General features: G+C 43.3%; 8 non-coding genes across 8 annotated transcripts; all 8 read left to right on the top strand.

Moving 5' to 3' along the window:
- Window positions 1-2,263: 2,263 nt before the first annotated feature.
- Window positions 2,264-2,335, top strand: trnap-ugg (transfer RNA proline (anticodon UGG)). Its single transcript has one exon. It is a non-coding gene; the product is annotated as a tRNA-Pro (tRNA).
- A 33,073-nt stretch (window positions 2,336-35,408) lies between these two features.
- On the top strand, window positions 35,409-35,480 carry trnap-agg (transfer RNA proline (anticodon AGG)). Its single transcript has one exon. It is a non-coding gene; the product is annotated as a tRNA-Pro (tRNA).
- A 506-nt stretch (window positions 35,481-35,986) lies between these two features.
- Window positions 35,987-36,058, top strand: trnap-ugg (transfer RNA proline (anticodon UGG)). The gene has a single exon. It is a non-coding gene; the product is annotated as a tRNA-Pro (tRNA).
- Window positions 36,059-38,936: 2,878 nt separating this feature from the next.
- On the top strand, window positions 38,937-39,008 carry trnap-ugg (transfer RNA proline (anticodon UGG)). The gene has a single exon. It is a non-coding gene; the product is annotated as a tRNA-Pro (tRNA).
- A 14,043-nt stretch (window positions 39,009-53,051) lies between these two features.
- On the top strand, window positions 53,052-53,123 carry trnap-agg (transfer RNA proline (anticodon AGG)). The gene has a single exon. It is a non-coding gene; the product is annotated as a tRNA-Pro (tRNA).
- A 1,683-nt stretch (window positions 53,124-54,806) lies between these two features.
- trnap-ugg (transfer RNA proline (anticodon UGG)) lies at window positions 54,807-54,878 on the top strand. The gene has a single exon. It is a non-coding gene; the product is annotated as a tRNA-Pro (tRNA).
- A 1,093-nt stretch (window positions 54,879-55,971) lies between these two features.
- Window positions 55,972-56,043, top strand: trnap-ugg (transfer RNA proline (anticodon UGG)). The gene has a single exon. It is a non-coding gene; the product is annotated as a tRNA-Pro (tRNA).
- Window positions 56,044-57,139: 1,096 nt separating this feature from the next.
- On the top strand, window positions 57,140-57,211 carry trnap-agg (transfer RNA proline (anticodon AGG)). The gene has a single exon. It is a non-coding gene; the product is annotated as a tRNA-Pro (tRNA).
- Window positions 57,212-72,089: the final 14,878 nt, after the last annotated feature.

Genomic DNA, 72,089 nt, shown 5'->3' with positions numbered 1-72,089 from the left:
CCGAAGTGTTTGTTCGTTTGCTCTTGAAGGCTGGCTTCTGGGCTCCTCTGCACAAGGGAGGGCTATCGACCTCAGATACTGTTGCCTGTAAAGCTGATGGGAAATCAGACTGTCATCTGTGTGTTTTGTTTTCTTTAAAGAAAATGTGTTTTTTACAAGTTCGTTGTTGTTGTTGTTGTTGTTGAGGAGGAGGAGGAGGACATGTAGTGTGTTGTTGAGGAGGAGGAGGACGAAATGTGGTTTGCCGGCTTGTTATGGAGACCTTTGCTGAACGTGTACTCCTGAGCTGCACCAAAGGAGAGGCATTCTTTTCAGTTGTTTGCGGGCCTGCTGAACCATGCTCTCAGTGCTGTCTCACTGGGGATACGGTTACCGTTCTGGAAAGACACTTCAGCGCTACAGTCCATGCTATCAGTCAGTGAGCGTAGGTCTCCCGGTCTGCCCCAAAGCAGTTACGCGCTTGCCCAGCAGAAACTGCGACACTCTCCGTTAACTTGGCTCGTTGGTCTAGGGGTATGATTCTTGCTGAGGGTGTGAGAGGCCCTGGGTTCAAGTCCAGGACAAGCCCACTTGGCCCCACTTTGCAGTCACCGAAGTGTTTGTTCGTTTGCTCTTGAAGGCTGGCTTCTGGGCTCCTCTGCACAAGGGAGGGCTATCGACCTCAGATACTGTTGCCCGTATAGCTGATGGGAAATCAGACTGTCATCTGTGTGTTTTGTTTTCTTTAAAGAAAATGTGTTTTTTACAAGTTCGTTGTTGTTGTTGTTGTTGTTGTTGAGGAGGAGGTGGAGGACATGTAGTGTGTTGTTGAGGAGGAGGAGGACGAAATGTGGTTTGCCGGCTTGTTATGGAGACCTTTGCTGAACGTGTACTCCTGAGCTGCACCAAAGGAGAGGCATTCTTTTCAGTTGTTTGCGGGCCTGCTGAACCATGCTCTCAGTGCTGTCTCACTGGGGATGGCATTACCATTCTGGAAAGACACGTCAGCGCTACAGTCCATGCTATCAGTCAGTGAGCGTAGGTCTCCCGGTCTGCCCCAAAGCAGTTACGCGCTTGCCCAGCAGAAACTGCGACACCCTCCGTTAACTTGGCTCGTTGGTCTAGGGGTATGATTCTTGCTGAGGGTGTGAGAGGCCCTGGGTTCAACTCCAGGACGAGCCCACTTGGCCCCACTTTGCAGTCACCGAAGTGTTTGTTCGTTTGCTGTTGAAGGCTGGCTTCTGGGCTCCTCTGCACAAGGGAGGGCTATCGACCTCAGATACTGTTGCCTGTAAAGCTGATGGGAAATCAGACTGTCATCTGTGTGTTTTGTTTTCTTTAAAGAAAATGTGTTTTTTACAAGTTCGTTGTTGTTGTTGTTGTTGAGGAGGAGGAGGAGGACATGTAGTGTGTTGTTGAGGAGGAGGAGGACGAAATGTGGTTTGCCGGCTTGTTATGGAGACCTTTGCTGAACGTGTACTCCTGAGCTGCACCAAAGGAGAGGCATTCTTTTCAGTTGTTTGCGGGCCTGCTGAACCATGCTCTCAGTGCTGTCTCACTGGGGATACGGTTACCGTTCTGGAAAGACACTTCAGCGCTACAGTCCATGCTATCAGTCAGTGAGCGAAGGTCTCCCGGTCTGCCCCAAAGCAGTTACGCGCTTGCCCAGCAGAAACTGCGACACCCTCCGTTAACTTGGCTCGTTGGTCTAGGGGTATGATTCTTGCTGAGGGTGTGAGAGGCCCTGGGTTCAACTCCAGGACGAGCCCACTTGGCCCCACTTTGCAGTCACCGAAGTGTTTGTTCGTTTGCTCTTGAAGGCTGGCTTCTGGGCTCCTCTGCACAAGGGAGGGCTATCGACCTCAGATACTGTTGCCCGTATAGCTGATGGGAAATCAGACTGTCATCTGTGTGTTTTGTTTTCTTTAAAGAAAATGTGTTTTTTACAAGTTCGTTGTTGTTGTTGTTGTTGAGGAGGAGGTGGAGGACATGTAGTGTGTTGTTGAGGAGGAGGAGGACGAAATGTGGTTTGCCGGCTTGTTATGGAGACCTTTGCTGAACGTGTACTCCTGAGCTGCACCAAAGGAGAGGCATTCTTTTCAGTTGTTTGCGGGCCTGCTGAACCATGCTCTCAGTGCTGTCTCACTGGGGATGGCGTTACCATTCTGGAAAGACACGTCAGCGCTACAGTCCATGCTATCAGTCAGTGAGCGTAGGTCTCCCGGTCTGCCCCAAAGCAGTTACGCGCTTGCCCAGCAGAAACTGTGAAACTGTCAGATAACTTGGCTCGTTGGTCTAGGGGTATGATTCTCGCTTTGGGTGCGAGAGGTCCCGGGTTCAACTCCCGGACGAGCCCGCTTGGCCCTGCTTTGCATTCTCTGAAGCATTCGTTTGTTCTCTCTTGATGCTTGGCTTCTGGGCTCCTCTGCACCAGGGAGGTCTTTCAACCTCAGATACTGTTGGCTGTGTAGCTGATGGGAAATCAGACTGTCATCTGTGTGTTTTGTTTTCTTTAAAGAAAATGTGTATTTTACAAGTTCGTTGTTGTTGTTGAGGAGGAGGAGGACATGTAGTGTGTTGTTGAGGAGGAGGAGGACGAAATGTGGTTTGCCGGCTTGTTATGGAGACCTTTGCTGAACGTGTACTCCTGAGCTGCACCAAAGGAGAGGCATTCTTTTCAGTTGTTTGTGGGCCTGCTGAACCATGCTCTCAGTGCTGTCTCACTGGGGATGGCGTTACCACTCTGGAAAGACACGTCAGCGCTACAGTCCATGCTATCAGTCAGTGAGCGTAGGTCTCCCGGTCTGCCCCAAAGCAGTTACGCGCTTGCCCAACAGAAACTGCGACACCCTCCGTTAACTTGGCTTGTTGGTCTAGGGGTATGATTCTTGCTGAGGGTGTGAGAGGCCCTGGGTTCAACTCCAGGACGAGCCCACTTGGCCCTACTTTGCAGTCACCGAAGTGTTTGTTCGTTTGCTCTTGAAGGCTGGCTTCTGGGCTCCTCTGCACAAGGGAGGGCTATCGACCTCAGATACTGTTGCCCGTATAGCTGATGGGAAATCAGACTGTCATCTGTGTGTTTTGTTTTCTTTAAAGAAAATGTGTTTTTTACAAGTTCGTTGTTGTTGTTGTTGTTGTTGTTGAGGAGGAGGTGGAGGACATGTAGTGTGTTGTTGAGGAGGAGGAGGACGAAATGTGGTTTGCCGGCTTGTTATGGAGACCTTTGCTGAACGTGTACTCCTGAGCTGCACCAAAGGAGAGGCATTCTTTTCAGTTGTTTGCGGGCCTGCTGAACCATGCTCTCAGTGCTGTCTCACTGGGGATGGCGTTACCATTCTGGAAAGACACGTCAGCGCTACAGTCCATGCTATCAGTCAGTGAGCGTAGGTCTCCCGGTCTGCCCCAAAGCAGTTACGCGCTTGCCCAGCAGAAACTGCGACACCCTCCGTTAACTTGGCTCGTTGGTCTAGGGGTATGATTCTTGCTGAGGGTGTGAGAGGCCCTGGGTTCAACTCCAGGACGAGCCCACTTGGCCCCACTTTGCAGTCACCGAAGTGTTTGTTCGTTTGCTCTTGAAGGCTGGCTTCTGGGCTCCTCTGCACAAGGGAGGGCTATCGACCTCAGATACTGTTGCCTGTAAAGCTGATGGGAAATCAGACTGTCATCTGTGTGTTTTGTTTTCTTTAAAGAAAATGTGTTTTTTACAAGTTCGTTGTTGTTGTTGTTGTTGTTGAGGAGGAGGAGGACATGTAGTGTGTTGTTGAGGAGGAGGAGGACGAAATGTGGTTTGCCGGCTTGTTATGGAGACCTTTGCTGAACGTGTACTCCTGAGCTGCACCAAAGGAGAGGTATGATTCTTGCTGAGGGTGTGAGAGGCCCTGGGTTCAACTCCAGGACGAGCCCACTTGGCCCCACTTTGCAGTCACCGAAGTGTTCGTTCGTTTGCTCTTGAAGGCTGGCTTCTGGGCTCCTCTGCACAAGGGAGGGCTATCGACCTCAGATACTGTTGCCTGTATAGCTGATGGGAAATCAGACTGTCATCTGTGTGTTTTGTTTTCTTTAAAGAAAATGTGTTTTTTACAAGTTTTTTACCCCTAATAATATAAATCAGATGAAAGCAAATTTTGACAAAATCGGAAGAGTTTTCATGTTGAAGTTCCCCCTCTTGTGGTCAAATATGTTGAAGTACAAGCCAGTATTAATCTCAAAAAGTCAACTACCCTGATTTGATTTCAATATATCATTTTTAATTAAATTAGTTTAATAATATAAATAGCTCTGGTATCATAATAAATGAGTAAACACTTTATTCTACAAGTCTCATTTGTGTACTTGTATAGCATAGAACTGCTGCAGCTTTTCAATTCGCAGTAATCATCCGAACCTCATTTAGTAGCTTAATTTCTGTTTCATTTGGTTGTCACATTGATTACCGATGTGCACGTTATATATAATTATGGCTTGTAAATGCAATGTTTTATACACTGTAAAAAATTTATCATGGGTCTAATTGTTTTTACGTAGTAATTAAAAATAATGTGTACATTTTATTAATGAAATTGTGGTTTAGTGTTTGATACAAAATATTGAGAAGATTTCACTAATAGAACCAAGAGATACATTTTCCTCTTTTATTTAAGGACATTTCTGCAATTTTAAGGCTTAAGAGAATTAGTTCAATTTTAGTTGTCTCATGTCGATGCCTATTCTGACGAGCTGATGAGTTGAAACAGGTGTCTTAAATTAACAAAATCCAATATTCCACAAAAAGTGTGACAGGTAAAATGTCTTTCTCTCTAGAGATCAGTATGGATTGAAAGGTTTGTTTGATGTTGGTTTGAGAAAGAATAGCCAAAAGAGAGAGAGATAGATAGATAGATAGATAGATAGAATTAGATAAGTGCTGATTGGCTCGCAAATAGAACCTTATAGTACGAAGTTTGAGTTCAACTTTGTAGACAGAACCTTTTTGTTTTCTAAATAAAAAGTCCAAAAATGTACACAACTTAAAAAAAAGTCACATAATGTAAATAAGTTGTCACAGAATAAGAATATGTGAATAACTCAATTTTGTCAAAAATGTCAGATAGAACCTTATAATTCCAAGGGGATGAACCTGAACAATACTTTTTTACAATTAAATTGTCTAAAACTACTGTGAAAATATTTAACACAAATAAGACTTTTGTCAGCCACTATATTAAGAAAGGTAACACTTTATTTTGGTGGTCCACTTTAGAAATTCTACTGAGTATAAGTAACTTTGCAACTACTTGTTAACGTAATCTATTAACCCTAACCTAACAGTTTACTTGCAGTCTACTAATACTCTAATGAGAGTAGTTACTTACAGTTAGTAGAATGTCTAAAGTGGACCATCGAAATAGTGTAACCAAAAAAAAAAAAGTAGGTTATATCTTTCAGTCCTCAAACCCAAAAGGCGTGATGTAAGGCAGAGTGTAATTTCATTTATATGTAACAGAGAGCAGCTAGTAAGAGCTGTGTGAGTAAACCTCACTCCACTTGGCCTCAAGAGGTGCCCCAGTGACTGATGCTAGAGGCTATGATCTTTAGCATCCTTGTTAGTGCACCCACCTCCAATGCCGGTGAAGCTGGTTCGAATTCTGCTTGGAGCGGTGCAAGTAGGACCAGTTACATTTACAGATTGGGATCAACATCAGTGTTAAGGTGCAAAGCTTCAGTTGAAGCAACCCTTCGGATCCCAGTGAATCAGGCACCCCAGTGAGCGCTTCCAGTAACAGTTTAGACTCTCAGCAGGAGACAGGCCCGGGAAATAAAGTCACTGACACAATGTCAGTTTGTTTATCTTCGTTTATTGAAAGTTTCACACAGCCTTTTATACATCTACAAGCAATATTTCATAGGTGGTTCGGGGCAGTCCCGAACCTGAATGAAATTTTCTTTGCATATGTCCCAGGGCAGTTCCGAGACACAGGAAGAAATAATTGATAAGGTATTCTTTATAATTGGGAAAACAACTTTACCCCAACAATCAGAATAAGTAAACTGAAAATTAGAATTAATGTGGGGGCTGTTTTACATTCTGAATGCACTATATTCCTCATGTAAACATGGTTAATTTGCAGTTTTCCCCCCTACACTGGTGTCACCAAATGTATTTTTTTTCTTTACCCTGAATACACCCTCTGTCATTGGTGAAACTATATTTGAGCTTGTTATTTTGACAGTGTGTGCCGTCCACTGAAACATATTTTTTTGTTTTAGTGTTTACAAAGAAATTTAGAATTTTAAGCTGTTATAAGAAAAATGTTTCAAAATGTTTGTTTACAACCGTACACAAATAAACTTTATAATTATGGACAGATATATAATGATAGAGAGACAGACAAGATAAAAATACTTATTTAATGGTTGTTTTACAGTGCGACAATACAGATGTACAGCAAGATCTCCTGCCGCAAATAATGAAAATTGCCATCTGCAAGAGGGATGATCAGGAGGACGTCAGCATCATCTTGGAGGGGGTGCAAGTCATGGCTGGCTTGGAAAATCTGTCTAGAGCCTGTGCTGTTTTTCTTGGACTGACGTATGCACTAAACCTCACCTACTCGAAAGAACTGAGGCACACATTTGAGGCCTTTCAGAAGCTCTTCTTAGAACTGGATGTGTGCAAGTTTTCCCCCAAATTACTAACACTTAAAAACAAACTCATGTCTTAGATTGAGAGACAAAGCATTATTATCAAGTTCTGGTGGAAAAAAAACTGCACTGATTGAGCGTTTGATACTGTTCTACATGATTGTTGTTCATACAATCTTTTAGCTAGTATAAATGGTTTTATACATTTTGCTACAAGTTGTTATTTGTATGCACATGTTTTTGTGTAACAAAATGATGTTTCTCAATGACATGGGAAATGTAAACTTTTTTTTTTCATGTCTTAAAACTGCTGCTTACATTTTATATATATTTGTTATTTATGGTTACAGTCCAAAAAGACAATAAAAGCATGTTTGTCAACAAAAACTGCATTTTGTATTCATTATTATCTTAACTTGAAAAAGGCAGTACATTTTATAATTAAGTCATTTTAATTAATACAAATGAGTAAATTTTACTTGATTAATTTGTGAGAAAACATACAATAAAAAAGATTAAATTAAATTCATTGTGTGCCATAGACTAAATAATTTAGGAAATTTTACTTAATTTATTCGGGTAGATTTCGCAAAAAAACTAAACCTTAAAAAATATGTGTAATAATGTTACCATAATTTTTTAAAGTAGATTGCATGTAACATTTTTTACAGTGTACAATTCCAGCTTGTAAAAGCAATGTTTTTCATAAAGCGGGAAATATGTCCAATTACTAATATCAAGCGCCTCAATGAGCAGGTCCGTTTATTCGATTGTAGCTCGCACAGTAAACGTCTTATGTTCGCCCTTTCAATTATATTGAATAGAGCCAGCGATTCTGCACAGTTCAGTATACAACATGTCACCATAAGTTACGATTTCACTGAGAGAGAAGAGCACAAAATCGCCCCCGTGTTGCATCGTTAACTATTTAACCAGGAACTGATGCATGGATCCAGCCAATCTCAGTTTGAAATGATGTTCAGTTGAAAGCAATAATCCACCACTACAGATTCAGCAACATCACCGCTCTTGTACCACTGTTGATTTTCATGTATTTATTTTACATAATGTGTATTTATGTTTCATGTGAATCACATTTAATCCAATTTTTTAGTTTCACATTTGTTTTCTCTTGCTTCTCTTCAAGGTTTCTCTACATCTGAAATAATCCCTAATTTAAACACATCTCAATTTACACTATTTGTATTTGCAGACAGAAGTGTCTGTGTGTTTAAAATAATAGTTTCCACTCTAATACTGTTGCAAGTGACTGATAGTGTTTTGTTGTTACGATGTACATGCCCAAGATGGCCGCTTCATTTTTTTTTATCTCAGTGCTGTTTGTGGTATATGCTGCTACCAGTGGTGACAGTGTGTTATTGCAGGCTTAAAATTGAACAAAATGTACAGTAAGTCAAAATATTTTGTTCATTACTGCTATGTTTCTTCATGTAGGAATTGTCTTTTAGGATATGTGTAGAACACAGTCCAAAGATACTGTATACCAAAGCACACATCAGCCAGTATAAGGGTTTATGAGAAATCGAGGCATAATCCAAGATTGTTGCCACACTGTGTGACTTATCAATGCTTGGTAATACACATTTCAAGTACTAACATCAGAGTAGTAATGATGGTACTTTATGTCAAAGTGACAGGTGGCCCCGCCCCTACCCAGAAGCCCCATCGGCTGGGAAACCCGCCTTACCCAGAAGCCTCACGGGCCATGAAGCCCCTCCTTACCCAGAAGCCCAATGGGCCAGGAAGCTCCTCCTTACCCTGTACCCTTTGATCCTCTCCAGTCAGCCATCTTGTAAGAATACAGGTTTTACCCTTTGACCCTCTCCTGTCAGCCATCTTGTTTGGATGACCGTGATCTTGTTAGGATGGCAGCCATCTTGTTTGGATGACCTCCATCTTGTTAGGATGACAGGCATTTTGGAAAGGGCACAGGTCATCTTGACAAGTGTTCGCCGCCATCTCACCCTGATGGTGTATGTGTGTGTGTGTGTGTGTGTGTGTGTGTGTGTGTGTAATGTTTAAGAGTTTAAACTTATTATTATTTGTGTTAGGTTATGTTTTATGATTAGGTTTGGTACGATAAGTTGTTACCAAAATAAAATACATTAAAATAAGAAGAGAACAACAACATAAAGTTTTAATAAAAAAGTATTTTAAACTGTGTTTAGTGATGTGCATGTGATGATTTTAGGTTATATATTTTATGATTGTTTTTGGGGTGGTATAAAATAAAATAAATTAAATTAGAAAAAGAGAACAAAATAAAGTTTTGATCAAAAAAGTACTTACCCAGAGTGGAATTCCAACCCACACAGACATACATCTATTAGATCTTAAGTCCAATGCCTTAAGCACTCAGCCACCTGGGTGTTACTATTTGGTATAAGTTACTAAGTTGAAGGGTGTATTCATTAATCACGAGAAAATGAACCATGAAGAGAGATTAAAAGAGATCTATTATACGCCTAAAGAAGCCGGTCGTTTTGGAGGACTCGATACACTGCTGAGAAGTGCCAGAGCAAAGGGTGACCGTATAAAAAGAGAACATGTTTCACAATGGTTATCGGATCAATATACATACACAGTGCACAGACCAGCGCGGGTGAGGTTTAAGAGGAACTTGACACTGGTACAAGACATTGACTGGCAATGGCAGGCAGACCTGGTGGAAATGGGTCAGTTCTCAAAGTTCAACAACGGTATGAAATACATTCTAACCTGTATAGATGTGTTGTCCAAATACGCCTGGGCAGTACCATTAAAAAACAAAATGGGTCAGCAAGTGTGTGCCGCCTTTAAAAGAATATTCACCCAAGGGCGCGTTCCAAAGAAACTGCAGACAGATCAGGGGAAAGAATTCCTCAACCATGGTTTTCAAAGTCTTCTCAAGCAATACCAAATTGTACATTTTGTGACAAATAGTAAAGTGAAAGCCAGTGTGGTAGAGAGATTCAATAGGACTATAAAATCGAAAATGTGGAAGTACTTTAGAGCTGTTTCACAGTTACAATCACACATTCCATAGAACTGTCAAGGAACGACCAGTAGATGTCACCCATGACAATGCCCTGAGGGTGTGGAGGACTGTGTATGGGTCATTTGTAAAAAGCAAACCTTCAAAATTTAAGTTTAAAGAAGGTGATCATGTGAGGGTGTCGAGAATAAAAGGGAAATTTGAAAAGGGGTATGAGCAAACATTCACAGATGAAATATTCATAGTTAAAAAATGTGTGCCTGGATTAAGGCCTATTTACAAACTAAAAGATTATGCTGGTGACGACATAAAAGGTCAGTTTTACACCGAAGAGTTACAAAAGATAAACCCAAATGGTGACAGAGTCTATCGAATACAGAAAATTTTAGACTCCAGAGGCCGTGGCCGTGGTAAACAAGTTTTAGTCAAATGGCTGAGTTGGGGAGTTAAATTTAATAGTTGGATCAAAGCTTCAGAGGTGAAAGACATAGCCCCGGGGGTTGTGAGAGGATAAAAAATGAGTGAAAATGGATTTTACCTGACTTTTACCAGTAATGCCTCGGAGACACTATTTCCTAACAACAAGAGCTCCAACTTCACTGACCATCTAGCCAAATCCATCGATCTACCAGGTAAATGGGAGGTAGGGATGGTGGAGATGCACTACCCCATGACCATCAATACGTTTGACAGGAAACAGAGCTTTGAATTGCATTCTGAGACAACCGATACAAACTGGTATTATGAAATATCACAAGGCTACTATAAAAACATTGATGTATTGTTAACAGCCATGAATAATGCTGTCAAGGCCGTCCCCACATTGCCCAAGGTATACTTTCAATACAACTATATTAGAAGCGTGAGGCTTTTCAGGGATTCGACTTTATTGTTTTTTACCACGGGCCAGCTAGCACATGTCTTGGGGTTCATTCCCGAGAAGGGGGGGGGGGGGGGAATCGCCCCAGCCTGCGGATATTACAGCGGGTTTTAACCACATGTATGTTTATACCGATATAATTGAACACCAACTAGTGGGTGACATGTATGCCCCGCTTCTGCGCTGTATACCTAAAAAAGGGGAAGAAGGCAAGTTTGTTACGCTGTTATATGATAAGCCCCACTATGTCCCCCTGAGCATGGATGAATTCGACACCATCAGCACTGAAATAAAGACTGACCAGAACGGACATGTGACATTCGCATACGGCAAGGTGATAGTGAAGTTGCATTTCCAACCTGTTAGATACAACCACTTTTAAATCATGGTGATTGTTAAAAACTATGGAGACCCGCACATGTATAGGAACTACTACAAGTATCAGGCGGGTAACGGCCTCCCCGGTTTCGCCGGGATGCCAGTACAATACGGTGCGGGGGTAGCTGGTAGCTATGCCTTTTCTGAGACGCGGATTAGAAATTGTCAAACCACACGTCAAATTGGCTGCCAGAAACATAGCTAAAGATGTGGTCGGGCAGGTTACAAGTGCGGTGGCCAGTAGAATTCATGCTCCGAAAGGTCAGGAGAGGCATTAAAAGGAAAAGAACGACACCACTGGGGCTCACAGGACCGCCGGCCCCTGTTAAAAGGACTATACAGAAGAAACACAATCATAAGAGAAACGGGGCTGGTAAGAAGAGGAGCTCCAGGCAACAACATCGCGGGGATATATTTTAAACATGGCTTTCGTTCACTGCAGTTCTGAGGAGTGCACCAAATCTGAACTGGACCTTTTTCAGCTGGTGCCCACACAGACCAGCATTGAGAAGAGTTTCTATGTGTAGGTGCCCCCCCTCACAGCGCTCTCTGACAATGCCCCACTGGAATTCTACATCACTGGAAACGGAGAGGACTATCTAGATCTGAACAACACGATCATCTACCTGACTTGTAAAATTACTAAGCATGATGGCACTGATCTGGCCCAGGATGATCGGGTGGGCCTGGTAAATTACCCCGTGGCCTCCCTTTTCAGCCAGGTCGACATCACAATCGGTGACAGACTTATTAGCCAGAGCAACAACTGTTATCCATACAGGGCTATAATAGAATCCATTCTCAACTACAGTGAAAGCACTTTGAACACATAGTACTCAGCAGGCCTTTTTGTCAAGGACACAGCCGGCCAGCATGAAGTAACCGCACTGAACGGGACAAACCTGGGGTTCAGAAATAGAGCGGCCTATACAGCAGGAAGCCGAAAACTAGAATTGTTGGGTTGTATTCATGCAGACATGTTTTTTCAAGACAAATTAGTGCTGAACGGCGTTGATATAAAAATTCAACTCACCCGTAACAGAGAAGCGTTCTGTCTCATGAGCAACGCTGAGGATTTCAAACTGTCGGTTCTCTCAGCAGCTGTGTTTGTGAAGAGGGTCCGGGTGGCCCCCGCTGTCAGGCTGGGTCATGCCGATGTGCTGCAGGTGGCTAATGCAAAATACCCTGTAGATCGGGTTCATATGAAAGTGTTCAGTCTGGCCAGAGGAAGCAGGGTCTGCAACCAGGAAAATGTGTTTCTGGGACAATTGGCTAAAATAATAGCAATTGGTTTTGTGGATAAACCCCTTCTACTTTAAACATTGTGATATTAATTTCCTGGCCCTGTAAGTAGATGGGGAGCAGATCCCTACTAAACCGCTACAACCGGATTTCGCAAATGATAACTTTAACCTGGTGGAAACAGCCGGAAAGCACCTCAAAGACAAGCCTCTGGTAGTGGACTGTAAGGAGTTTGCCAGAGGTTACACACTGTTTGCATTTAACCTCAGCCCGGATCAAGAGTGCACTGGGCACTATTCGCTCATAAAAACAGGGAACCTGAGAGCAGAAATTAGTTTTGCCCAGCCATTACCAACCACCGTGAACATGATAGTGTATGCTGTTTTTGACAACATTGTTGAAATTAACATTAATCATTATTAAGATAAGTCCTTTACGACTACAGTTGAAAAACGATTGCCTTGTGGCTTTCAATACTCTGGTCATGAATACGCAACAGATTGGGGCCATCATGACTAAGGACAGTTACACAACAGACTATTTTCTGGGTGTGTTTCCATCTGACAAGCTCCCCAAACGGTCAGGAGTCCACAGGCCGGCCTGTTTCGTCATCAACACACATCCGCATGACCGACCCGGGGAGCACTGGCTTGCTATCTATCTAGGAGGAGATGGGAAGGCCGAATTCTTTGATTCTTACGGATTCCCCCCCAATGCTCCTTTTTTCCCTAAATCAATCATGTGTTTTTTAAACACAAACTCAGTGTTAACAGTGTTAACTCCAGACAGTTGCAGGATGCTTTATCCACAACATGTGGAAACCACTGTGTGTATTTTTTACAACAGCGTTGTAAGGAGCTAGCTTAAAATCAGATATTGGATTTGTATTCTGAAGATTTAATTAGTAATGCAGTTTGTGAAAATTTATAACAGGAGAACGAGACCTATGTATCTGTTTAAGCTTCATGTAAATGAGAATTGTCAGATGTGTAACCGAATGCATGATTTTAGGATCTGTCATAATTGCTAAATCAGTCATGAACAGAAATAAACAATGTTAGAACAGTGTATGAATAACACTATAGACACTATAGAATGATAGAATAATGCTTGTGTGTATGTTTGTGTGTGTGCGTTTAAGCTTAATGACGTGGCATTCTCATATATGTAACGCCTGCTAACCTGATAATAAAATATTATATACACATGAATTATGTTTATATGTAGTTAATAAATCCATACATACAAACACCATAGTTTATCACGCGTTACATTTTTTATTCAGCACACACAAAAACCAAATAAACTAAAACAGTGAAACACCACTGATAATGTTCTTTGACATACAAACACAATAATAATAATAATAATAATAATAATAATACATTTTTTATTATCAGAATCACACAAGGATTTAACATTTTACAGATAACATCAATGTATGTATTTCTATAGCCTATATATAAACAAACAACAACCAAAATAATAATACAAAAAATAAAACCATGAGGACCCGCTTTACAGAGACAGCCATGGTAATTTCCCAAACAGCCGATGCTTTTTAGCTGGCTGGTCTCTTTGTGGTGTTTCGGGTGGGGCAGCCGCCCCCTCCATCGAAATATCAAAGTCTGGTTCAGGAGAAATAGGATTTCTCTGTATAGACATAGAACTGTTTCTAGTAGGTGTTGTTTTCAGTTTCTCCAACACCTCCCTGTTTATTCTGTTAGACAGTACCGAACCGGGGATGTTAATCTCCGCCATCGCCATCATAAAACTGCCCCAGCCTTTGGGGGCTCTTCCTGTGGCCAGCGTGTGCGGCTGTGTGACAGCCCTAACCAGATCAATCACATGAGACCCACGAACAGGGCCCCCCTTGTACACAAATTCCCCATTCTCATTCCAGCTAGCTATAGAATTGTTGGACACCATTTCGGCATTTTTATTTTGCCTTTGTGGGATAGCGTCTAAAATATAATCGAAAACAGGCTCTGTGTGCGGTTTTTCGGCCGGGGTATCGGTGTCAGGCATCTGCAAAGTCAAAGTGGCTTTTTCAGATTCTGCCTGCCACGTCAGGGCCAAGTACCTCTGCAGCGCTTTGTCATATTCACCCAATTGAGAGCTTTGCAGAATATCTTTCATTTCACCATCCAATTTATATGTGGCTATTTTTCTGATGTCGTGTTCAACTGGAAAGTCCTCTTTAATTTGGCCCATCTGTTTCTGAGGTACTAGATACATTTTCTCAGTGAATTGCATTTTCATCTGGTCAGTAAGCCGGTAATGAGGGGAATGGCAATACTTAGCAAATTACTGATAACCCCCCCAGACTGATTCAATAGATTTCTCTTTCTCTTAACAGACACTGTCTTTTTACTAAGTGTTTTTATAATGTGGCCACTTTTCTTGAGTTTCTGAAATTGTTTAGCGCTCAAGCGGATGTTTCCTTTCAGTGTATTTAGAGCGATTTCTGACACGGCCTGTACCAGGTCGCTTCCAGCGGCGCACAGAATGGCCTTGTTGCGGCTTGGCTTTAACCAGCAGCTGCAGGAGAGCCAGTTTTCTCTTCATACGCAGTGACATACTGACAGCCAGAGTCACAGACAGCAAATGTGCTCAACGCTGGAAAACCAGCGGCTTTTACTTTCTTTGTTTTTTAAACACATAAACCACCGGGATGTCAGGGGGGAAAAGACCCGTCCTTAAACGGTATTCATCAGGGGTCTTTGACATGACATCGACAAATAAGTATCCAAAATACTTCTTGGTGGCATCTTCAAAAGCTTCCAAAAAATATTGAGATTTGCCTGGATACATCTGTCGAGCTAACGTTGTAATCTGTAATTTATCTCTCGGTCTTTTGCAGTGTTCTCATCTCAAAGTGCCAGTCACGTTTAACACGTACTATCCCCGGTTGCCGCAGTGCAATGTCTTTTATTTCACCATTTGCACCAGCCTACTTATCCGCATAGTCAAGTATCAAATCTTTTAGGCTATCGAAATTAATTTTCTCACTATTAGCCACGTTTAATGTGATACCCTTTACCTTGATACAGGCTTTCCCTCCTGAGAGCTTATATCCATAGGATTTAGGTGCTGTTGCAACAAACTCTGTAATGTGCTGATCCGGAGGCAGCTCACTTGTCAATTGACCCAGATAATCTCCTAACTTGGGGTCCCACTGTCCTGGCCTGCTTACATAAATGATTGAATCAGTGTCATAATACAAACAACGACCTTGTAATGAATCCAGAAGAGAGTACAGTTCTAACCTAGCATAGGCGGTGGTGAAACTGGCAATACAAATATTTACATTTGAAAGCTGTGTGTAGTGCTCTTTTCCCCGTTTCCAGGTGACACAGGCACATAAAATCATCGTCATCATCAATAAAATCACAAGACGGGACCTCGTGGTATGGGGCAAACACGTATTTAAATAATTCGTTGGGGTCTCTCACAATACTGGTGTTTTGTAAATCTGGTCGTTGTCCAAATTTTCCCCATAAAGAATTCAAAAACAGTTTTGAAATCTGTCTTTTGGCCGGATTCTTAGTAATGTTGTAATGGTCCAAGTGTACCCCCTCTCTGTCATGATACTCTCTGATGTAGTGTTCACGGTCTGTGTCATTTTTGCACCACTGGGGGTAGCCTGAAGCTTCTTGTTTGCCTTTTAAATGCGTTTTAATATATTCACTAAACAACGTGTTGGTCGAGTGCTTAAAGTGCCAGATCTCGTATATTTCTGCTATTCTGTAACCCTTATCTACAGCAGACAGCAGCTCTGGCATGCACCAGACACCGGTAAGCGCTCGCTGCTCGTCGCTGTGTGTGCAGGGGGGCCCTGCTGGGTGTCAGCGCACGTCCGACAGAGTGTAAAGAACAGTTTTTTACCAACTCTGGTCGGTAGCACAGGGAAAAACAACCTTCTAGGAGGGTAAACTTTGACTTTTGCGAGCCCAAAGTAATTTTGTAAATCTTCAAAGCCCTCGCATATTATATCCGGGTGACCAACGGGGTACAATTTGGTTTTATTTACAAACGGGTACAGACTGGTGAAATCATAGTAACGGAGTTCCTAGCCAGGTTTTGGTTGATAATACAGGGTCACTGCATTCGTCCACCCACCGAATAGAGACTCCCTGGGGTCTAAAGGCGCTGGTAACTGTGATTCGGAAATAAATGCCCTAACATCCTGGTCTTCATTCAGCATTGTCTTCCATTTGTGTTCCCACATCACTTTAACATCAAACCCTTGTAATTTTAAGAATTCGGTTTTATACATTGTCTTTTGATATAGCCAGCCGAATGTTGTTTTTGTCACACTGTTAACGTCATTTTCGCTATAACAGGTATCGCAACCATGAAAAAAACATCCATGGTACTCAAAAGCAGTGTACACACCGTTTATTACTGCAAAACCATCTAGATAGTACGGGCCAAATTTATGCTCACCACCCAGCTTTAGTGCGTGTTGTATACTGATGTTGTCTGTGTGTTCAGTATACATGAGCCACTGAATAGCGGGGGTCGAGAACCGCTTTTTCTGGTTGTGATAATTGTCATGGACTAATGCTATGGTCTGCGGTCTGAGAAACATGTACCGGTACATGGTCATACACACAGAGGCTAATGTGATGTACTGAAACGGGTCAAGACTGACTTTAATCAGGTCTGAATCAGGGTCAGATGGACACTTCAGACGTATCTGCTCTGTCATACATAATATCTCGTTTCTAAATGTAGTACAAGCTTGTCTCAGTATGTCCACGTCCTGTCTACAATACCGCTTCAATTCATCGAGTTTGTGCTCATCGTACCATTCCTGAAACTGTGTTTTATCTGCACCCATCATGTAGTCTACCCCGTAAAATTGTTCAGCGGGTAAGGGTCCTACATAATTTTGGTTTGCGACCATGTTAAAGAAGTGTGGGAAATGGCCTTTCTCACCCTCAAACCCCATTGCTTTTGGCATATTGCTCAGTTTCAGAGGCAAGAAATGTAATGAATCAATGAACCTGATGTTCAGAGCGGTCACTGTCATGCACATAATTTTACCTCCTTGTGTGATGAAGTGTGTAGCAACCTTTTCACGTATGAGCTCTCTAATGACCAAGTAGTTATCATAGCCTTTACCATTGTGTGAAATAAAAGTGTAGTTTTTAAAACACGTGTCAATGAAACATTTCACAAAGTCAGATAAGCAAGAATCCCCATAAAACTCCCATGTGCATTTGTTGTTTATGTGTGAAGCATAAACATAATTTGGGATGTGTGTCCTGTTTCTTGCATGCATTCAAAATCAAAGAAAATGTATTTTTCCGATTGTTTGGGGATGTTTATTACGCTCATGTAGCATACATGATTGTCAGGTGTCTGGATAACACTTTTACAGCACGGAAAGAGCTTTTCTTCGCAAGTGTGCATTATTGGGAGAAAAGTCCAGCACTCTGTACAGTAAAAGTGTTGAACACACTGAATCTCTTTGGTGGCAGCTTTAGCCTTGTGTCTCCTGAGACAGACACCACCTCTACAGAATATTTTACATACATCGCATCTGGTGATGGTCTCTTTAACCTCAAAACAGTGGGGGTCTAAACACGCTCTGCACAAATTCCGACACGTGTGACAATTTTTATGCCCATATACTGCGTGGCAATAATCACAGAAATAGTTAACACCTATAAATGTTCTGATGTTTAAAACCCCGTAGTAATGCTGTTTGTGAAGTAAAACAAACATCTGTGCATTCTTTCCCTTTCCACAGGCGGTACACACTGGTGGCAAAACATAAATTGTTACCTTGGTTTTTGAAATCAGTGAGGCATGCCCTTTTCTTGTCTATTATCTTGCAAAACAAAATACCTTTTATACGTCTCCGTACCCCACCTTGCATATTAGGATTTCGGTGTGACTTTGCAGTAAATTAGCTATGCTCTCTAGGAAATCTGTTTCATCCAGCTCCCCCAAATGTTGCCTCCTCTAACAGAAAGCATTATTTAATGACCCCGAGCTCAGTCTAAGCTGTACAAAATCATTAGGACCCACATTGTGTGATATTTCATTTAACAGCCCTTGCGCAGCACCAGTACGATTCTACCAGATCCAGATTCACAAACCTGAATTCTTCATAAAACTCCATTCCCCGGAACCTGTTAAGTTCCCGGTCATAGTGACGAATACGCTCCAAAAACACCCGAGGCGGGTCCCCGCCATCACCACCCTCAACCATTTGTTCAGCATTTTCATTATTCACCTCTAACATTGCTACATCACCACCCCCAATCTGATTATCATTATCATTCGCTTCTAATGCTTACCCATCAGACACGTGCAAATCTATATATTCCTGAATTTCCAAGTCTGGTTGGTTATTATTATCAGCTTCTAATGCTAATTCATCAGACACAATCAAATCAATATATTCCTGAATTTCCAAGTTTGCTGGGTGGTCATCAACCGCCACTGTGCTGTAATGGTGTCTGTGATCCTGCTAATTGTGACACATCCATTCTAGATTTAAGCCTACGCAGCATTCTTTTGGCTACATTAATATTCTTTATCAGTACTGCCGTGATACGTGCAGACCGAGTGTCTTTGTGTCTTACTTGTTTCATTATTTGTTAATTGCGGTTTTCACTCACAGTGTGACGATTCAGCAAACTCGATGTTATACCCTTTTTGTTTTACCACATTTGTCAAAACATGTATTTTTCTATGAGCTGTGTGTAAATCTTCTACCAGTTGCCAACAAATGTGACATATTTTACTAAACAACAGGGCCCTAGAATCATCAGAGGTCTGAATGCCTGTACAGGGTATTTGTTCACCTGACCTGTCTATCTCTTTATGCACACTCGGAGTGGGGTTAACTGTGCTATTTGTCTGCTTACCTCTTTTTACAGTAGCGGGCTGTCTTACTGCGTGCTTTTCTCTGAAACATGCACTCTACCTTCAAGATGGTTTAGTGACTTGTTAGAAAGTGTGGATGAGAAAGTAATGCAAATAGTTGAGAAGGTTATAAAAAACAAGGCTTATCAAGTGTTTTACAAACATAAATAAAATACTGTTTGTGTCTGCTCTGCTTTTCTGTGCAATAAGACATTATATTAATTCATATATTTTTTCAGAGAAAGAAACCCCCGGGGCCCCTGGAATTACGTTTACGTATGTTTGAGGAATCTATGTTTGAAGATGTCATCCTCACTCTAATAGCTCACAATTTTGGTGATTTGTATGATACTGGTAATTCTGATGTGAAATCGCTAGTTGCTGATGTTGAAAAAACAGTGGCGTCCCTCCCCAATGTGCTCAAGAGAATGCTGTATAAAGAGACACATCCTGGTGAATCTGCTTTTACATCTGTCCAAAAAGTTCTGCACAGTTCTTTTGGAAATACTATCCCTATCATGACCAAACCCAATTTCTACACTGTGCTAGACAGAATAGTGTCACTGCCCTGGCCAAAAAACAAGTAGAGGGAGTAGCTAGTGCAGTACAGTTCAGTTGTTTCTTCCTGGCTGCTGTAGGTGTTGGGGAAGCGGGATCATTGGTCACCCGAGTCAGTATCTAATCTCACTGTCTACATCTGACTTGATGCCTTGTTGTCATTTTTAGAGCTGTCACAATAAAATATTGACATTGAAATATATTTTACTGAGTCTCATATTTTGAATGTCTATACCTTTTCTTTCTCTTTTATTTTTCCAAAACTGTACCACCCCAAAAATAATCATAAAATATATAACCTAAAATCATCACACGCACATCACTAAACACAGTTTAAAATACTTTTTTATTAAAACTTTATGTTGTTGTTCTCTTTTTATTTTAATGTATTTTATTTTGCTAACAACTTATCATAACAAACCTAATCATAAAACATAACCTAACACAAATAATAATAAGTTTAAACTCTTAAACATTACACACACACACACATACACCATCAGGGTGAGATGGCAGTAAACACTTGTCAAGATGACCTGTGCCCTTTCCAAAATGCCTGTCATCCTAACAAGATGGAGGTCATCCAAACAAGATGGCTGTCATCCTAACAAGATTACGGTCATCCAAACAAGATGGCTGACAGGAGAGGGTCAAAGGGTAAAACCTGTATCCTAACAAGTTGGCTGACTGGAGAGGATCAAAGGGTACAGGGTAAGGAGGGGCTTCCTGGCCCGTGGGGCTTCTGGGTAAGGAGGGGCTTCCTGGCCCGTGGGGCTTCTGGGTAAGGCGGGGCTTCCCAGCCCATGGGGCTTCTGGGTAGGGGTGGGGCCACCTGACACTTTGACATAAAGTGCCATCATTACTACTCATAAGCGCAATATGTACAATATCTTTCCCGTTCCTGAGAAAACTATGTTTGAAAACTGTAATTTTTTGCCTGGACTACAATCAAGATGGCTACCAAACCATGTGACATTATGCCGCCATTTTGCGATCTAGTGACCATGCCATAGACCCCTACATCCATTCAAAGTCTGGTGACTTTTTAGACTGCGGTTCAAAAGTTATAGGCATTTGAACATATTCTGGTGGAAGAGAAGAAAAAATAAGTATAATAATAATAATAATGACCAGTGACCACCACATTGCTTATGGGATCAATTCTGTCAAGTAACAATCAGTCCAATACATTCTAACATAGTTCCATACTGCACCATATGCATTTATTTGCAACTTGACCATCTCTGAAATTTGATTGGCTCATGGTGGCCATTTTGTTTTCTCAATCAACTTGCCTTGAACAAATCTGATAGAGGAGCTAGCCAAGGTCACGTGTACAAAATTTCATATCAATCAGACCAACCATTTCGGAGATGAAGATCTTTGAAGATTCTTGGCCAATCCAATATGGCTGCCAAACAATATGACTTATTGACTTGTTTTGAACAAATCTGAATTTAGGCCATAACATAACATCACACACCAAGTTTCACATCTGTCCCGTCTGCGGTTTCGGAGAAGAAGATTTTTGTATATTTTCCAAAATGTGTCACTTAAGCCACTATGGCCACCAGACCATGTGACATATGGCCTCCATATTGAATATGGCATAGTACTACATAGCCATCTATCACTGTATGAAGTTTCATGAGTTTTCATCAAGCGTTGGTTTTTATAGGCTTTTGAAAAGATACTGCGGAAAAATAATAATCCTAACAATAACAATAGGGTTCCAGCAACTTCGTTGCTTGGCCCCCAACTTTTGAGGCTTCCAGGTGCTTGGAGTCGAGAAATGTATGGCTTCAGACTCATAAAAATATGAATCAGATGAAGACACATGTTGACAACAATTGTTGCTTAAAGGTTTTGGTAAGTAGAGTATTCAAGGTCAAGTTCCCCCTCTTGTGGTCTAATATTTTAAGGAACAAGCCATTTCAATCTCAATAAACCAACTACACTTATTTGATTGAAATGTATCAATTTAATTACATTAGTAGTACCATCAATACTTCTAATATCATAATATAGTAGTAAACAGTTTATTCTCTAAGTTTCATTTTGTGTACTTTAAAACACAATCTAACCATTTAAGTAGCTTTAGATTGCTGCTGCTCTCCATTTTTCCATTTACCTTCTCAAGCTTATTTAGTTGCATACCTGGTGTTTCATATAGTTATCACGTTGATTTCTGATGTATGCGTTATATATATTTACAGCTGGAAAAGCAAAGTATATCACTAAGGAGCAAATAGCTCCAATTAGTTTTTACTATTGCGCCTGACCGAGTATGTCCGTATGTCCGTATGTTGTCTTATGTTCAACTCTATAGAGCCAGCGATTAAATTATCCATTACAGAAATTATCCATTAGGACAAGGCACATCAGGAGGTCTGTGCAATAGGAACAGTCTGGACACCATTTTAAGTTCCGAACGGAATTAACGTCTTTACTATCTACATATTTATTTATTTATTTATACATTGTTGGTTTTTTTTTTTACATTTTGGCACAAATTATCCTCCATACTATCCATGACAAAATTAAAAATAAATACATGGAGAAAATAATAAATACATGAATTAATGTGGAAATAAATAGATGGATAAATAAACAGATTTTGAATTAAATACAATAATAAATAAATCTCCATGTATTTATTAGAACATGTATTTATTTATTTCAACATTTATTTATTATTTTCACTGCGAATTTGTTTTAAAGTTTAATTACAGTGAAAATAATCAATACATTAATACATAAATACATGTTCAAATGGACATTTTTTTATGTCAACACTACTACATTTATTCATTTATTTATGTAATGTGAAGCGATTCAAGTAATGAATAAACAATGTATTTGCTAAAATAAATTTTGCTTAAACTTTAAGGGGAACTGCACCACAATTTTATCTTAATTCTGTTATTTGTATAAATTGTTTTAAATATAGCAATGTCACAAATGTCTGAAGTGAAGATATATTTATTAATATGATTTTCTTAAGGAATAGGTGGCCATTTTCTCTCCACCAGACCCTCGGTAACAGTCTGTACTAGTATGTGTAAGACCTGTAGGCAATACAAAGTAAAAGCATAATAATAATGATGATATTATTTATAACTAGAATGCTAAAGTTCCATGAGAAACATTGTGGAAGTACAGTAAGCAGTATGTTTCAGTGTACATGTAATATATTAAGTACTATAGTACATCACAAGGTACTACAGTAAACTATAGTATACAACAGGGTAGTTCAATATTTGTCTAAGTACCGTAGGAGGCACTATAGTACATTACAAGATACTATAGTATATCACGTAACAAGAGTATACTATAGTATAACAGTGTACTATCGTATGTCACACATTATTCAGTATACCATAGTATAAAAGTTTAGTGTGGTATACAACAGTGTCCTACAGTATTTGTTGTACTACTGTAGTAAGTACTATAGTATAATTGTATTGTTTTATTGTCTATCTTAATTGTAGTTTTAATATTTAATTAACTATATTTTCTTGTAAAGAGCTTTGTGATACACTATGAAATTTCTATGGAATCCGAATGTGTTCAATTTCGTTGGATTTCATGAAATCCGAATGCATGAAATTGCATGATTTAATCAGGTGAATACAGATTAAATCATGATGCAATTGCATGCTATATAAAGGGTGTTTAGGAGCGAGACTACATGGTGAAGTTTTGAGTTTTGAAAGAGAAAAGCAAGATCAAGAGTGTAAATATGTATAGGAATATTTAGTTATGGCAGCTTCTGCCATGCTGTACATTGGCAAAAAGAAGATGGCTTCACTCACATCTATGCAAGTGTACACTCAGCATTTGTTGCAGAAATTAATGAAAGCAATACTAGTTTCAGTACTGTACTTCGCAAAAACATATTTGCATATTTGTTCAAAACTTGTACTTTAATATTTTTGCGATATCTAACACTGATAGTCCTACATTGTTTCATGTGTGCATGTATTTAAACAAAACAAAAACAAACAAAAAACATCATTGTTCTCTTTTCTTTGCTAAAACTATTTTTGTTACATTGAATCAGGGGTATGCATACATCTGGAAGGCACACTATATGTAATGGTAAGTTACAACAACATAAATGACACAGTATATTTATATATATATATATATATATATATATATATATATATATATATATATATATATATATATATATATATAATCATCACAGTATAGTTCTTAAAAGATCATATATCAAGCAGATTTAAACAAATTAAAAATGTCTATTATAATGACTGGCTATTATACAGTACACACTAGAAGCACCGACATTTCAAACTACCTACAAGAGCCAAAACTATAGTATAATAATGATCAAATAAAAAACTTTATTTGCGTTTATGCAGCTAAAATGCTGTAGGCATATTTAATACATATATTTAGGAAAAGTCAGGAATTGGTATCCATAGTGTATTCAGGAACACATAGTAATTCAAATTAAATCAGTCAAACTGACCAGCCGTGCACTTCTAGAGTTAAATTATAAAGGCATATCATGCAAAAGATCACATCACGTGTACAGTATCAGCACACAATCTACAGGGTCACAAGCCGCTAATGGGAAACTAAACTTTGGATTCAAACTCGATTTGTAAGAAAATATTGAAGACAAGGAAAGGTTTTCTGTTTCATTTGCATGCAATGCTTTTCTTACAAGAGCAGTGTAGTTTACAGTATAATTTGTGAGCACCCATTTGCTGTAGCAATTATAATTTAGTTTGCTTATTATAATGATTTGGTGTTTTTTAAATATATATTCCTATATATATATATTTTACCATTAATGTTACAGCGTTGTTTTTATTTTAATAAGTGCCCGATTAATCAGCAATTGCCCATTGATTAACCGATCAAATATTTGAATGGACTGACAGCCTTAATATATATGTGTGTGTGTTATTGTAATGAAATGTATGGTTTGTATTATTATTAGCAACTGTACGCTATCCAAAACAGAGGTATGGAATATTTTGCTTTTGACAGCTTAAAAAGAAAAATATGTGAACAAAGACCAATCAAGGCTAACTTACCAGTATACAAAATAACATTTATAAATATAAATGTAAAACTTTTTGAAGAGCCGGTATTAATGTTTTGTATAAACTGTATAATGTTTTATATTAATGATTGAAAAACATGTCAACAGAGCCAATTGTATTAATTGTCAAGCAAGCAAATTTTAGCAAGGCTGTTCTGACACTCCCAGCATCTCCTTCAAATTTCTGTGGCTAATCTGTGGCTGGAGAGGTCACCTCATCATTATTGATCAACAGTTGCTTTGAGAACTATGAGACCAGACCTCTGCCAGTAGATCAAAGGAAGCCATCTTGATATGTTTATTCATTTATTTACAGTAGTTTACAATTAAGATTAAACATAAATTAGTACATTTTGTGCACCCCCAATTCCTAATATGAGGGGCAAAGCTAACGAACTGAGCTTCCGTCCCTCAGTCCCAACAGCTTTCATATGATATTATTTTAATATAGTGATACAACATTTTGTGACATTCCTGTTTTGGATGCCCTATTTTTCAAGTTTGATTGTAATACATGAGTGTTATTAAAGTTTTAACTTAGAGTTACAGACTACATTTGCTGGGCACATCTAAAGACTAGCAAAAATTTATATTTGGATTTCGTTTTGTGAAAATTACTTCACGCTGGGGAATGATTTATTGCAGGATTTACATATGGTAAGAACAGTATAATTATTAATACTATGTATGTGTAACAACGGAGATAAAGTGCTCAGTTTAATTTATTTAAAAATGTGTTATGCTAATTTAGGTAAGGTAGCTGGGGTTTATTAGGGTGTGTGCAGGGGTTTTAGAGTTGGTGACCACGTGTGCGGAGCAACACCTGGAACTGTGTGAACTTCTTCTGGGCAAGAGGCGCTTAGTTTTTTCTTAGTTTTTTTAGTTTTTTTCTTCAATAAATCTAGCAGCAAGTAAGCAAACGATTTGTGGGCTACTTGTTTTCCCCCGCTGAAAATACTACATTGGCATCAGAAATGAGGATGGACACTTACGGCTCCTGGCCAGCAGACAGGGGAGGAGGGGGCGCAGGCCAGAGACTCCAGCTCTTCAGGCAGCCAAGCGTGAGCGGCAGAAAAACCGGCAGTGTGTACAGTGTCGGTCTGCTGTGTATCGCTGTTTCAATAATTAAATTATTATTATTATTTATCTCTTGGCAGACACCCTTATCCTTACAAAACAAAATAATAAATAATAATTCATAATAACCAATAAAATGCCCCCCCAATGCTACAGTATGTAAGTTACTATAAGTACATGTAAGTTATTGTTAACAGTAGTAAGCTACTAGTAGTAGTTTTTGAAAATAATCGAAACGTTAAACGATTTGAAAAAGGTGTTTAAGGAAAATAAGCTAAGGCTATTAGATAAGGATAATATAGGGAATTAATTGGCTGGTATGTATACTATGTTTCTACCAAAGTTGTAACAGGAGTTGGAATTTTGGGGGTAGAAGAAAAGCTGTAAAAATCCTCAGATTAAACTTAATGGATAATTATTTACTGAATATTGGCATATATCATTTGTTTGTACATTTTCTTATCTTGAAAATTATCAAAAAGAAATATAACAAACATTAGAATTAGAGTTACCCTGTGTTAGACTTGTGTCCTTAATTAGAGATAATTAGAGTTGCCTTGTGATAGACTGGTGTTGCTGCAGGGTTGGGCTTCGGAACACTTTAATTTTGTTAAAAAGTAAACAAAATTGGAAACATATATATACACACACATTTAATTGCATGTAATTAACTTAATTAAAAAAAAGTAAATTAAAAACTAAAACAGTAAAATACGTGTATACAAAAAAACAAATCAGTCTGTTACTATTTTTATATTATACATACTTATTTAAAATAACACATCATCCAATAGGCTTCTGGTTTGGAGCCAAACAATAGCACTAAATGCTACTCCTCATTGCTAATTGCAATAGATTGATTGCATTTTTTTTTTACTTTGGATAGTTATGTCTGCTACTACAGGGAGAAGCTGTTCGATCTCCTCCACAGTCTTCAATCCCATCTGCCGTAGAAGGTCCTCCACTGGGGCAAGCAATTGCTCCCCTTTCTCTGTGAACAGTAGGAAACCTTCTTCGGTGTCACAGAACCTCAGGATGGTTTTCTGTTTCTTTTCTGTTTTTTATGTTGACTCCTGAATGAGAATTAATTAGATGCTTTTCTGGTTTTACCCAATTTATCCTGATTTCTAAAGGAATTAACGGAATGTAAAAAAGATTTGGAGAGGTTGAGCTTGAGGTGGTGTGAGTGCATCCAGGCAGAGATAGCAGACAAGCAGGAAGAGATGCAAGAGGGGATGAGAATGTCGGAGGAGGGAAAAGACAGGAAGATCTGGGCATCATCTGTGTAAAAATGGTAAGAGAAACCATGGGATGCAATGAGGGGGCCCAGGGAGTGAGTGTAGAGAGAGGACAAGAGGGGACCCAGAATGGAGCCTTGGGTTACACCTGTGAGGAGAGGTTGGGGCGTGGATGAGGAACCTCGCCATGTCACTTGGTAGGTCCCGTCGCTGAGGTAGGAGTAGAACCAGGTGAGAGCAGTTCAGAGATTCCAAGGTCAGCGAGGCAGGAGAGGAGGATGGAGTGATCGACAGTGTCAAATTCTGCAGAGAGATTGAGGAGGATGAGGACTGAGGAGAAGAAGGCCACCCAAGCACAGCTGAGGGAGTCAGTGACTGTAATTACATAAAATCCATTACCAGTAAAAACATGGAATATGCATACCTTACAAAGGTTACAGATTTTATTTTTATCATTCTTGCCTCACAGAATTACAGACCAGTTGCAGCAGTGAAGTTGAAACTCAAGAACCTTCTTGTTTGTTTAGATTTGCACTCTTCTCACAGAACTGGTAACTGAAGTGCCCATAGGAAACCCACACAGAGGTAGATCATGTGAACTCCACACAGACAAGCCCCCAAGCCAGGACTCAAACCCCAGACCCCTGTACCGGTGAGGCAGCAGTGCTAACCACCATGCCACCACACTGCCAGGTCAATCAAGGTGTGGATGGAGGACCACCAGATCAAGACCCTGTTATGGCCAGCCCAATCTCCAGACCTGAACCCCATTGAAAACCTCTGGAATGTGATGGATGGAAGATGGATGGTCACAAGCCATCAATCAAAGCCGAGTTGCTTGAATTTGTGCGCCAGGAGTGGCATAAAGTCACCCAACAGCGATGTGAAAGACTGGTGGAGAGCATGCCAAGACGCATGAATGCTTTGATTGAAAATCACCAAATATTAATTTCTGAACACTTTGTAAGTTAAAACATTAGTATTATGTTGTTTAAAAATTAATATGAACTTATTTTCTTTGCATTATTTGAGGTCTGACAACACTGCATCTTTTTTGTAATTTTGTCCAGTTGTAAATTTCTGCAAATAAATGCTCTAAATGACAATATTTTTATTTGGAATTTGGGAAAAATGTTTTCAGCAGTTTATAGAATAAAACAAAAATGTTCATTTTACCAAAACATATACCTATAAATAGTAAAACCAGAGAAACTGATAATTGTGCACTGGTCTCTTAATTTTTTCCAGAGCTGTATACACCTTTATATGTGCTGCCATATCAAACATTTAACACTAAAGCATGTTGTGAATAAATGTTATGCTTTGGAATTTTAATATTGACATGAATAGACAATCCATGCAAGTAAACTCAAACACACAATAACAAGTGGTATTGTCACTGTTGTATCCCACACATCCCGCAATTCACAAGCTCCCCTGCAGAGGTCAGCATCACCGGAATTCTAAACCCTCACATTCCCCAGCAATCAGCCACTTAACATTCCTCGGCACCATGTGCACTTGTTCTATCATCCTCGAACTCCCATTGGACCAGCACCCTCCTTCACCGTCCTCTGCTCCTCTCTGCTACACATATAAACCCCTCTGTGACTTTAATTCACTGCTAAGTCTTGTATCCTTTTGTTATTGATTGTTTACAACCTCCACGTGTTCCTCCACCAATTCCCGTATTCTCCCTACCAGCCTGTTTGCCTGATCATTGACCCCCTGCTTGTCTTATCGACCAGGACTTGTGGATTTCCCTGGACATTACGGTTTGCCGGCATTGACCACAGCCTGTTTCTGACCACCTCTCACTCCGCACCTGGGTTCCCCGCCATGGCAGTCCTTCGTTACAGGTATACAGTCCGGTCCATAAATATTTGGACAGACCCAATTGTCAATTTGGCTCTGTACACCATCACAATGGATTGGAAAGGAAACAATCAAGATGTGCTTTAAGTGTAGACTTTCATCTTTAATTGGAGGGTAGTTACATCCAAATCGGGTGAATGGTGTAGGAATTAAACCAATTTTTATGTGGTCCCCCCAATTTTAGGGGCTCAAAAGTATTTGGACAAACTAACATAATCATTAATTAAATTGTGAGTTTCAATACTTGGTTGTGATGCGGGACAGTGGCCTGTCCGAATGCCAAATATATTTGCACCATTGTTGCAGTAAGATTGTGTAACCCATGTATGAATTTAAGCTTTGTGTATTGCTCCGCAGAGGACAGGTGCAGTAGTTCTGTGTAGCTGATTTTTAGAAAAACCTTTTCATCCAAGGCTATAGAGAAAACAGAAGACAAAGGAGAAGTCTGTGATCAAGTTTGGTGTACATCATTGACGTCATCCAGTTGCCCAGCAACCAAAGGGAGTCATCTTGTATATGATAGCATGTTCTTTAGAAAAACCTTAGATGTGTCTTGCTGACTGACCATCTCCAGAGCACTTAGTTGTAGCTGAATAAACTATTTTGGTATTATTTCAGTTAAATCGGGTCCTGAGTATTCCTTGTCCGCCTGTTTATTGAGGGAGTAAAATTTCTCCCTATCAGTTGCAAATCCTTTGCAGTCAATGACTGCCTGAAGTCTGGAACCCATAGACATCACCAGATGCTGGGTTTCTTCCCTGGTGATGCTATGCCAGGCCTGCACTACAGCTGTCTTTAGATCCTGCTTGTTCTTGGGGTGTTTTGCCTTAGATATCAAAACAAACCAATCAGAGAGCAAAAACATTAGGTGTGGCCAAATCCACTAATAAGAACGTACTGGTGAGCGCAGGAACACCAAAAGGCCAGGAACACCACGGAAAACAACTGTGGTGGATGACAGAATTTTTTCCCTGGTGAGGAAAACCCCTTCACAACAGTTAGCTAGATCAAGAATACCCTCCAGGAGGTAGGCGTATCTGTGTCAATGTCAACAATCAAGAGAACACTTCACCAGAGTACATCTTGTGGTAAACCCTCTGTATTTAAACAGGAAATGGGAAGACCATATTAGAGTTTGGCAAAAAACATCTAAAGAACCCTGTACAGTTCTGGAACAACATCTTATGTACAGATGAGACAAAGATCAACTTGTACCAGAATGATGGGAAGAGAAGAGTATGGAGAAGGGAAGGAACTGCTCATGATCTGAAGCATACCACCTCATCTGTGAAACATGGTGAAGGTAGTGTTATGGTAAGGGCATGTATGGCTGTCAAGAGAACTGGTTGACTTTTGACAAAAGCAGCAGGATGAATTCTGAAATGTTTAGGGCTATGTTATCTGCTCAGATTCAGCCAAATGATTCAAAACTCATTTAACAGCACTTCACAGTGCAGATCAACAATAATGCGAAAGCAGGTAGAGGAAAGCAACCCCAAGAAGACTACCGTCACCAGCCACGAAACCAGACGGCTTCATGCCCTAGGGCTCGTTCAGGAGTTGAACACAGGACCTCTCGCACACTAAGTGAGAATCATACTCCTAGACCAACGGGCCAACTGAACAAGTGGCTTCACAAAGTTCTCCTCCTCAACAACACACTACATGTCGTCCTCCTCCTCCTCCTCCTCCTCCTCAACAACCACAACAAACTTGCATAATACACATTTGTTTTATAGAAAAACACACAGATGACAGTCTGATTTCCCTTCAGCTGCACAGGCAACAGCATCTGAGGTCAAAAGCCCTCTTGTGCAGAGGAGCCCAAAAGCTGGCTTTTGACAGAGAGCACACTGTTCAGTGACCACTTAATAAGTAGGACTAATCATTTCTTATTTTTTACAGAATAGGACACAGAAATAACTTATGATTACTTATTTGTTATCTACATTTTACTTTTCATAGTATTTCCAAACGTTTTTTATCGATGTATGAACAAACACAACCATTGAGACACACACTATTAGAGATTTTTCGTTTTATTTTCTTTATGAATGTAATGCAAAACAATATAGAGTAACAGTGACAAAAAGTGCCAGGGGTTTATGACAATACAGAAAGCACATTATAGAAAAGACCTGAAAAACACACAAGCACTACATCAGAGATACCACGCATTAAGTCCCTTCCCTGCGCTGTAGGCTCCATAGCGCTGCATCACTGCTGCCTCTCGCTAATCTCAAGATGGAGCTGGGGGTAGGTGTTCCATGGCCAGGCTGTCGTTCCCTCTGCCAAGTGTGTACAGGCCAAGATACCTCCATTACTTCAATCACTACATCTTCCGCTGACTTCTATAGGGGGCTGCGTGAACTACTGAAGTAATGCTGTAGAGATAAGTGTCCTTAAACTGGGAAATGGAAATAAAGATTAAGTAAGCATCACTCATTGAAGAAATGCATCACAGTGTCTCTGTCAGCCTGTACAGCAGCGCATGTTTGCTGTAGCCAACATTTATTCAGTGCCAAATTTCCTTGCACAAAGCCATAGCAGATTCTCAAGCCCTCCCATGTTGTTGATTATCTTGTATCCATGTATTAAGAATAATGGTAATGCTTTATTTTAAGTGTCCATTATAAACAATCTATTAACATGTTATGTTATTATTATATGATTAATTTTACAAATTATAAATATATTAGACATTTTTAAACTTTTTTGCTATAATATGTTTTAAGGTATTTAATAACATATTTAATAAAGGGTATAATAACATGACATTTGCACATCGATATCAATCTATTATCATTAACTGCCATGCCAGTTAATTGCTGCTATTATCCATCCATTTTTGAAACCAGTTATCCTGGCGAAGGTCGCCGAGCACTGATCCCGGCAGGCAAAGGGCACAAGGCAGGAATACACCCAGGACGGGACCCCAGTCCATCGCTGGGCAACACACACACACACACACACACACACACGCAGACACACCCACATACAGGGCAATTTAGAGAAGCCAATTAACCTAACCCACATGTCTTTGGACGGTGGGAGGAAACCCACGTGGACACGGGGAGAACATGCAAACTACATAGTATAGCAAAAATGTTTAAATAAAAATGTCTAATATATTTATAATTTGTAATAATCATATAACAATAACATAATCAATAATTTGTTAATAGATTGTTTATAATGGACACTTGTTACCATAATAACTAATGTATGTTATCTATCTGTATGTAATGCTGTTGTCCTATAAGTCCTTACATTTGTAAACAGGGATTTTTGAAATAACCATTACTTATTTTGTGAAAAAACAGGGAAACAGAAATAAGGAATGAGTAACTATTACTTATTTCTTCATACTACTAGAATCAGAATTCACAGAAAAAGTAATAAACAAGAAAGATAAAAATAAATAACCATTACTTATTTAAAAAAAAAAAAAACAGGAACCAGAAATAAATAAGTAAACTTTACTTATTTTGCAGAAAAAAATAAAACAGTTTATTATTAATATATTGAGGAAACAATGAAAAAAATAACCATTACTTATTTTTTGAAAAATAAGGAATCTACTTCATAGAGGTTCTGAAATCAGCATACTTCTCATGGCAGGAAAGGAAACTGGAAGCCTTTTGACACATTTCTTGACTTTGATTGAAGATTTTCCAGTATTTTAATCAGACCTCCTGCCAGAATATATTCTGCAGTGGGTTTCAGAATGGGCTGCCAAAACTGCGTAATCTCCTCCACCAACCTTTCCTGGTTTTCCTTTGTTTGGTAAAACTGCATTTATGGAAGATACCCTTACAAAAATAAAATATTTAAAAATATATATTATTCTGAAATATGAAATGTATTTTAATGTATTAATATGTTTTATAAATGTGCATACCATTTTATAATATATGGTGAAAATATTCTTTTAAATATCAATTGCACTGTCACTTGATACAGAAATATGGTCAAATACACTATATTATACAATACAAATATTGCTTAATATAACTTAAGTATATTCAGAATTATATGTAAACTTGTTTTTAATATATCTATAATTATATGCAAATATACTGTAACATCTACACATGTATTTTATACTAAATATATAAAAATGCATACATATATGTCCCCTTATAATATACATTTAGTATACTGCTAAATACACAACAATCTCATATTGCATGTATTGTATACTGTGAATATATTAGACTGCAAAAATGTTGCATTCTAAATATACTGGTAGAATATATTTTGATAAACTTCCAAACACATGTATACATGAAGTGTAACTTAAAACATTGGGATACTTCAATACTTTAATAGATTTCACTTGGTACTCACTTGGTGTTTGACCCCCTTTTGCCTTCAGAACTGCCTTAATTCTACGTGGCATTGATTCAACAAGGTGCTGAAAGCATTCTTTAGAAATGTTGGCCCATATTGATAGGATAGCATCTTGCAATTGATGGAGATTTGTGGGATGCACATCCAGGGCACGAAGCTCCCGTTCCACCACATCCCAAAGATGCTCTATTGGGTTGAGATCTGGTGACTGTGGGGGCCAGTTTAGTACAGTGAACTCATTGTCATGTTCAAGAAACCAATTTGAAATGATTCGACCTTTGTGACATGGTGCATTATCCTGCTGGAAGTAGCCATCAGAGGATGGGTACATGGTGGTCATAAAGGGATGGACATGGTCAGAAACAATGCTCAGGTAGGCCGTGGCATTTAAACGATGCCCAATTGGCACTAAGGGGCATAAAGTGTGCCAAGAAAACATCCCCCACACCATTACACCACCACCACCAGCCTGCACAGTGGTAACAAGGCATGATGGATCCATGTTCTCATTCTGTTTAGGGCATGTATTACAGATTCATTCAAAAAGGTCTCACTTTAGATTTGAGGAAACACTATTTACTTGTATCAGCGGTCATTCATTTGTCATTAATAGTTCTTCCAATTTCCGACCTTTTAGTTCCAGAGTCCAATGTTTTGGTACCAGCTAAAAAACAAAAAAAACAAATGTACATTAATTGGACAAATATGAAATATATAGTTACATGTAAAATATGGCCCAATATACAACGCTACAATTATTACAATTTACTTGCACTGTAATTACACGGTAACAAGAGTGAATTGACCAAGTAGTTTGTGTATAGTTAATTCAATTATTAAATACTAGTATGGATGATGTATGATTACAGAACGAGCTTACATACACTAAACAAGTAGTATGGCTTATTTACATGTAGTGTGTGTTTTTAACTTTACATATTCATGTAAAATGCTGCCAACCTTTGTGATGTTACCGATGACCTTAAACTCACCCCTTCTTAAAGTGTAACCACATGTGGTGATCAGGTGAGGGTCTGCCTCAAGCAGTTATGTGCTTGCCCAGGAGAACATGCAATATTGCCTATTAGCTTGGCTCGTTGGTCTAGGGGTATGATTCTTGCTGAGGGTGTGAGAGGCCCTGGGTTCAACTCCAGGACGAGCCCGCTTGGCCCCGCTTTGCATTCTCTGAAGCATTCGTTTGTTCTCTCTCGATGCTTGGCTTCTGGGCTCCTCTGCACCAGGGAGGTCTTTCAACCTCACATACTGTTGGCTGTGTAGCTGATGGGAAATCAGACTGTCATCTGTGTGTTTTGTTTTCTTTAAAGAAAATGTGTATTTTACAAGTTCGTTGTTGTTGTTGAGGAGGAGGAGGACATGTAGTGTGTTGTTGAGGAGGAGGAGGACGAAATGTGGTTTGCCGGCTTGTTATGGAGACCTTTGCTGAACGTGTACTCCTGAGCTGCACCAAAGGAGAGGCATTCTTTTCAGTTGTTTGCGGGCCTGCTGAACCATGCTCTCAGTGCTGTCTCACTGGGGATACGGTTACCGTTCTGGAAAGACACTTCAGCGCTACAGTCCATGCTATCAGTCAGTGAGCGTAGGTCTCCCGGTCTGCCCCAAAGCAGTTACGCGCTTGCCCAGCAGAAACTGCGACACCCTCCGTTAACTTGGCTCGTTGGTCTAGGGGTATGATTCTCGCTTAGGGTGCGAGAGGCCCTGGGTTCAACTCCAGGACGAGCCCACTTGGCCCCACTTTGCAGTCACCGAAGTGTTTGTTCGTTTGCTCTTGAAGGCTGGCTTCTGGGCTCCTCTGCACAAGGGAGGGCTATCGACCTCAGATACTGTTGCCTGTAAAGCTGATGGGAAATCAGACTGTCATCTGTGTGTTTTGTTTTCTTTAAAGAAAATGTGTATTTTACAAGTTCGTTGTTGTTGTTGAGGAGGAGGAGGACATGTAGTGTGTTGTTGAGGAGGAGGAGGACGAAATGTGGTTTGCCGGCTTGTTATGGAGACCTTTGCTGAACGTGTACTCCTGAGCTGCACCAAAGGAGAGGCATTCTTTTCAGTTGTTTGCGGGCCTGCTGAACCATGCTCTCAGTGCTGTCTCACTGGGGATGGCGTTACCATTCTGGAAAGATACGTCAGCGCTACAGTCCATGCTATCAGTCAGTGAGCGTAGGTCTCCCGGTCTGCCCCAAAGCAGTTACGCGCTTGCCCAGCAGAAACTGCGACACGCTCCGTTAACTTGGCTCGTTGGTCTAGGGGTATGATTCTCGCTTAGGGTGCGAGAGGTCCCGGGTTCAACTCCCGGACGAGCCCGCTTGGCCCTGCTTTGCATTCTCTGAAGCATTCGTTTGTTCTCTCTCGATGCTTGGCTTCTGGGCTCCTCTGCACCAGGGAGGTCTTTCAACCTCAGATACTGTTGGCTGTGTAGCTGATGGGAAATCAGACTGTCATCTGTGTGTTTTGTTTTCTTTAAAGAAAATGTGTATTTTACAAGTTCGTTGTTGTTGTTGAGGAGGAGGAGGACATGTAGTGTGTTGTTGAGGAGGAGGAGGACGAAATGTGGTTTGCCGGCTTGTTATGGAGACCTTTGCTGAACGTGTACTCCTGAGCTGCACCAAAGGAGAGGCATTCTTTTCAGTTGTTTGCGGGCCTGCTGAACCATGCTCTCAGTGCTGTCTCACTGGGGATGGCGTTACCATTCTGGAAAGACACGTCAGCGCTACAGTCCATGCTATCAGTCAGTGAGCGTAGGTCTCCCGGTCTGCCCCAAAGCAGTTACGCGCTTGCCCAGCAGAAACTGTGACACTGTCAGATAACTTGGCTCGTTGGTCTAGGGGTATGATTCTCGCTTTGGGTGCGAGAGGTCCCGGGTTCAACTCCCGGACGAGCCCGCTTGGCCCTGCTTTGCAGTCACCGAAGTGTTTGTTCGTTTGCTCTTGAAGGCTGGCTTCTGGGCTCCTCTGCACAAGGGAGGGCTATCGACCTCAGATACTGTTGCCTGTAAAGCTGATGGGAAATCAGACTGTCATCTGTGTGTTTTGTTTTCTTTAAAGAAAATGTGTTTTTTACAAGTTCGTTGTTGTTGTTGTTGTTGTTGAGGAGGAGGAGGAGGACATGTAGTGTGTTGTTGAGGAGGAGGAGGACGAAATGTGGTTTGCCGGCTTGTTATGGAGACCTTTGCTGAACGTGTACTCCTGAGCTGCACCAAAGGAGAGGCATTCTTTTCAGTTGTTTGCGGGCCTGCTGAACCATGCTCTCAGTGCTGTCTCACTGGGGATACGGTTACCGTTCTGGAAAGACACTTCAGCGCTACAGTCCATGCTATCAGTCAGTGAGCGTAGGTCTCCCGGTCTGCCCCAAAGCAGTTACGCGCTTGCCCAGCAGAAACTGCGACACTCTCCGTTAACTTGGCTCGTTGGTCTAGGGGTATGATTCTTGCTGAGGGTGTGAGAGGCCCTGGGTTCAACTCCAGGACAAGCCCACTTGGCCCCACTTTGCAGTCACCGAAGTGTTTGTTCGTTTGCTCTTGAAGGCTGGCTTCTGGGCTCCTCTGCACAAGGGAGGGCTATCGACCTCAGATACTGTTGCCCGTATAGCTGATGGGAAGTCAGACTGTCATCTGTGTGTTTTGTTTTCTTTAAAGAAAATGTGTTTTTTACAAGTTCGTTGTTGTTGTTGTTGTTGTTGTTGAGGAGGAGGTGGAGGACATGTAGTGTGTTGTTGAGGAGGAGGAGGACGAAATGTGGTTTGCCGGCTTGTTATGGAGACCTTTGCTGAACGTGTACTCCTGAGCTGCACCAAAGGAGAGGCATTCTTTTCAGTTGTTTGCGGGCCTGCTGAACCATGCTCTCAGTGCTGTCTCACTGGGGATACGGTTACCGTTCTGGAAAGACACTTCAGCGCTACAGTCCATGCTATCAGTCAGTGAGCGTAGGTCTCCCGGTCTGCCCCAAAGCAGTTACGCGCTTGCCCAGCAGAAACTGCGACACTCTCCGTTAACTTGGCTCGTTGGTCTAGGGGTATGATTCTTGCTGAGGGTGTGAGAGGCCCTGGGTTCAACTCCAGGACAAGCCCACTTGGCCCCACTTTGCAGTCACCGAAGTGTTTGTTCGTTTGCTCTTGAAGGCTGGCTTCTGGGCTCCTCTGCACAAGGGAGGGCTATCGACCTCAGATACTGTTGCCCGTATAGCTGATGGGAAGTCAGACTGTCATCTGTGTGTTTTGTTTTCTTTAAAGAAAATGTGTTTTTTACAAGTTCGTTGTTGTTGTTGTTGTTGTTGAGGAGGAGGTGGAGGACATGTAGTGTGTTGTTGAGGAGGAGGAGGACGAAATGTGGTTTGCCGGCTTGTTATGGAGACCTTTGCTGAACGTGTACTCCTGAGCTGCACCAAAGGAGAGGCATTCTTTTCAGTTGTTTGCGGGCCTGCTGAACCATGCTCTCAGTGCTGTCTCACTGGGGATGGCGTTACCATTCTGGAAAGACACGTCAGCGCTACAGTCCATGCTATCAGTCAGTGAGCGTAGGTCTCCCGGTCTGCCCCAAAGCAGTTACGCGCTTGCCCAGCAGAAACTGCGACACTCTCCGTTAACTTGGCTCGTTGGTCTAGGGGTATGATTCTTGCTGAGGGTGTGAGAGGCCCTGGGTTCAACTCCAGGACAAGCCCACTTGGCCCCACTTTGCAGTCACCGAAGTGTTTGTTCGTTTGCTCTTGAAGGCTGGCTTCTGGGCTCCTCTGCACAAGGGAGGGCTATCGACCTCAGATACTGTTGCCCGTATAGCTGATGGGAAGTCAGACTGTCATCTGTGTGTTTTGTTTTCTTTAAAGAAAATGTGTTTTTTACAAGTTCGTTGTTGTTGTTGTTGTTGTTGAGGAGGAGGTGGAGGACATGTAGTGTGTTGTTGAGGAGGAGGAGGACGAAATGTGGTTTGCCGGCTTGTTATGGAGACCTTTGCTGAACGTGTACTCCTGAGCTGCACCAAAGGAGAGGCATTCTTTTCAGTTGTTTGCGGGCCTGCTGAACCATGCTCTCAGTGCTGTCTCACTGGGGATGGCGTTACCATTCTGGAAAGACACGTCAGCGCTACAGTCCATGCTATCAGTCAGTGAGCGTAGGTCTCCCGGTCTGCCCCAAAGCAGTTACGCGCTTGCCCAGCAGAAACTGCGACACCCTCCGTTAACTTGGCTCGTTGGTCTAGGGGTATGATTCTTGCTGAGGGTGTGAGAGGCCCTGGGTTCAACTCCAGGATGAGCCCACTTGGCCCCACTTTGCAGTCACCGAAGTGTTTGTTCGTTTGCTCTTGAAGGCTGGCTTCTGGGCTCCTCTGCACAAGGGAGGGCTATCGACCTCAGATACTGTTGCCTGTAAAGCTGATGGGAAATCAGACTGTCATCTGTGTGTTTTGTTTTCTTTAAAGAAAATGTGTTTTTTACAAGTTCGTTGTTGTTGTTGTTGTTGAGGAGGAGGAGGAGGACATCTAGTGTGTTGTTGAGGAGGAGGAGGACGAAATGTGGTTTGCCGGCTTGTTATGGAGACCTTTGCTGAACGTGTACTCCTGAGCTGCACCAAAGGAGAGGCATTCTTTTCAGTTGTTTGCGGGCCTGCTGAAAAATGCTCTCAGTGCTGTCTCACTGGGGATGGCGTTACCATTCTGGAAAGACACGTCAGCGCTACAGTCCATGCTATCAGTCAGTGAGCGTAGGTCTCCCGGTCTGCCCCAAAGCAGTTACGCGCTTGCCCAGCAGAAACTGTGACACTGTCAGATAACTTGGCTCGTTGGTCTAGGGGTATGATTCTCGCTTTGGGTGCGAGAGGTCCCGGGTTCAACTCCCGGACGAGCCCGCTTGGCCCTGCTTTGCATTCTCTGAAGCATTCGTTTGTTCTCTCTCGATGCTTGGCTTCTGGGCTCCTCTGCACCAGGGAGGTCTTTCAACCTCAGATACTGTTGGCTGTGTAGCTGATGGGAAATCAGACTGTCATCTGTGTGTTTTGTTTTCTTTAAAGAAAATGTGTATTTTACAAGTTCGTTGTTGTTGTTGAGGAGGAGGAGGACATGTAGTGTGTTGTTGAGGAGGAGGAGGACGAAATGTGGTTTGCCGGCTTGTTATGGAGACCTTTGCTGAACGTGTACTCCTGAGCTGCACCAAAGGAGAGGCATTCTTTTCAGTTGTTTGCGGGCCTGCTGAACCATGCTCTCAGTGCTGTCTCACTGGGGATACGGTTACCGTTCTGGAAAGACACTTCAGCGCTACAGTCCATGCTATCAGTCAGTGAGCGTAGGTCTCCCGGTCTGCCCCAAAGCAGTTACGCGCTTGCCCAGCAGAAACTGCGACACTCTCCGTTAACTTGGCTCGTTGGTCTAGGGGTATGATTCTTGCTGAGGGTGTGAGAGGCCCTGGGTTCAAGTCCAGGACGAGCCCACTTGGCCCCACTTTGCAGTCACCGAAGTGTTTGTTCGTTTGCTCTTGAAGGCTGGCTTCTGGGCTCCTCTGCACAAGGGAGGGCTATCGACCTCAGATACTGTTGCCCGTATAGCTGATGGGAAATCAGACTGTCATCTGTGTGTTTTGTTTTCTTTAAAGAAAATGTGTTTTTTACAAGTTCGTTGTTGTTGTTGTTGTTGTTGTTGAGGAGGAGGTGGAGGACATGTAGTGTGTTGTTGAGGAGGAGGAGGACGAAATGTGGTTTGCCGGCTTGTTATGGAGACCTTTGCTGAACGTGTACTCCTGAGCTGCACCAAAGGAGAGGCATTCTTTTCAGTTGTTTGCGGGCCTGCTGAACCATGCTCTCAGTGCTGTCTCACTGGGGATGGCGTTACCATTCTGGAAAGACACGTCAGCGCTACAGTCCATGCTATCAGTCAGTGAGCGTAGGTCTCCCGGTCTGCCCCAAAGCAGTTACGCGCTTGCCCAGCAGAAACTGCGACACCCTCCGTTAACTTGGCTCGTTGGTCTAGGGGTATGATTCTTGCTGAGGGTGTGAGAGGCCCTGGGTTCAACTCCAGGACGAGCCCACTTGGCCCCACTTTGCAGTCACCGAAGTGTTTGTTCGTTTGCTCTTGAAGGCTGGCTTCTGGGCTCCTCTGCACAAGGGAGGGCTATCGACCTCAGATACTGTTGCCTGTAAAGCTGATGGGAAATCAGACTGTCATCTGTGTGTTTTGTTTTCTTTAAAGAAAATGTGTTTTTTACAAGTTCGTTGTTGTTGTTGTTGTTGTTGAGGAGGAGGAGGAGGACATGTAGTGTGTTGTTGAGGAGGAGGAGGACGAAATGTGGTTTGCCGGCTTGTTATGGAGACCTTTGCTGAACGTGTACTCCTGAGCTGCACCAAAGGAGAGGCATTCTTTTCAGTTGTTTGCGGGCCTGCTGAACCATGCTCTCAGTGCTGTCTCACTGGGGATACGGTTACCGTTCTGGAAAGACACTTCAGCGCTACAGTCCATGCTATCAGTCAGTGAGCGTAGGTCTCCCGGTCTGCCCCAAAGCAGTTACGCGCTTGCCCAGCAGAAACTGCGACACTCTCCGTTAACTTGGCTCGTTGGTCTAGGGGTATGATTCTTGCTGAGGGTGTGAGAGGCCCTGGGTTCAAGTCCAGGACAAGCCCACTTGGCCCCACTTTGCAGTCACCGAAGTGTTTGTTCGTTTGCTCTTGAAGGCTGGCTTCTGGGCTCCTCTGCACAAGGGAGGGCTATCGACCTCAGATACTGTTGCCCGTATAGCTGATGGGAAATCAGACTGTCATCTGTGTGTTTTGTTTTCTTTAAAGAAAATGTGTTTTTTACAAGTTCGTTGTTGTTGTTGTTGTTGTTGTTGAGGAGGAGGTGGAGGACATGTAGTGTGTTGTTGAGGAGGAGGAGGACGAAATGTGGTTTGCCGGCTTGTTATGGAGACCTTTGCTGAACGTGTACTCCTGAGCTGCACCAAAGGAGAGGCATTCTTTTCAGTTGTTTGCGGGCCTGCTGAACCATGCTCTCAGTGCTGTCTCACTGGGGATGGCGTTACCATTCTGGAAAGACACGTCAGCGCTACAGTCCATGCTATCAGTCAGTGAGCGTAGGTCTCCCGGTCTGCCCCAAAGCAGTTACGCGCTTGCCCAGCAGAAACTGCGACACCCTCCGTTAACTTGGCTCGTTGGTCTAGGGGTATGATTCTTGCTGAGGGTGTGAGAGGCCCTGGGTTCAACTCCAGGACGAGCCCACTTGGCCCCACTTTGCAGTCACCGAAGTGTTTGTTCGTTTGCTCTTGAAGGCTGGCTTCTGGGCTCCTCTGCACAAGGGAGGGCTATCGACCTCAGATACTGTTGCCTGTAAAGCTGATGGGAAATCAGACTGTCATCTGTGTGTTTTGTTTTCTTTAAAGAAAATGTGTTTTTTACAAGTTCGTTGTTGTTGTTGTTGTTGTTGAGGAGGAGGAGGAGGACATGTAGTGTGTTGTTGAGGAGGAGGAGGACGAAATGTGGTTTGCCGGCTTGTTATGGAGACCTTTGCTGAACGTGTACTCCTGAGCTGCACCAAAGGAGAGGCATTCTTTTCAGTTGTTTGCGGGCCTGCTGAACCATGCTCTCAGTGCTGTCTCACTGGGGATGGCGTTACCATTCTGGAAAGACACGTCAGCGCTACAGTCCATGCTATCAGTCAGTGAGCGTAGGTCTCCCGGTCTGCCCCAAAGCAGTTACGCGCTTGCCCAGCAGAAACTGCGACACCCTCCGTTAACTTGGCTCGTTGGTCTAGGGGTATGATTCTTGCTGAGGGTGTGAGAGGCCCTGGGTTCAACTCCAGGACAAGCCCACTTGGCCCCACTTTGCAGTCACCGAAGTGTTTGTTCGTTTGCTCTTGAAGGCTGGCTTCTGGGCTCCTCTGCACAAGGGAGGGCTATCGACCTCAGATACTGTTGCCTGTAAAGCTGATGGGAAATCAGACTGTCATCTGTGTGTTTTGTTTTCTTTAAAGAAAATGTGTTTTTTACAAGTTCGTTGTTGTTGTTGTTGTTGTTGAGGAGGAGGAGGAGGACATGTAGTGTGTTGTTGAGGAGGAGGAGGACGAAATGTGGTTTGCCGGCTTGTTATGGAGACCTTTGCTGAACGTGTACTCCTGAGCTGCACCAAAGGAGAGGCATTCTTTTCAGTTGTTTGCGGGCCTGCTGAACCATGCTCTCAGTGCTGTCTCACTGGGGATACGGTTACCGTTCTGGAAAGACACTTCAGCGCTACAGTCCATGCTATCAGTCAGTGAGCGTAGGTCTCCCGGTCTGCCCCAAAGCAGTTACGCGCTTGCCCAGCAGAAACTGCGACACTCTCCGTTAACTTGGCTCGTTGGTCTAGGGGTATGATTCTTGCTGAGGGTGTGAGAGGCCCTGGGTTCAAGTCCAGGACAAGCCCACTTGGCCCCACTTTGCAGTCACCGAAGTGTTTGTTCGTTTGCTCTTGAAGGCTGGCTTCTGGGCTCCTCTGCACAAGGGAGGGCTATCGACCTCAGATACTGTTGCCCGTATAGCTGATGGGAAATCAGACTGTCATCTGTGTGTTTTGTTTTCTTTAAAGAAAATGTGTTTTTTACAAGTTCGTTGTTGTTGTTGTTGTTGTTGTTGAGGAGGAGGTGGAGGACATGTAGTGTGTTGTTGAGGAGGAGGAGGACGAAATGTGGTTTGCCGGCTTGTTATGGAGACCTTTGCTGAACGTGTACTCCTGAGCTGCACCAAAGGAGAGGCATTCTTTTCAGTTGTTTGCGGGCCTGCTGAACCATGCTCTCAGTGCTGTCTCACTGGGGATGGCGTTACCATTCTGGAAAGACACGTCAGCGCTACAGTCCATGCTATCAGTCAGTGAGCGTAGGTCTCCCGGTCTGCCCCAAAGCAGTTACGCGCTTGCCCAGCAGAAACTGCGACACCCTCCGTTAACTTGGCTCGTTGGTCTAGGGGTATGATTCTTGCTGAGGGTGTGAGAGGCCCTGGGTTCAACTCCAGGACGAGCCCACTTGGCCCCACTTTGCAGTCACCGAAGTGTTTGTTCGTTTGCTCTTGAAGGCTGGCTTCTGGGCTCCTCTGCACAAGGGAGGGCTATCAACCTCAGATACTGTTGCCTGTAAAGCTGATGGGAAATCAGACTGTCATCTGTGTGTTTTGTTTTCTTTAAAGAAAATGTGTTTTTTACAAGTTCGTTGTTGTTGTTGTTGTTGTTGAGGAGGAGGAGGAGGACATGTAGTGTGTTGTTGAGGAGGAGGAGGACGAAATGTGGTTTGCCGGCTTGTTATGGAGACCTTTGCTGAACGTGTACTCCTGAGCTGCACCAAAGGAGAGGCATTCTTTTCAGTTGTTTGCGGGCCTGCTGAACCATGCTCTCAGTGCTGTCTCACTGGGGATACGGTTACCGTTCTGGAAAGACACTTCAGCGCTACAGTCCATGCTATCAGTCAGTGAGCGTAGGTCTCCCGGTCTGCCCCAAAGCAGTTACGCGCTTGCCCAGCAGAAACTGCGACACTCTCCGTTAACTTGGCTCGTTGGTCTAGGGGTATGATTCTTGCTGAGGGTGTGAGAGGCCCTGGGTTCAAGTCCAGGACAAGCCCACTTGGCCCCACTTTGCAGTCACCGAAGTGTTTGTTCGTTTGCTCTTGAAGGCTGGCTTCTGGGCTCCTCTGCACAAGGGAGGGCTATCGACCTCAGATACTGTTGCCCGTATAGCTGATGGGAAATCAGACTGTCATCTGTGTGTTTTGTTTTCTTTAAAGAAAATGTGTTTTTTACAAGTTCGTTGTTGTTGTTGTTGTTGTTGTTGAGGAGGAGGTGGAGGACATGTAGTGTGTTGTTGAGGAGGAGGAGGACGAAATGTGGTTTGCCGGCTTGTTATGGAGACCTTTGCTGAACGTGTACTCCTGAGCTGCACCAAAGGAGAGGCATTCTTTTCAGTTGTTTGCGGGCCTGCTGAACCATGCTCTCAGTGCTGTCTCACTGGGGATGGCGTTACCATTCTGGAAAGACACGTCAGCGCTACAGTCCATGCTATCAGTCAGTGAGCGTAGGTCTCCCGGTCTGCCCCAAAGCAGTTACGCGCTTGCCCAGCAGAAACTGCGACACCCTCCGTTAACTTGGCTCGTTGGTCTAGGGGTATGATTCTTGCTGAGGGTGTGAGAGGCCCTGGGTTCAACTCCAGGACGAGCCCACTTGGCCCCACTTTGCAGTCACCGAAGTGTTTGTTCGTTTGCTCTTGAAGGCTGGCTTCTGGGCTCCTCTGCACAAGGGAGGGCTATCAACCTCAGATACTGTTGCCTGTAAAGCTGATGGGAAATCAGACTGTCATCTGTGTGTTTTGTTTTCTTTAAAGAAAATGTGTTTTTTACAAGTTCGTTGTTGTTGTTGTTGTTGTTGAGGAGGAGGAGGAGGACATGTAGTGTGTTGTTGAGGAGGAGGAGGACGAAATGTGGTTTGCCGGCTTGTTATGGAGACCTTTGCTGAACGTGTACTCCTGAGCTGCACCAAAGGAGAGGCATTCTTTTCAGTTGTTTGCGGGCCTGCTGAACCATGCTCTCAGTGCTGTCTCACTGGGGATACGGTTACCGTTCTGGAAAGACACTTCAGCGCTACAGTCCATGCTATCAGTCAGTGAGCGTAGGTCTCCCGGTCTGCCCCAAAGCAGTTACGCGCTTGCCCAGCAGAAACTGCGACACTCTCCGTTAACTTGGCTCGTTGGTCTAGGGGTATGATTCTTGCTGAGGGTGTGAGAGGCCCTGGGTTCAACTCCAGGACAAGCCCACTTGGCCCCACTTTGCAGTCACCGAAGTGTTTGTTCGTTTGCTCTTGAAGGCTGGCTTCTGGGCTCCTCTGCACAAGGGAGGGCTATCGACCTCAGATACTGTTGCCCGTATAGCTGATGGGAAGTCAGACTGTCATCTGTGTGTTTTGTTTTCTTTAAAGAAAATGTGTTTTTTACAAGTTCGTTGTTGTTGTTGTTGTTGTTGAGGAGGAGGTGGAGGACATGTAGTGTGTTGTTGAGGAGGAGGAGGACGAAATGTGGTTTGCCGGCTTGTTATGGAGACCTTTGCTGAACGTGTACTCCTGAGCTGCACCAAAGGAGAGGCATTCTTTTCAGTTGTTTGCGGGCCTGCTGAACCATGCTCTCAGTGCTGTCTCACTGGGGATGGCGTTACCATTCTGGAAAGACACGTCAGCGCTACAGTCCATGCTATCAGTCAGTGAGCGTAGGTCTCCTGGTCTGCCCCAAAGCAGTTACGCGCTTGCCCAGCAGAAACTGCGACACCCTCCGTTAACTTGGCTCGTTGGTCTAGGGGTATGATTCTTGCTGAGGGTGTGAGAGGCCCTGGGTTCAACTCCAGGACAAGCCCACTTGGCCCCACTTTGCAGTCACCGAAGTGTTTGTTCGTTTGCTCTTGAAGGCTGGCTTCTGGGCTCCTCTGCACAAGGGAGGGCTATCGACCTCAGATACTGTTGCCTGTAAAGCTGATGGGAAATCAGACTGTCATCTGTGTGTTTTGTTTTCTTTAAAGAAAATGTGTTTTTTACAAGTTCGTTGTTGTTGTTGAGGAGGAGGAGGACATGTAGTGTGTTGTTGAGGAGGAGGAGGACGAAATGTGGTTTGCCGGCTTGTTATGGAGACCTTTGCTGAACGTGTACTCCTGAGCTGCACCAAAGGAGAGGCATTCTTTTCAGTTGTTTGCGGGCCTGCTGAACCATGCTCTCAGTGCTGTCTCACTGGGGATACGGTTACCGTTCTGGAAAGACACTTCAGCGCTACAGTCCATGCTATCAGTCAGTGAGCGTAGGTCTCCCGGTCTGCCCCAAAGCAGTTACGCGCTTGCCCAGCAGAAACTGCGACACTCTCCGTTAACTTGGCTCGTTGGTCTAGGGGTATGATTCTTGCTGAGGGTGTGAGAGGCCCTGGGTTCAACTCCAGGACAAGCCCACTTGGCCCCACTTTGCAGTCACCGAAGTGTTTGTTCGTTTGCTCTTGAAGGCTGGCTTCTGGGCTCCTCTGCACAAGGGAGGGCTATCGACCTCAGATACTGTTGCCCGTATAGCTGATGGGAAGTCAGACTGTCATCTGTGTGTTTTGTTTTCTTTAAAGAAAATGTGTTTTTTACAAGTTCGTTGTTGTTGTTGTTGTTGTTGAGGAGGAGGTGGAGGACATGTAGTGTGTTGTTGAGGAGGAGGAGGACGAAATGTGGTTTGCCGGCTTGTTATGGAGACCTTTGCTGAACGTGTACTCCTGAGCTGCACCAAAGGAGAGGCATTCTTTTCAGTTGTTTGCGGGCCTGCTGAACCATGCTCTCAGTGCTGTCTCACTGGGGATACGGTTACCGTTCTGGAAAGACACTTCAGCGCTACAGTCCATGCTATCAGTCAGTGAGCGTAGGTCTCCCGGTCTGCCCCAAAGCAGTTACGCGCTTGCCCAGCAGAAACTGCGACACCCTCCGTTAACTTGGCTCGTTGGTCTAGGGGTATGATTCTTGCTGAGGGTGTGAGAGGCCCTGGGTTCAACTCCAGGACGAGCCCACTTGGCCCCACTTTGCAGTCACCGAAGTGTTTGTTCGTTTGCTCTTGAAGGCTGGCTTCTGGGCTCCTCTGCACAAGGGAGGGCTATCAACCTCAGATACTGTTGCCTGTAAAGCTGATGGGAAATCAGACTGTCATCTGTGTGTTTTGTTTTCTTTAAAGAAAATGTGTTTTTTACAAGTTCGTTGTTGTTGTTGTTGTTGTTGAGGAGGAGGAGGAGGACATGTAGTGTGTTGTTGAGGAGGAGGAGGACGAAATGTGGTTTGCCGGCTTGTTATGGAGACCTTTGCTGAACGTGTACTCCTGAGCTGCACCAAAGGAGAGGCATTCTTTTCAGTTGTTTGCGGGCCTGCTGAACCATGCTCTCAGTGCTGTCTCACTGGGGATACGGTTACCGTTCTGGAAAGACACTTCAGCGCTACAGTCCATGCTATCAGTCAGTGAGCGTAGGTCTCCCGGTCTGCCCCAAAGCAGTTACGCGCTTGCCCAGCAGAAACTGCGACACTCTCCGTTAACTTGGCTCGTTGGTCTAGGGGTATGATTCTTGCTGAGGGTGTGAGAGGCCCTGGGTTCAACTCCAGGACAAGCCCACTTGGCCCCACTTTGCAGTCACCGAAGTGTTTGTTCGTTTGCTCTTGAAGGCTGGCTTCTGGGCTCCTCTGCACAAGGGAGGGCTATCGACCTCAGATACTGTTGCCCGTATAGCTGATGGGAAGTCAGACTGTCATCTGTGTGTTTTGTTTTCTTTAAAGAAAATGTGTTTTTTACAAGTTCGTTGTTGTTGTTGTTGTTGTTGAGGAGGAGGTGGAGGACATGTAGTGTGTTGTTGAGGAGGAGGAGGACGAAATGTGGTTTGCCGGCTTGTTATGGAGACCTTTGCTGAACGTGTACTCCTGAGCTGCACCAAAGGAGAGGCATTCTTTTCAGTTGTTTGCGGGCCTGCTGAACCATGCTCTCAGTGCTGTCTCACTGGGGATGGCGTTACCATTCTGGAAAGACACGTCAGCGCTACAGTCCATGCTATCAGTCAGTGAGCGTAGGTCTCCTGGTCTGCCCCAAAGCAGTTACGCGCTTGCCCAGCAGAAACTGCGACACCCTCCGTTAACTTGGCTCGTTGGTCTAGGGGTATGATTCTTGCTGAGGGTGTGAGAGGCCCTGGGTTCAACTCCAGGACAAGCCCACTTGGCCCCACTTTGCAGTCACCGAAGTGTTTGTTCGTTTGCTCTTGAAGGCTGGCTTCTGGGCTCCTCTGCACAAGGGAGGGCTATCGACCTCAGATACTGTTGCCTGTAAAGCTGATGGGAAATCAGACTGTCATCTGTGTGTTTTGTTTTCTTTAAAGAAAATGTGTTTTTTACAAGTTCGTTGTTGTTGTTGAGGAGGAGGAGGACATGTAGTGTGTTGTTGAGGAGGAGGAGGACGAAATGTGGTTTGCCGGCTTGTTATGGAGACCTTTGCTGAACGTGTACTCCTGAGCTGCACCAAAGGAGAGGCATTCTTTTCAGTTGTTTGCGGGCCTGCTGAACCATGCTCTCAGTGCTGTCTCACTGGGGATACGGTTACCGTTCTGGAAAGACACTTCAGCGCTACAGTCCATGCTATCAGTCAGTGAGCGTAGGTCTCCCGGTCTGCCCCAAAGCAGTTACGCGCTTGCCCAGCAGAAACTGCGACACTCTCCGTTAACTTGGCTCGTTGGTCTAGGGGTATGATTCTTGCTGAGGGTGTGAGAGGCCCTGGGTTCAACTCCAGGACAAGCCCACTTGGCCCCACTTTGCAGTCACCGAAGTGTTTGTTCGTTTGCTCTTGAAGGCTGGCTTCTGGGCTCCTCTGCACAAGGGAGGGCTATCGACCTCAGATACTGTTGCCCGTATAGCTGATGGGAAGTCAGACTGTCATCTGTGTGTTTTGTTTTCTTTAAAGAAAATGTGTTTTTTACAAGTTCGTTGTTGTTGTTGTTGTTGTTGAGGAGGAGGTGGAGGACATGTAGTGTGTTGTTGAGGAGGAGGAGGACGAAATGTGGTTTGCCGGCTTGTTATGGAGACCTTTGCTGAACGTGTACTCCTGAGCTGCACCAAAGGAGAGGCATTCTTTTCAGTTGTTTGCGGGCCTGCTGAACCATGCTCTCAGTGCTGTCTCACTGGGGATACGGTTACCGTTCTGGAAAGACACTTCAGCGCTACAGTCCATGCTATCAGTCAGTGAGCGTAGGTCTCCCGGTCTGCCCCAAAGCAGTTACGCGCTTGCCCAGCAGAAACTGCGACACTCTCCGTTAACTTGGCTCGTTGGTCTAGGGGTATGATTCTTGCTGAGGGTGTGAGAGGCCCTGGGTTCAACTCCAGGACAAGCCCACTTGGCCCCACTTTGCAGTCACCGAAGTGTTTGTTCGTTTGCTCTTGAAGGCTGGCTTCTGGGCTCCTCTGCACAAGGGAGGGCTATCGACCTCAGATACTGTTGCCCGTATAGCTGATGGGAAGTCAGACTGTCATCTGTGTGTTTTGTTTTCTTTAAAGAAAATGTGTTTTTTACAAGTTCGTTGTTGTTGTTGTTGTTGTTGAGGAGGAGGTGGAGGACATGTAGTGTGTTGTTGAGGAGGAGGAGGACGAAATGTGGTTTGCCGGCTTGTTATGGAGACCTTTGCTGAACGTGTACTCCTGAGCTGCACCAAAGGAGAGGCATTCTTTTCAGTTGTTTGCGGGCCTGCTGAACCATGCTCTCAGTGCTGTCTCACTGGGGATGGCGTTACCATTCTGGAAAGACACGTCAGCGCTACAGTCCATGCTATCAGTCAGTGAGCGTAGGTCTCCTGGTCTGCCCCAAAGCAGTTACGCGCTTGCCCAGCAGAAACTGCGACACCCTCCGTTAACTTGGCTCGTTGGTCTAGGGGTATGATTCTTGCTGAGGGTGTGAGAGGCCCTGGGTTCAACTCCAGGACAAGCCCACTTGGCCCCACTTTGCAGTCACCGAAGTGTTTGTTCGTTTGCTCTTGAAGGCTGGCTTCTGGGCTCCTCTGCACAAGGGAGGGCTATCGACCTCAGATACTGTTGCCTGTAAAGCTGATGGGAAATCAGACTGTCATCTGTGTGTTTTGTTTTCTTTAAAGAAAATGTGTTTTTTACAAGTTCGTTGTTGTTGTTGAGGAGGAGGAGGACATGTAGTGTGTTGTTGAGGAGGAGGAGGACGAAATGTGGTTTGCCGGCTTGTTATGGAGACCTTTGCTGAACGTGTACTCCTGAGCTGCACCAAAGGAGAGGCATTCTTTTCAGTTGTTTGCGGGCCTGCTGAACCATGCTCTCAGTGCTGTCTCACTGGGGATACGGTTACCGTTCTGGAAAGACACTTCAGCGCTACAGTCCATGCTATCAGTCAGTGAGCGTAGGTCTCCCGGTCTGCCCCAAAGCAGTTACGCGCTTGCCCAGCAGAAACTGCGACACTCTCCGTTAACTTGGCTCGTTGGTCTAGGGGTATGATTCTTGCTGAGGGTGTGAGAGGCCCTGGGTTCAACTCCAGGACAAGCCCACTTGGCCCCACTTTGCAGTCACCGAAGTGTTTGTTCGTTTGCTCTTGAAGGCTGGCTTCTGGGCTCCTCTGCACAAGGGAGGGCTATCGACCTCAGATACTGTTGCCCGTATAGCTGATGGGAAGTCAGACTGTCATCTGTGTGTTTTGTTTTCTTTAAAGAAAATGTGTTTTTTACAAGTTCGTTGTTGTTGTTGTTGTTGTTGAGGAGGAGGTGGAGGACATGTAGTGTGTTGTTGAGGAGGAGGAGGACGAAATGTGGTTTGCCGGCTTGTTATGGAGACCTTTGCTGAACGTGTACTCCTGAGCTGCACCAAAGGAGAGGCATTCTTTTCAGTTGTTTGCGGGCCTGCTGAACCATGCTCTCAGTGCTGTCTCACTGGGGATACGGTTACCGTTCTGGAAAGACACTTCAGCGCTACAGTCCATGCTATCAGTCAGTGAGCGTAGGTCTCCCGGTCTGCCCCAAAGCAGTTACGCGCTTGCCCAGCAGAAACTGCGACACTCTCCGTTAACTTGGCTCGTTGGTCTAGGGGTATGATTCTTGCTGAGGGTGTGAGAGGCCCTGGGTTCAACTCCAGGACAAGCCCACTTGGCCCCACTTTGCAGTCACCGAAGTGTTTGTTCGTTTGCTCTTGAAGGCTGGCTTCTGGGCTCCTCTGCACAAGGGAGGGCTATCGACCTCAGATACTGTTGCCCGTATAGCTGATGGGAAGTCAGACTGTCATCTGTGTGTTTTGTTTTCTTTAAAGAAAATGTGTTTTTTACAAGTTCGTTGTTGTTGTTGTTGTTGTTGAGGAGGAGGTGGAGGACATGTAGTGTGTTGTTGAGGAGGAGGAGGACGAAATGTGGTTTGCCGGCTTGTTATGGAGACCTTTGCTGAACGTGTACTCCTGAGCTGCACCAAAGGAGAGGCATTCTTTTCAGTTGTTTGCGGGCCTGCTGAACCATGCTCTCAGTGCTGTCTCACTGGGGATGGCGTTACCATTCTGGAAAGACACGTCAGCGCTACAGTCCATGCTATCAGTCAGTGAGCGTAGGTCTCCTGGTCTGCCCCAAAGCAGTTACGCGCTTGCCCAGCAGAAACTGCGACACCCTCCGTTAACTTGGCTCGTTGGTCTAGGGGTATGATTCTTGCTGAGGGTGTGAGAGGCCCTGGGTTCAACTCCAGGACAAGCCCACTTGGCCCCACTTTGCAGTCACCGAAGTGTTTGTTCGTTTGCTCTTGAAGGCTGGCTTCTGGGCTCCTCTGCACAAGGGAGGGCTATCGACCTCAGATACTGTTGCCTGTAAAGCTGATGGGAAATCAGACTGTCATCTGTGTGTTTTGTTTTCTTTAAAGAAAATGTGTTTTTTACAAGTTCGTTGTTGTTGTTGAGGAGGAGGAGGACATGTAGTGTGTTGTTGAGGAGGAGGAGGACGAAATGTGGTTTGCCGGCTTGTTATGGAGACCTTTGCTGAACGTGTACTCCTGAGCTGCACCAAAGGAGAGGCATTCTTTTCAGTTGTTTGCGGGCCTGCTGAACCATGCTCTCAGTGCTGTCTCACTGGGGATACGGTTACCGTTCTGGAAAGACACTTCAGCGCTACAGTCCATGCTATCAGTCAGTGAGCGTAGGTCTCCCGGTCTGCCCCAAAGCAGTTACGCGCTTGCCCAGCAGAAACTGCGACACTCTCCGTTAACTTGGCTCGTTGGTCTAGGGGTATGATTCTTGCTGAGGGTGTGAGAGGCCCTGGGTTCAAGTCCAGGACAAGCCCACTTGGCCCCACTTTGCAGTCACCGAAGTGTTTGTTCGTTTGCTCTTGAAGGCTGGCTTCTGGGCTCCTCTGCACAAGGGAGGGCTATCGACCTCAGATACTGTTGCCCGTATAGCTGATGGGAAATCAGACTGTCATCTGTGTGTTTTGTTTTCTTTAAAGAAAATGTGTTTTTTACAAGTTCGTTGTTGTTGTTGTTGTTGTTGTTGAGGAGGAGGTGGAGGACATGTAGTGTGTTGTTGAGGAGGAGGAGGACGAAATGTGGTTTGCCGGCTTGTTATGGAGACCTTTGCTGAACGTGTACTCCTGAGCTGCACCAAAGGAGAGGCATTCTTTTCAGTTGTTTGCGGGCCTGCTGAACCATGCTCTCAGTGCTGTCTCACTGGGGATGGCGTTACCATTCTGGAAAGACACGTCAGCGCTACAGTCCATGCTATCAGTCAGTGAGCGTAGGTCTCCCGGTCTGCCCCAAAGCAGTTACGCGCTTGCCCAGCAGAAACTGCGACACCCTCCGTTAACTTGGCTCGTTGGTCTAGGGGTATGATTCTTGCTGAGGGTGTGAGAGGCCCTGGGTTCAACTCCAGGACGAGCCCACTTGGCCCCACTTTGCAGTCACCGAAGTGTTTGTTCGTTTGCTCTTGAAGGCTGGCTTCTGGGCTCCTCTGCACAAGGGAGGGCTATCGACCTCAGATACTGTTGCCTGTAAAGCTGATGGGAAATCAGACTGTCATCTGTGTGTTTTGTTTTCTTTAAAGAAAATGTGTTTTTTACAAGTTCGTTGTTGTTGTTGTTGTTGTTGAGGAGGAGGAGGAGGACATGTAGTGTGTTGTTGAGGAGGAGGAGGACGAAATGTGGTTTGCCGGCTTGTTATGGAGACCTTTGCTGAACGTGTACTCCTGAGCTGCACCAAAGGAGAGGCATTCTTTTCAGTTGTTTGCGGGCCTGCTGAACCATGCTCTCAGTGCTGTCTCACTGGGGATGGCGTTACCATTCTGGAAAGATACGTCAGCGCTACAGTCCATGCTATCAGTCAGTGAGCGTAGGTCTCCCGGTCTGCCCCAAAGCAGTTACGCGCTTGCCCAGCAGAAACTGCGACACGCTCCGTTAACTTGGCTCGTTGGTCTAGGGGTATGATTCTCGCTTAGGGTGCGAGAGGTCCCGGGTTCAACTCCCGGACGAGCCCGCTTGGCCCTGCTTTGCATTCTCTGAAGCATTCGTTTGTTCTCTCTCGATGCTTGGCTTCTGGGCTCCTCTGCACCAGGGAGGTCTTTCAACCTCAGATACTGTTGGCTGTGTAGCTGATGGGAAATCAGACTGTCATCTGTGTGTTTTGTTTTCTTTAAAGAAAATGTGTATTTTACAAGTTCGTTGTTGTTGTTGAGGAGGAGGAGGACATGTAGTGTGTTGTTGAGGAGGAGGAGGACGAAATGTGGTTTGCCGGCTTGTTATGGAGACCTTTGCTGAACGTGTACTCCTGAGCTGCACCAAAGGAGAGGCATTCTTTTCAGTTGTTTGCGGGCCTGCTGAACCATGCTCTCAGTGCTGTCTCACTGGGGATGGCGTTACCATTCTGGAAAGACACGTCAGCGCTACAGTCCATGCTATCAGTCAGTGAGCGTAGGTCTCCCGGTCTGCCCCAAAGCAGTTACGCGCTTGCCCAGCAGAAACTGCGACACCCTCCGTTAACTTGGCTCGTTGGTCTAGGGGTATGATTCTTGCTGAGGGTGTGAGAGGCCCTGGGTTCAACTCCAGGACAAGCCCACTTGGCCCCACTTTGCAGTCACCGAAGTGTTTGTTCGTTTGCTCTTGAAGGCTGGCTTCTGGGCTCCTCTGCACAAGGGATGGCTATCGACCTCAGATACTGTTGCCCGTATAGCTGATGGGAAGTCAGACTGTCATCTGTGTGTTTTGTTTTCTTTAAAGAAAATGTGTTTTTTACAAGTTCGTTGTTGTTGTTGTTGTTGTTGAGGAGGAGGTGGAGGACATGTAGTGTGTTGTTGAGGAGGAGGAGGACGAAATGTGGTTTGCCGGCTTGTTATGGAGACCTTTGCTGAACGTGTACTCCTGAGCTGCACCAAAGGAGAGGCATTCTTTTCAGTTGTTTGCGGGCCTGCTGAACCATGCTCTCAGTGCTGTCTCACTGGGGATGGCGTTACCATTCTGGAAAGACACGTCAGCGCTACAGTCCATGCTATCAGTCAGTGAGCGTAGGTCTCCCGGTCTGCCCCAAAGCAGTTACGCGCTTGCCCAGCAGAAACTGCGACGCCCTCCGTTAACTTGGCTCGTTGGTCTAGGGGTATGATTCTTGCTGAGGGTGTGAGAGGTCCTGGGTTCAACTCCAGGATGAGCCCACTTGGCCCCACTTTGCAGTCACCGAAGTGTTTGTTCGTTTGCTCTTGAAGGCTGGCTTCTGGGCTCCTCTGCACAAGGGAGGGCTATCGACCTCAGATACTGTTGCCTGTAAAGCTGATGGGAAATCAGACTGTCATCTGTGTGTTTTGTTTTCTTTAAAGAAAATGTGTTTTTTACAAGTTCGTTGTTGTTGTTGTTGTTGAGGAGGAGGAGGAGGACATCTAGTGTGTTGTTGAGGAGGAGGAGGACGAAATGTGGTTTGCCGGCTTGTTATGGAGACCTTTGCTGAACGTGTACTCCTGAGCTGCACCAAAGGAGAGGCATTCTTTTCAGTTGTTTGCGGGCCTGCTGAAAAATGCTCTCAGTGCTGTCTCACTGGGGATGGCGTTACCATTCTGGAAAGACACGTCAGCGCTACAGTCCATGCTATCAGTCAGTGAGCGTAGGTCTCCCGGTCTGCCCCAAAGCAGTTACGCGCTTGCCCAGCAGAAACTGTGACACTGTCAGATAACTTGGCTCGTTGGTCTAGGGGTATGATTCTCGCTTTGGGTGCGAGAGGTCCCGGGTTCAACTCCCGGACGAGCCCGCTTGGCCCTGCTTTGCATTCTCTGAAGCATTCGTTTGTTCTCTCTCGATGCTTGGCTTCTGGGCTCCTCTGCACCAGGGAGGTCTTTCAACCTCAGATACTGTTGGCTGTGTAGCTGATGGGAAATCAGACTGTCATCTGTGTGTTTTGTTTTCTTTAAAGAAAATGTGTATTTTACAAGTTCGTTGTTGTTGTTGAGGAGGAGGAGGACATGTAGTGTGTTGTTGAGGAGGAGGAGGACGAAATGTGGTTTGCCGGCTTGTTATGGAGACCTTTGCTGAACGTGTACTCCTGAGCTGCACCAAAGGAGAGGCATTCTTTTCAGTTGTTTGCGGGCCTGCTGAACCATGCTCTCAGTGCTGTCTCACTGGGGATACGGTTACCGTTCTGGAAAGACACTTCAGCGCTACAGTCCATGCTATCAGTCAGTGAGCGTAGGTCTCCCGGTCTGCCCCAAAGCAGTTACGCGCTTGCCCAGCAGAAACTGCGACGCCCTCCGTTAACTTGGCTCGTTGGTCTAGGGGTATGATTCTTGCTGAGGGTGTGAGAGGCCCTGGGTTCAACTCCAGGACGAGCCCACTTGGCCCCACTTTGCAGTCACCGAAGTGTTTGTTCGTTTGCTCTTGAAGGCTGGCTTCTGGGCTCCTCTGCACAAGGGAGGGCTATCGACCTCAGATACTGTTGCCCGTATAGCTGATGGGAAATCAGACTGTCATCTGTGTGTTTTGTTTTCTTTAAAGAAAATGTGTTTTTTACAAGTTCGTTGTTGTTGTTGTTGTTGAGGAGGAGGTGGAGGACATGTAGTGTGTTGTTGAGGAGGAGGAGGACGAAATGTGGTTTGCCGGCTTGTTATGGAGACCTTTGCTGAACGTGTACTCCTGAGCTGCACCAAAGGAGAGGCATTCTTTTCAGTTGTTTGCGGGCCTGCTGAACCATGCTCTCAGTGCTGTCTCACTGGGGATGGCGTTACCATTCTGGAAAGACACGTCAGCGCTACAGTCCATGCTATCAGTCAGTGAGCGTAGGTCTCCCGGTCTGCCCCAAAGCAGTTACGCGCTTGCCCAGCAGAAACTGTGACACTGTCAGATAACTTGGCTCGTTGGTCTAGGGGTATGATTCTCGCTTTGGGTGCGAGAGGTCCCGGGTTCAACTCCCGGACGAGCCCGCTTGGCCCTGCTTTGCATTCTCTGAAGCATTCGTTTGTTCTCTCTCGATGCTTGGCTTCTGGGCTCCTCTGCACCAGGGAGGTCTTTCAACCTCAGATACTGTTGGCTGTGTAGCTGATGGGAAATCAGACTGTCATCTGTGTGTTTTGTTTTCTTTAAAGAAAATGTGTATTTTACAAGTTCGTTGTTGTTGTTGAGGAGGAGGAGGACATGTAGTGTGTTGTTGAGGAGGAGGAGGACGAAATGTGGTTTGCCGGCTTGTTATGGAGACCTTTGCTGAACGTGTACTCCTGAGCTGCACCAAAGGAGAGGCATTCTTTTCAGTTGTTTGCGGGCCTGCTGAACCATGCTCTCAGTGCTGTCTCACTGGGGATGGCGTTACCATTCTGGAAAGACACGTCAGCGCTACAGTCCATGCTATCAGTCAGTGAGCGTAGGTCTCCCGGTCTGCCCCAAAGCAGTTACGCGCTTGCCCAGCAGAAACTGCGACACCCTCCGTTAACTTGGCTCGTTGGTCTAGGGGTATGATTCTTGCTGAGGGTGTGAGAGGCCCTGGGTTCAACTCCAGGACGAGCCCACTTGGCCCCACTTTGCAGTCACCGAAGTGTTTGTTCATTTGCTTTTGAAGGCTGGCTTCTGGGCTCCTCTGCACAAGGGAGGGCTATCGACCTCAGATACTGTTGCCTGTAAAGCTGATGGGAAATCAGACTGTCATCTGTGTGTTTTGTTTTCTTTAAAGAAAATGTGTTTTTTACAAGTTCGTTGTTGTTGTTGTTGTTGTTGAGGAGGAGGAGGAGGACATGTAGTGTGTTGTTGAGGAGGAGGAGGACGAAATGTGGTTTGCCGGCTTGTTATGGAGACCTTTGCTGAACGTGTACTCCTGAGCTGCACCAAAGGAGAGGCATTCTTTTCAGTTGTTTGCGGGCCTGCTGAACCATGCTCTCAGTGCTGTCTCACTGGGGATGGCGTTACCATTCTGGAAAGACACGTCAGCGCTACAGTCCATGCTATCAGTCAGTGAGCGTAGGTCTCCCGGTCTGCCCCAAAGCAGTTACGCGCTTGCCCAGCAGAAACTGCGACAACCTACGTTAACTTGGCTCGTTGGTCTAGGGGTATGATTCTCGCTTAGGGTGCGAGAGGTCCCGGGTTCAACTCCCGGACGAGCCCCCTTGGCCCCGCTTTGCATTCTCTGAAGCATTCGTTTGTTCTGTCTCGATGCTTGGCTTCTGTGCTCCTCTGCACCAGGGAGGTCTTTCAACCTCAGATACTGTTGCCTGTATAGCTGATGGGAAATCAGACTGTCATCTGTGTGTTTTGTTTTCTTTAAAGAAAATGTGTATTTTACAAGTTCGTTGTTGTTGTTGTTGTTGTTGAGGAGGAGGAGGACATGTAGTGTGTTGTTGAGGAGGAGGAGGACGAAATGTGGTTTGCCGGCTTGTTATGGAGACCTTTGCTGAACGTGTACTCCTGAGCTGCACCAAAGGAGAGGTATGATTCTTGCTGAGGGTGTGAGAGGCCCTGGGTTCAACTCCAGGACGAGCCCACTTGGCCCCACTTTGCAGTCACCGAAGTGTTCGTTCGTTTGCTCTTGAAGGCTGGCTTCTGGGCTCCTCTGCACAAGGGAGGGCTATCGACCTCAGATACTGTTGCCTGTATAGCTGATGGGAAATCAGACTGTCATCTGTGTGTTTTGTTTTCTTTAAAGAAAATGTGTTTTTTACAAGTTTTTTACCCCTAATAATATAAATCAGATGAAAGCAAATTTTGACAAAATCGGAAGAGTTTTCATGTTGAAGTTCCCCCTCTTGTGGTCAAATATGTTGAAGTACAAGCCAGTATTAATCTCAAAAAGTCAACTACCCTGATTTGATTTCAATATATCATTTTTAATTAAATTAGTTTAATAATATAAATAGCTCTGGTATCATAATAAATGAGTAAACACTTTATTCTACAAGTCTCATTTGTGTACTTGTATAGCATAGAACTGCTGCAGCTTTTCAATTCGCAGTAATCATCCGAACCTCATTTAGTAGCTTAATTTCTGTTTCATTTGGTTGTCACATTGATTACCGATGTGCACGTTATATATAATTATGGCTTGTAAATGCAATGTTTTATACACTGTAAAAAATTTATCATGGGTCTAATTGTTTTTACGTAATAATTAAAAATAATGTGTACATTTTATTAATGAAATTGTGGTTTAGTGTTTGATACAAAATATTGAGAAGATTTCACTAATAGAACCAAGAGATACATTTTCCTCTTTTATTTAAGGACATTTCTGCAATTTTAAGGCTTAAGAGAATTAGTTCAATTTTAGTTGTCTCATGTCGATGCCTATTCTGACGAGCTGATGAGTTGAAACAGGTGTCTTAAATTAACAAAATCCAATATTCCACAAAAAGTGTGACAGGTAAAATGTCTTTCTCTCTAGAGATCAGTATGGATTGAAAGGTTTGTTTGATGTTGGCTTGAGAAAGAATAGCCAAAAGAGAGAGAGATAGATAGATAGATAGATAGATAGATAGATAGAATTAGATAAGTGCTGATTGGCTCGCAAATAGAACCTTATAGTACGAAGTTTGAGTTCAACTTTGTAGACAGAACCTTTTTGTTTTCTAAATAAAAAGTCCAAAAATGTACACAACTTAAAAAAAAGTCACATAATGTAAATAAGTTGTCACAGAATAAGAATATGTGAATAACTCAATTTTGTCAAAAATGTCAGATAGAACCTTATAATTCCAAGGGGATGAACCTGAACAATACTTTTTTACAATTAAATTGTCTAAAACTACTGTGAAAATATTTAACACAAATAAGACTTTTGTCAGCCACTATATTAAGAAAGGTAACACTTTATTTTGGTGGTCCACTTTAGAAATTCTACTGAGTATAAGTAACTTTGCAACTACTTGTTAACGTAATCTATTAACCCTAACCTAACAGTTTACTTGCAGTCTACTAATACTCTAATGAGAGTAGTTACTTACAGTTAGTAGAATGTCTAAAGTGGACCATCGAAATAGTGTAACCAAAAAAAAAAAAGTAGGTTATATCTTTCAGTCCTCAAACCCAAAAGGCGTGATGTAAGGCAGAGTGTAATTTCATTTATATGTAACAGAGAGCAGCTAGTAAGAGCTGTGTGAGTAAACCTCACTCCACTTGGCCTCAAGAGGTGCCCCAGTGACTGATGCTAGAGGCTATGATCTTTAGCGTCCTTGTTAGTGCACCCACCTCCAATGCCGGTGAAGCTGGTTCGAATTCTGCTTGGAGCGGTGCAAGTAGGACCAGTTACATTTACAGATTGGGATCAACATCAGTGTTAAGGTGCAAAGCTTCAGTTGAAGCAACCCTTCGGATCCCAGTGAATCAGGCACCCCAGTGAGCGCTTCCAGTAACAGTTTAGACTCTCAGCAGGAGACAGGCCCGGGAAATAAAGTCACTGACACAATGTCAGTTTGTTTATCTTCGTTTATTGAAAGTTTCACACAGCCTTTTATACATCTACAAGCAATATTTCATAGGTGGTTCGGGGCAGTCCCGAACCTGAATGAAATTTTCTTTGCATATGTCCCAGGGCAGTTCCGAGACACAGGAAGAAATAATTGATAAGGTATTCTTTATAATTGGGAAAACAACTTTACCCCAACAATCAGAATAAGTAAACTGAAAATTAGAATTAATGTGGGGGCTGTTTTACATTCTGAATGCACTATATTCCTCATGTAAACATGGTTAATTTGCAGTTTTCCCCCCTACACTGGTGTCACCAAATGTATTTTTTTTCTTTACCCTGAATACACCCTCTGTCATTGGTGAAACTATATTTGAGCTTGTTATTTTGACAGTGTGTGCCGTCCACTGAAACATATTTTTTTGTTTTAGTGTTTACAAAGAAATTTAGAATTTTAAGCTGTTATAAGAAAAATGTTTCAAAATGTTTGTTTACAACCGTACACAAATAAACTTTATAATTATGGACAGATATATAATGATAGAGAGACAGACAAGATAAAAATACTTATTTAATGGTTGTTTTACAGTGCGACAATACAGATGTACAGCAAGATCTCCTGCCGCAAATAATGAAAATTGCCATCTGCAAGAGGGATGATCAGGAGGACGTCAGCATCATCTTGGAGGGGGTGCAAGTCATGGCTGGCTTGGAAAATCTGTCTAGAGCCTGTGCTGTTTTTCTTGGACTGACGTATGCACTAAACCTCACCTACTCGAAAGAACTGAGGCACACATTTGAGGCCTTTCAGAAGCTCTTCTTAGAACTGGATGTGTGCAAGTTTTCCCCCAAATTACTAACACTTAAAAACAAACTCATGTCTTAGATTGAGAGACAAAGCATTATTATCAAGTTCTGGTGGAAAAAAAACTGCACTGATTGAGCGTTTGATACTGTTCTACATGATTGTTGTTCATACAATCTTTTAGCTAGTATAAATGGTTTTATACATTTTGCTACAAGTTGTTATTTGTATGCACATGTTTTTGTGTAACAAAATGATGTTTCTCAATGACATGGGAAATGTAAACTTTTTTTTTTCATGTCTTAAAACTGCTGCTTACATTTTATATATATTTGTTATTTATGGTTACAGTCCAAAAAGACAATAAAAGCATGTTTGTCAACAAAAACTGCATTTTGTATTCATTATTATCTTAACTTGAAAAAGGCAGTACATTTTATAATTAAGTCATTTTAATTAATACAAATGAGTAAATTTTACTTGATTAATTTGTGAGAAAACATACAATAAAAAAGATTAAATTAAATTCATTGTGTGCCATAGACTAAATAATTTAGGAAATTTTACTTAATTTATTCGGGTAGATTTCGCAAAAAAACTAAACCTTAAAAAATATGTGTAATAATGTTACCATAATTTTTTAAAGTAGATTGCATGTAACATTTTTTACAGTGTACAATTCCAGCTTGTAAAAGCAATGTTTTTCATAAAGCGGGAAATATGTCCAATTACTAATATCAAGCGCCTCAATGAGCAGGTCCGTTTATTCGATTGTAGCTCGCACAGTAAACGTCTTATGTTCGCCCTTTCAATTATATTGAATAGAGCCAGCGATTCTGCACAGTTCAGTATACAACATGTCACCATAAGTTACGATTTCACTGAGAGAGAAGAGCACAAAATCGCCCCCGTGTTGCATCGTTAACTATTTAACCAGGAACTGATGCATGGATCCAGCCAATCTCAGTTTGAAATGATGTTCAGTTGAAAGCAATAATCCACCACTACAGATTCAGCAACATCACCGCTCTTGTACCACTGTTGATTTTCATGTATTTATTTTACATAATGTGTATTTATGTTTCATGTGAATCACATTTAATCCAATTTTTTAGTTTCACATTTGTTTTCTCTTGCTTCTCTTCAAGGTTTCTCTACATCTGAAATAATCCCTAATTTAAACACATCTCAATTTACACTATTTGTATTTGCAGACAGAAGTGTCTGTGTGTTTAAAATAATAGTTTCCACTCTAATACTGTTGCAAGTGACTGATAGTGTTTTGTTGTTACGATGTACATGCCCAAGATGGCCGCTTCATTTTTTTTTATCTCAGTGCTGTTTGTGGTATATGCTGCTACCAGTGGTGACAGTGTGTTATTGCAGGCTTAAAATTGAACAAAATGTACAGTAAGTCAAAATATTTTGTTCATTACTGCTATGTTTCTTCATGTAGGAATTGTCTTTTAGGATATGTGTAGAACACAGTCCAAAGATACTGTATACCAAAGCACACATCAGCCAGTATAAGGGTTTATGAGAAATCGAGGCATAATCCAAGATTGTTGCCACACTGTGTGACTTATCAATGCTTGGTAATACACATTTCAAGTACTAACATCAGAGTAGTAATGATGGTACTTTATGTCAAAGTGACAGGTGGCCCCGCCCCTACCCAGAAGCCCCATCGGCTGGGAAACCCGCCTTACCCAGAAGCCTCACGGGCCATGAAGCCCCTCCTTACCCAGAAGCCCAATGGGCCAGGAAGCTCCTCCTTACCCTGTACCCTTTGATCCTCTCCAGTCAGCCATCTTGTAAGAATACAGGTTTTACCCTTTGACCCTCTCCTGTCAGCCATCTTGTTTGGATGACCGTGATCTTGTTAGGATGGCAGCCATCTTGTTTGGATGACCTCCATCTTGTTAGGATGACAGGCATTTTGGAAAGGGCACAGGTCATCTTGACAAGTGTTCGCCGCCATCTCACCCTGATGGTGTATGTGTGTGTGTGTGTGTGTGTGTGTGTGTGTAATGTTTAAGAGTTTAAACTTATTATTATTTGTGTTAGGTTATGTTTTATGATTAGGTTTGGTACGATAAGTTGTTACCAAAATAAAATACATTAAAATAAGAAGAGAACAACAACATAAAGTTTTAATAAAAAAGTATTTTAAACTGTGTTTAGTGATGTGCATGTGATGATTTTAGGTTATATATTTTATGATTGTTTTTGGGGTGGTATAAAATAAAATAAATTAAATTAGAAAAAGAGAACAAAATAAAGTTTTGATCAAAAAAGTACTTACCCAGAGTGGAATTCCAACCCACACAGACATACATCTATTAGATCTTAAGTCCAATGCCTTAACCACTCAGCCACCTGGGTGTTACTATTTGGTATAAGTTACTAAGTTGAAGGGTGTATTCATTAATCACGAGAAAATGAACCATGAAGAGAGATTAAAAGAGATCTATTATACGCCTAAAGAAGCCGGTCGTTTTGGAGGACTCGATACACTGCTGAGAAGTGCCAGAGCAAAGGGTGACCGTATAAAAAGAGAACATGTTTCACAATGGTTATCGGATCAATATACATACACAGTGCACAGACCAGCGCGGGTGAGGTTTAAGAGGAACTTGACACTGGTACAAGACATTGACTGGCAATGGCAGGCAGACCTGGTGGAAATGGGTCAGTTCTCAAAGTTCAACAACGGTATGAAATACATTCTAACCTGTATAGATGTGTTGTCCAAATACGCCTGGGCAGTACCATTAAAAAACAAAACGGGTCAGCAAGTGTGTGCCGCCTTTAAAAGAATATTCACCCAAGGGCGCGTTCCAAAGAAACTGCAGACAGATCAGGGGAAAGAATTCCTCAACCATGGTTTTCAAAGTCTTCTCAAGCAATACCAAATTGTACATTTTGTGACAAATAGTAAAGTGAAAGCCAGTGTGGTAGAGAGATTCAATAGGACTATAAAATCGAAAATGTGGAAGTACTTTAGAGCTGTTTCACAGTTACAATCACACATTCCATAGAACTGTCAAGGAACGACCAGTAGATGTCACCCATGACAATGCCCTGAGGGTGTGGAGGACTGTGTATGGGTCATTTGTAAAAAGCAAACCTTCAAAATTTAAGTTTAAAGAAGGTGATCATGTGAGGGTGTCGAGAATAAAAGGGAAATTTGAAAAGGGGTATGAGCAAACATTCACAGATGAAATATTCATAGTTAAAAAATGTGTGCCTGGATTAAGGCCTATTTACAAACTAAAAGATTATGCTGGTGACGACATAAAAGGTCAGTTTTACACCGAAGAGTTACAAAAGATAAACCCAAATGGTGACAGAGTCTATCGAATACAGAAAATTTTAGACTCCAGAGGCCGTGGCCGTGGTAAACAAGTTTTAGTCAAATGGCTGAGTTGGGGAGTTAAATTTAATAGTTGGATCAAAGCTTCAGAGGTGAAAGACATAGCCCCGGGGGTTGTGAGAGGATAAAAAATGAGTGAAAATGGATTTTACCTGACTTTTACCAGTAATGCCTCGGAGACACTATTTCCTAACAACAAGAGCTCCAACTTCACTGACCATCTAGCCAAATCCATCGATCTACCAGGTAAATGGGAGGTAGGGATGGTGGAGATGCACTACCCCATGACCATCAATACGTTTGACAGGAAACAGAGCTTTGAATTGCATTCTGAGACAACCGATACAAACTGGTATTATGAAATATCACAAGGCTACTATAAAAACATTGATGTATTGTTAACAGCCATGAATAATGCTGTCAAGGCCGTCCCCACATTGCCCAAGGTATACTTTCAATACAACTATATTAGAAGCGTGAGGCTTTTCAGGGATTCGACTTTATTGTTTTTTACCACGGGCCAGCTAGCACATGTCTTGGGGTTCATTCCCGAGAAGGGGGGGGGGGGGGGAATCGCCCCAGCCTGCGGATATTACAGCGGGTTTTAACCACATGTATGTTTATACCGATATAATTGAACACCAACTAGTGGGTGACATGTATGCCCCGCTTCTGCGCTGTATACCTAAAAAAGGGGAAGAAGGCAAGTTTGTTACGCTGTTATATGATAAGCCCCACTATGTCCCCCTGAGCATGGATGAATTCGACACCATCAGCACTGAAATAAAGACTGACCAGAACGGACATGTGACATTCGCATACGGCAAGGTGATAGTGAAGTTGCATTTCCAACCTGTTAGATACAACCACTTTTAAATCATGGTGATTGTTAAAAACTATGGAGACCCGCACATGTATAGGAACTACTACAAGTATCAGGCGGGTAACGGCCTCCCCGGTTTCGCCGGGATGCCAGTACAATACGGTGCGGGGGTAGCTGGTAGCTATGCCTTTTCTGAGACGCGGATTAGAAATTGTCAAACCACACGTCAAATTGGCTGCCAGAAACATAGCTAAAGATGTGGTCGGGCAGGTTACAAGTGCGGTGGCCAGTAGAATTCATGCTCCGAAAGGTCAGGAGAGGCATTAAAAGGAAAAGAACGACACCACTGGGGCTCACAGGACCGCCGGCCCCTGTTAAAAGGACTATACAGAAGAAACACAATCATAAGAGAAACGGGGCTGGTAAGAAGAGGAGCTCCAGGCAACAACATCGCGGGGATATATTTTAAACATGGCTTTCGTTCACTGCAGTTCTGAGGAGTGCACCAAATCTGAACTGGACCTTTTTCAGCTGGTGCCCACACAGACCAGCATTGAGAAGAGTTTCTATGTGTAGGTGCCCCCCCTCACAGCGCTCTCTGACAATGCCCCACTGGAATTCTACATCACTGGAAACGGAGAGGACTATCTAGATCTGAACAACACGATCATCTACCTGACTTGTAAAATTACTAAGCATGATGGCACTGATCTGGCCCAGGATGATCGGGTGGGCCTGGTAAATTACCCCGTGGCCTCCCTTTTCAGCCAGGTCGACATCACAATCGGTGACAGACTTATTAGCCAGAGCAACAACTGTTATCCATACAGGGCTATAATAGAATCCATTCTCAACTACAGTGAAAGCACTTTGAACACATAGTACTCAGCAGGCCTTTTTGTCAAGGACACAGCCGGCCAGCATGAAGTAACCGCACTGAACGGGACAAACCTGGGGTTCAGAAATAGAGCGGCCTATACAGCAGGAAGCCGAAAACTAGAATTGTTGGGTTGTATTCATGCAGACATGTTTTTTCAAGACAAATTAGTGCTGAACGGCGTTGATATAAAAATTCAACTCACCCGTAACAGAGAAGCGTTCTGTCTCATGAGCAACGCTGAGGATTTCAAACTGTCGGTTCTCTCAGCAGCTGTGTTTGTGAAGAGGGTCCGGGTGGCCCCCGCTGTCAGGCTGGGTCATGCCGATGTGCTGCAGGTGGCTAATGCAAAATACCCTGTAGATCGGGTTCATATGAAAGTGTTCAGTCTGGCCAGAGGAAGCAGGGTCTGCAACCAGGAAAATGTGTTTCTGGGACAATTGGCTAAAATAATAGCAATTGGTTTTGTGGATAAACCCCTTCTACTTTAAACATTGTGATATTAATTTCCTGGCCCTGTAAGTAGATGGGGAGCAGATCCCTACTAAACCGCTACAACCGGATTTCGCAAATGATAACTTTAACCTGGTGGAAACAGCCGGAAAGCACCTCAAAGACAAGCCTCTGGTAGTGGACTGTAAGGAGTTTGCCAGAGGTTACACACTGTTTGCATTTAACCTCAGCCCGGATCAAGAGTGCACTGGGCACTATTCGCTCATAAAAACAGGGAACCTGAGAGCAGAAATTAGTTTTGCCCAGCCATTACCAACCACCGTGAACATGATAGTGTATGCTGTTTTTGACAACATTGTTGAAATTAACATTAATCATTATTAAGATAAGTCCTTTACGACTACAGTTGAAAAACGATTGCCTTGTGGCTTTCAATACTCTGGTCATGAATACGCAACAGATTGGGGCCATCATGACTAAGGACAGTTACACAACAGACTATTTTCTGGGTGTGTTTCCATCTGACAAGCTCCCCAAACGGTCAGGAGTCCACAGGCCGGCCTGTTTCGTCATCAACACACATCCGCATGACCGACCCGGGGAGCACTGGCTTGCTATCTATCTAGGAGGAGATGGGAAGGCCGAATTCTTTGATTCTTACGGATTCCCCCCCAATGCTCCTTTTTTCCCTAAATCAATCATGTGTTTTTTAAACACAAACTCAGTGTTAACAGTGTTAACTCCAGACAGTTGCAGGATGCTTTATCCACAACATGTGGAAACCACTGTGTGTATTTTTTACAACAGCGTTGTAAGGGGCTAGCTTAAAATCAGATATTGGATTTGTATTCTGAAGATTTAATTAGTAATGCAGTTTGTGAAAATTTATAACAGGAGAACGAGACCTATGTATCTGTTTAAGCTTCATGTAAATGAGAATTGTCAGATGTGTAACCGAATGCATGATTTTAGGATCTGTCATAATTGCTAAATCAGTCATGAACAGAAATAAACAATGTTAGAACAGTGTATGAATAACACTATAGACACTATAGAATGATAGAATAATGCTTGTGTGTATGTTTGTGTGTGTGCGTTTAAGCTTAATGACGTGGCATTCTCATATATGTAACGCCTGCTAACCTGATAATAAAATATTATATACACATGAATTATGTTTATATGTAGTTAATAAATCCATACATACAAACACCATAGTTTATCACGCGTTACATTTTTTATTCAGCACACACAAAAACCAAATAAACTAAAACAGTGAAACACCACTGATAATGTTCTTTGACATACAAACACAATAATAATAATAATAATAATAATAATTCCTTTTTTTATTATCAGAATCACACAAGGATTTAACATTTTACAGATAACATCAATGTATGTATTTCTATAGCCTATATATAAACAAACAACAACCAAAATAATAATACAAAAAATAAAACCATGAGGACCCGCTTTACAGAGACAGCCATGGTAATTTCCCAAACAGCCGATGCTTTTTAGCTGGCTGGTCTCTTTGTGGTGTTTCGGGTGGGGCAGCCGCCCCCTCCATCGAAATATCAAAGTCTGGTTCAGGAGAAATAGGATTTCTCTGTATAGACATAGAACTGTTTCTAGTAGGTGTTGTTTTCAGTTTCTCCAACACCTCCCTGTTTATTCTGTTAGACAGTACCGAACCGGGGATGTTAATCTCCGCCATCGCCATCATAAAACTGCCCCAGCCTTTGGGGGCTCTTCCTGTGGCCAGCGTGTGCGGCTGTGTGACAGCCCTAACCAGATCAATCACATGAGACCCACGAACAGGGCCCCCCTTGTACACAAATTCCCCATTCTCATTCCAGCTAGCTATAGAATTGTTGGACACCATTTCGGCATTTTTATTTTGCCTTTGTGGGATAGCGTCTAAAATATAATCGAAAACAGGCTCTGTGTGCGGTTTTTCGGCCGGGGTATCGGTGTCAGGCATCTGCAAAGTCAAAGTGGCTTTTTCAGATTCTGCCTGCCACGTCAGGGCCAAGTACCTCTGCAGCGCTTTGTCATATTCACCCAATTGAGAGCTTTGCAGAATATCTTTCATTTCACCATCCAATTTATATGTGGCTATTTTTCTGATGTCGTGTTCAACTGGAAAGTCCTCTTTAATTTGGCCCATCTGTTTCTGAGGTACTAGATACATTTTCTCAGTGAATTGCATTTTCATCTGGTCAGTAAGCCGGTAATGAGGGGAATGGCAATACTTAGCAAATTACTGATAAACCCCCCAGACTGATTCAATAGATTTCTCTTTCTCTTTTTACTAAGTGTTTTTATAATGTGGCCACTTTTCTTGAGTTTCTGAAATTGTTTAGCGCTCAAGCGGATGTTTCCTTTCAGTGTATTTAGAGCGATTTCTGACACGGCCTGTACCAGGTCGCTTCCAGCGGCGCACAGAATGGCCTTGTTGCGGCTTGGCTTTAACCAGCAGCTGCAGGAGAGCCAGTTTTCTCTTCATACGCAGTGACATACTGACAGCCAGAGTCACAGACAGCAAATGTGCTCAACGCTGGAAAACCAGCGGCTTTTACTTTCTTTGTTTTTTAAACACATAAACCACCGGGATGTCAGGGGGGAAAAGACCCGTCCTTAAACGGTATTCATCAGGGGTCTTTGACATGACATCGACAAATAAGTATCCAAAATACTTCTTGGTGGCATCTTCAAAAGCTTCCAAAAAATATTGAGATTTGCCTGGATACATCTGTCGAGCTAACGTTGTAATCTGTAATTTATCTCTCGGTCTTTTGCAGTGTTCTCATCTCAAAGTGCCAGTCACGTTTAACACGTACTATCCCCGGTTGCCGCAGTGCAATGTCTTTTATTTCACCATTTGCACCAGCCTACTTATCCGCATAGTCAAGTATCAAATCTTTTAGGCTATCGAAATTAATTTTCTCACTATTAGCCACGTTTAATGTGATACCCTTTACCTTGATACAGGCTTTCCCTCCTGAGAGCTTATATCCATAGGATTTAGGTGCTGTTGCAACAAACTCTGTAATGTGCTGATCCGGAGGCAGCTCACTTGTCAATTGACCCAGATAATCTCCTAACTTGGGGTCCCACTGTCCTGGCCTGCTTACATAAATGATTGAATCAGTGTCATAATACAAACAACGACCTTGTAATGAATCCAGAAGAGAGTACAGTTCTAACCTAGCATAGGCGGTGGTGAAACTGGCAATACAAATATTTACATTTGAAAGCTGTGTGTAGTGCTCTTTTCCCCGTTTCCAGGTGACACAGGCACATAAAATCATCGTCATCATCAATAAAATCACAAGACGGGACCTCGTGGTATGGGGCAAACACGTATTTAAATAATTCGTTGGGGTCTCTCACAATACTGGTGTTTTGTAAATCTGGTCGTTGTCCAAATTTTCCCCATAAAGAATTCAAAAACAGTTTTGAAATCTGTCTTTTGGCCGGATTCTTAGTAATGTTGTAATGGTCCAAGTGTACCCCCTCTCTGTCATGATACTCTCTGATGTAGTGTTCATGGTCTGTGTCATTTTTGCACCACTGGGGGTAGCCTGAAGCTTCTTGTTTGCCTTTTAAATGCGTTTTAATATATTCACTAAACAACGTGTTGGTCGAGTGCTTAAAGTGCCAGATCTCGTATATTTCTGCTATTCTGTAACCCTTATCTACAGCAGACAGCAGCTCTGGCATGCACCAGACACCGGTAAGCGCTCGCTGCTCGTCGCTGTGTGTGCAGGGGGGCCCTGCTGGGTGTCAGCGCACGTCCGACAGAGTGTAAAGAACAGTTTTTTACCAACTCTGGTCGGTAGCACAGGGAAAAACAACCTTCTAGGAGGGTAAACTTTGACTTTTGCGAGCCCAAAGTAATTTTGTAAATCTTCAAAGCCCTCGCATATTATATCCGGGTGACCAACGGGGTACAATTTGGTTTTATTTACAAACGGGTACAGACTGGTGAAATCATAGTAACGGAGTTCCTAGCCAGGTTTTGGTTGATAATACAGGGTCACTGCATTCGTCCACCCACCGAATAGAGACTCCCTGGGGTCTAAAGGCGCTGGTAACTGTGATTCGGAAATAAATGCCCTAACATCCTGGTCTTCATTCAGCATTGTCTTCCATTTGTGTTCCCACATCACTTTAACATCAAACCCTTGTAATTTTAAGAATTCGGTTTTATACATTGTCTTTTGATATAGCCAGCCGAATGTTGTTTTTGTCACACTGTTAACGTCATTTTCGCTATAACAGGTATCGCAACCATGAAAAAAACATCCATGGTACTCAAAAGCAGTGTACACACCGTTTATTACTGCAAAACCATCTAGATAGTACGGGCCAAATTTATGCTCACCACCCAGCTTTAGTGCGTGTTGTATACTGATGTTGTCTGTGTGTTCAGTATACATGAGCCACTGAATAGCGGGGGTCGAGAACCGCTTTTTCTGGTTGTGATAATTGTCATGGACTAATGCTATGGTCTGCGGTCTGAGAAACATGTACCGGTACATGGTCATACACACAGAGGCTAATGTGATGTACTGAAACGGGTCAAGACTGACTTTAATCAGGTCTGAATCAGGGTCAGATGGACACTTCAGACGTATCTGCTCTGTCATACATAATATCTCGTTTCTAAATGTAGTACAAGCTTGTCTCAGTATGTCCACGTCCTGTCTACAATACCGCTTCAATTCATCGAGTTTGTGCTCATCGTACCATTCCTGAAACTGTGTTTTATCTGCACCCATCATGTAGTCTACCCCGTAAAATTGTTCAGCGGGTAAGGGTCCTACATAATTTTGGTTTGCGACCGTGTTAAAGAAGTGTGGGAAATGGCCTTTCTCACCCTCAAACCCCATTGCTTTTGGCATATTGCTCAGTTTCAGAGGCAAGAAATGTAATGAATCAATGAACCTGATGTTCAGAGCGGTCACTGTCATGCACATAATTTTACCTCCTTGTGTGATGAAGTGTGTAGCAACCTTTTCACGTATGAGCTCTCTAATGACCAAGTAGTTATCATAGCCTTTACCATTGTGTGAAATAAAAGTGTAGTTTTTAAAACACGTGTCAATGAAACATTTCACAAAGTCAGATAAGCAAGAATCCCCATAAAACTCCCATGTGCATTTGTTGTTTATGTGTGAGGCATAAACATAATTTGGGATGTGTGTCCTGTTTCTTGCATGCATTCAAAATCAAAGAAAATGTATTTTTCCGATTGTTTGGGGATGTTTATTACGCTCATGTAGCATACATGATTGTCAGGTGTCTGGATAACACTTTTACAGCACGGAAAGAGCTTTTCTTCGCAAGTGTGCATTATTGGGAGAAAAGTCCAGCACTCTGTACAGTAAAAGTGTTGAACACACTGAATCTCTTTGGTGGCAGCTTTAGCCTTGTGTCTCCTGAGACAGACACCACCTCTACAGAATATTTTACATACATCGCATCTGGTGATGGTCTCTTTAACCTCAAAACAGTGGGGGTCTAAACACGCTCTGCACAAATTCCGACACGTGTGACAATTTTTATGCCCATATACTGCGTGGCAATAATCACAGAAATAGTTAACACCTATAAATGTTCTGATGTTTAAAACCCCGTAGTAATGCTGTTTGTGAAGTAAAACAAACATCTGTGCATTCTTTCCCTTTCCACAGGCGGTACACACTGGTGGCAAAACATAAATTGTTACCTTGGTTTTTGAAATCAGTGAGGCATGCCCTTTTCTTGTCTATTATCTTGCAAAACAAAATACCTTTTATACGTCTCCGTACCCCACCTTGCATATTAGGATTTCGGTGTGACTTTGCAGTAAATTAGCTATGCTCTCTAGGAAATCTGTTTCATCCAGCTCCCCCAAATGTTGCCTCCTCTAACAGAAAGCATTATTTAATGACCCCGAGCTCAGTCTAAGCTGTACAAAATCATTAGGACCCACATTGTGTGATATTTCATTTAACAGCCCTTGCGCAGCACCAGTACGATTCTACCAGATCCAGATTCACAAACCTGAATTCTTCATAAAACTCCATTCCCCGGAACCTGTTAAGTTCCCGGTCATAGTGACGAATACGCTCCAAAAACACCCGAGGCGGGTCCCCGCCATCACCACCCTCAACCATTTGTTCAGCATTTTCATTATTCACCTCTAACATTGCTACATCACCACCCCCAATCTGATTATCATTATCATTCGCTTC

This window comes from Amia ocellicauda, chromosome 2 (genome assembly GCF_036373705.1).
Source record: "Amia ocellicauda isolate fAmiCal2 chromosome 2, fAmiCal2.hap1, whole genome shotgun sequence".
Taxonomy (NCBI): domain Eukaryota; kingdom Metazoa; phylum Chordata; class Actinopteri; order Amiiformes; family Amiidae; genus Amia; species Amia ocellicauda.
The sequence above is the reverse complement of the archived record's forward strand: the minus strand, read 5'-3'. Positions and strand labels throughout refer to the sequence as shown.